This window comes from Meriones unguiculatus, chromosome 20 (assembly GCF_030254825.1).
Source record: "Meriones unguiculatus strain TT.TT164.6M chromosome 20, Bangor_MerUng_6.1, whole genome shotgun sequence".
In the NCBI taxonomy this organism is placed as follows: Eukaryota; Metazoa; Chordata; class Mammalia; order Rodentia; family Muridae; genus Meriones; species Meriones unguiculatus.
Genome location: NC_083367.1, coordinates 56,121,779 through 56,192,089, shown reverse-complemented (window position 1 = coordinate 56,192,089; position 70,311 = coordinate 56,121,779). Strand labels below are relative to the sequence as shown.

The window sequence follows — 70,311 nt, the reverse complement described above, 5'->3', positions numbered from 1 at the left end:
GACCTTACTATTGCTGGAGAAGGTGTTCCCTGACATAGCCCAGCAGGTGGTGATGGGCAGGGATAGAAGGCTGCATATTCTAGAGTACCTACTCTTCAGACAGACCAGAGAGGCCTGTGATTGTAATGGACAGACCTATTCGGAGTTGCTTTGCAGGGAAGGTAAACACAGGGAGTGGGGTTAAGATGAGCTTATGGAGCTAGTGCTTCCCTGGAGCGTTCTGTGCAGACATTGCATTGCTCTGATAGAAGGACACACGTCTCAACACAGGAGACAGGATGCATTCTGCTCCCCCAATCCATTGTACTTCAAAGGTCCCTGCAGAAGGACCAAGACCACCACATGGGCCATAGGAGTGATCAGTCCGGACGGCGAAATGTCCCACTCTCTGGTTTGTGTGCTGCAAAGAAAGCCAGAACAATGTCTGTACAGGCCTGCCAAGTAAGAGTATGAAGTCATAATAAACACTGAAAGTTTTCAGACATTCTTCAGGGATCCCGAATCCAACACAAGCCTCTAAAGAGGGAGACAGTTCTATAGTAAGCAGGGCATCTTAAAGCATCCCAAGAACTCTTGCTCATGCCTCTCCTGAGACAGAGCTGTTAGGTTTCCCCACCCAACTCTTACTTCCAAGAACAGCCCCAGGGACCCATCTGAACTTCAAGCTCCTTTGTGATAAAATTAAACCATTCACACCTGCCTGAGAAGTAGAGCTGCCTCACCTCCTTTCCTTCCCTCTGCTTACAAACCACCCTGTGGGTGAGATCAAAAGCTAGCTCTGTTCTCTCACACCCCAAACAAGTCACAACTGCCCAGGTGTGGGGAGTTGTATGGCTGAGGCAGTGGAAAGGGGGTGAGGAGGGGAGAGGGGCTTGATAGCTACCATGAGGTGGGTAGCAAGATGAAAGGTCGGAGTTTCTTCCCACTTTGAGATGACGGTTTGGAATCCTGTTTTCCACAGAGTGGCCCTGGTGGGGTGTGGGAGTTCTTAGAGGACCCACAGTGTTTCCCTCTTCACATTTTTTTTCCCAGCCACAGCCCTATCAGACCTTTGCAGCTGGGGCTGGTATGCAGAGAAAACCAGAACAATCAATAATAGAGAGGAGAATGTGGTAGGAAGTCCACATGTGAAAAACCTAATTTAGGAGCTAGGATGGAAAACACGGATTTTCTCAAACAAGTGATTCTCCTGAACTTTTCTCAAGGAGTTTTATTTGTTTTGGTAAGAGCAGGTTAGACAGCCATTTGAGCAAGTAGCTGCAAGATGAAATTGTGTTTATTCTGATTAGTCTCTGAAATGGGCCAGAGGCCAGTGGCAGGTACCAGACTAACAGAGCCTGCCACTGCTCCCTCTGATAACTTTTCCTACTGAGAAAATGATCTGATTCATGACAGACTGCATCCTGTGGTTTATTTACTGTCTTTGAATAATTTACCTGAAACTTTCAAACGATGTATTGCTAGTTATTTCTACTACTTTGGAATACTATTTTAAAGTAATAATTCCAAGTAATTTGGTCTTTGTTCTAGCTACAACTCTTTGGCTCAGTTATGGAAACCTCTTTGGCTTTTAAATGATATTTCTTGAACAAGTAGTTTTCAGGTAACTTTTGGCTACCAAGGCCACATCTTATAAGCAATACTGACTGGTTAAGAGTCAGGTTCTCTGATAGGCAGACAGATAGGGAGAGGGACCGTGACTAGATAATGAAGATGTTGAACTTTCAAAATGGCTGGCTTCTTCTTCACCCTCCTGACATGAGACAGAGGACTGTAAGGTCCTCTGCCAGTGGACCAGTCCAAGATTGGTTGCTTGTAGGCAGGAAAGTGATCTCTTTGCAAACACACACACACACACACACACACACATGCGCGCGCGCACACCAAGAAGAGGCGTGTTTTGCATTGCTCTGATAGAAGAACACACTTCTCAATACAGGAGACAGGATGCATTCTGCTCCCCCAACCCATTGAACTTCAAATGTCGCTGCAGAAGGACCAAGACCACCACATGGGCCATAGGAGTGATCAGTCTTGGCCAAGAAGAGGCTAAGAGAACACGAAAGCATCATAAGCAGCTCAAGAGAGTGCCTACCAGAGTCAGACTAGGATGACATGCCCATAGACCTCCAACCTCTGTGTCTGGGAGAGAGTAAATTCCTGTGGCTTAAGATGTCCACGGGTGTCTTGCTACAGCAGCTTCACGCTTCCTGTTTACCTACTAGATCCTGAAACTCAGCATGACTGGAGGCCTGTAGCACTTCCCATGCATCTATGGGCATGAGTCAAACCATGGATTCATGTAGGGGCAAGAGGTTATATTGTCCCATTAGCACTAGTAGTTTAACAGAATTTGCTCTCTTTTTTTACATAGCTAAGTGGGCAGCTGAGCAAGCAGGGTCTTAGAGCTAAGAGCAAAAGGATGAATGGGCCAGCAGTCTCCTCCATGCTGCTGTGCCCCGAAGTGTTTCTCTCCGTCTGTCTGCTCCAAACCACCACAATGTCTCTGGTCTCTCCAAATTGCTCTATGCCACACATCAACATTGAATGCCACCATACCCACCTCCTCAATTTTTTTTAGCACTCATATCTATACAGGCACGTGGAAGGCCATTGCCAGTTGGCAAAGATCACGCCCCACACATGACAATTAACAGGCATGGACAAACTATAACTCAACTAAAATCCCACATTTGGGATTAAAACAAAAACATATTTACATACCATAACTGAGTTTATAAAGAAGCCAAAACTTCTCCTCCATGCCCACAAATGGGTGGTCTCGCGGGAGTTGCTTACCCTCTGTATTCTGGTAATGGCAGGTAGTGTAGGCTTCTTGACCAGCAAGAACCACCACCCATTTGCCTCCTCTTTGGCATCTTCTCTTTCTGTCCACTTGGTTTCCTTGTGTATAGGTTGGGCTCTGGAACAATTCAGGTTCAGGTAGGGTCTGGAGAGGTTCCATTGGTTCAAGGCCACCTTGTGGGTAGCCAAGTCTTTTACCCTGCTCCCTTGGGCCTCTGAGGATTTCCCTTTTGATGCCCTTTGCAGTAAACAATGGCTTCCTGTCTTGGCAGCCATGAGGACTCTAGTAGGGCCTAATGGACATGTGCTATGACAGATGCATACCTCTGTGTACACAGGGATGGCCCTTCTCCCAGAAAAGTCCTGAGTTAATCCCAGAAGTTCCGCCCTTTGTGCTGAAGTCCCTTGGCTGAAGGACTGGGCCCAGACCCTCCTGTCCCAGGTGATAACTGTGGCCCTTGCATACCCGATTTCATCTTGAACAAAAACTGCACAGTACAGTTTCTTTTCAGGTCTGATGGGTTGGACCATATTTGTCACTTTCAGGAATTTTGGACTAACTCTTCCGGAAGTGGTGCAGAGGGCAGAGTCTCCTGGGTCAGCAATAAGCATTGGTGGGGTCAGATCAGGAGGAAAGGGAATGTGACTAGTCCTGGGTCATGTGATCTAAGTTTAAGTGTCCATGCCCTGGAGAAACACAATGCTTTAAGAGAGCAGCAGAGGTGGACATCAGAGCTACTTCTATCCCTGGCTACAGTGTTCACAAGTCTGAAAATAACATCCTAGCCAAGACAGAGCTGTGTGAGTTCTCCCGGTGTTGTTTTGCTTGTTTCTTCCAGCCTGATATCTTACATCACTTGGGGCTATTCCAGGCTCCTAAGCCCACCTGGCTGTGCTTCTTTGGCTTCACAGTACAGAACAAGCTACTGGCTTGTACTGCATGCTGACTCAGTGTGACATTTCATCAGGGATCTGAGCCACAGACAACGAGCTAGCCCAGGCAACGAGTGTGCAAGTGTCTCCACTACACATTGCTTGAATCTTAAGTTTCTAAAAAGGAACTCGGACCACCTGAGCCTCCCAGAGATGCCCACGTCACTTTGACCCTGCTGCTGCCACTGGTACCGGGGAAGACTGTGAGCATGAAGCGAACTTTGTGAGCCTCAGCTGTGTGAGTTAAATGCAGCCTACAGCTGTTGTTGGCTTGCTCCAGAAATAGTCTAAGGTAATAGAGATGATGGCAGAGGTGGCATGGCAATGAGGCTGTGGGTGGTGCAGGTGACTGCTGTCCCTCAGGCCGAAATGTGTGACTCGAACTCACTAGCAGAGAACACAGAAACAGAATCGAAACTGTAAAAGGAATCACAGGACTGAGCAAACAGTTATTAGAACTCCAGGGGATAGTCCATTCTTTTGGAGAAGTCAGGGTGTCAGGAAGTTAAGGCAGGTGTTATAGTCACATCCATAGTCCCGAGCAGAGAGAGGAGACAGCATGTCAGAAGGAAAGGTACTTGCTGACAAGCTGAACTAAACCATCTTAATTCCACCCCAGGTACTCACACAGTAGGAGACAATCTACTCCTGTTATGTTCTCTGACTTCCACAAAGCCCCCGACCACAAAACCAACAAATGAATCTAAAAAAAATAATTTTTAAAAACTGCAGAGAAATGATTGCATGAGGGCTGAAGGCACATTTAGTTTTACCCCAAATGAAGGAATGGTAGATCTCGAACCACGCACTATCTATACTCAGAATAGGTCTTCTCACATCAACTAAGGCAATCAAAATAGTTCCCATGGCCACACCCAAAGACCCAACTGAGCTACAATCCCTCAGTAAGACTCTTCCCCAGCAACTGTCTGTTGTATCAAGCTGACAAAACTCCCCACTACCATCAAGAAATGGCTTAGCGGTTAAGAGCAGAAACCTCTCTCGCAGAGCACCCAAGTCTAGTTCCTAGCACCTACCTACATCCAGTGGTTTACAACTGCCTGTGACTCAAGCTGCAGATAACCCAACACTCTTCTGTCTTCTTGTGGCACATAAACACATAGCCAAAAAATAACAAAAACAGGGCTGGCAGGATGGATGGCTTAGTAGGCAAAACAGTCTCCAACAAGTCTGAAGAGCCAAGTTTCATGTCCAGGACACACATGGTGGAAAGGGAGGGCCAGTCCCATAGGCTGATCACACATGTGCCACCTCACCCTCCACTAAAAATATACTGAAAAACCAAGAAAACAAATATATCTTTGAAAACCCTAAGTGTCATAACCAATAAGTATGGAAAACTTGTTACCTGAGAATATGAGTGACATGATATTAACACAGAGTGAGGCAAGATGACAAGGTAGAAAAATAGAAAAAGGGCACTTCCTTGTAGAAGCGGAGATGAGGTAGAGGGTTTTTCCTGACAAAACTACATCCAGTGTACTACCTGAGTGTATGTAAGAAGCTCTCAAGCTAAAAATCCTTTTAGAAGTTGACCACCCTCCAGACAAGCAGGAAGACCCTGGGAGAGACCGGTGCTTAGACGCAGTTTAAGGCAGGAGTGGTGGCACACGCCTTTAGTCCCAGCACTAGGGGAGGCAGAGGCAGGTAGATCAGTTTATCTCATACTGACATAAACAAAATAAAACAAAATGATACTCTGATATTTAAAAAAAAAAAAAAAAAAAAAGATTCTGGCCAGGAGGTTGTGGCACACATCTTTAATTTTAACAGAGATAGAGGCAGGCAGATCTCTGAGTTGAAGGGCAGCCAGCCGCCTGGTCTACAAATGAGTTTCAGGACAGCCAAGGCTACACAGAGAAACCTTGTCTCAAAAAAAAAAAAAAAAAAAAAAAAAAGAAAGAAAGAAAAACAAACAAACAAAAAAACCTGTTTTGTTGGTTAGCTGGATTTTTTTTTATTTGTTATTTTTGTTTTTTGAAAGAGAAATGGAGGTACAGAGAAGCGGAGAAATTAGGGCTATAAACATAATGAAAAACACTTATGAAATTTTGACTCTTAAATAAGGAAAAAGGCCTCTTGGGGCTGGAGAGACGGCTCAGTGGTTAAGAGCACCTGTTGCTCTCGCCGAGGAGCCAGCTCACGTTCTTAGCTCTCCCTTGGTGGACGCAACCATTTCTAACTCCTGTCCCAGGGGATCTGATGCCCTCTTCTGACCTCTGTGCACACCAAGCACAGGTGGTGCAAATACATACACTTAGGCAAATACACATACAAATACAATTAGGCAAACATACATAAAATAGAATAAACAAATCTAATTTTGTATTAAAGATTTCCATCCCAGTACAATATTGTTTAACTAGTACAAACATGTCTAAGTGCTCTTCTAAGCAATAAGATTTACATGAATTTAAATTGTTCAGTTGATGAAAAACTAAATGTAATCAAGTTAAATCAAATAAATGTAATTAAGACCCTAATTCTAGCCATTTATAGGAAAAAAGGGAGAAAAATTACAAAGAATTCAATTGGTGATAACCAGAACGGGGCGGGGGGGGGGCTTTGAAAGAAAAACCACCTGTTTCTTTAATGAGTACATTTCAAGTGAGCGAGGAAGGCGGACTTCAAATCTGAAAACAATGTTAACAGACACAGAAACAACCGAGAGACTTTTAACGGATTCGATACCAAGGAATTATAGTTCATACTGAAGGTGTGGTGTGATTATGATACTGTGATGTTATTATAAAACATAGTTGTGATCTTTTGGAGGCACTAAAATATTTTCAAGATTAAAATATTGGCATTCTGATATTTGTTTCAAAATGATCTGGTGGGAATACAATGGAAAATGATGCAAGGTTAGCTATGAACACTCAGTAACGTGGGGTTACTGTGCCGGCCTCTCTGTTGTCTGTATGGATCTTACATGCTCCATGATAACAACAGCAGTGAACAAATAAAGATTTAGAGAAATTCAAAGGAGGAGTGGCTTGTGCTTAGTGATTATTTAAATCAAGTACACTGGGCATTTTAGTGAGAAAAATGAGATAGTGCTGTTTGCCTTCTAAGTGTCCCACTTCAGCTCAGAATTGGCCTATCTAATGAAAGTCATATACTGGTTAAAGCAGAATACTTATTCTTTAAAACCTATTTCCCATCAATTCAAGCCAAGCGCTAGCTGGATTTTTCAAGCTGGTTAATAGAGAATAGCCACAATGATTATATTTTATAAAACTTTGGTCAATTCTTTTGGAATCATACAAAGTTTGAGCTATTAAACATGAAATTCCAAATTTATGAACTTCTGTACTAAAATTTAAAAATAAATGATAAAGTCCTATCATGCAATGCCTATAAAATTAAAAATCATCCACTATTAAGCCACTCTGTTAATCAGAGGTCTTTTTCTTCTGAATTAACACATTTACGTCTTCACATATCTGTGGTCACTCTACAATTTTGAAAATTTTCATTTCTCTTTCCCTTAATATTCTGTCATGTGGCTTTAAGGCCCTCAGAGCCTCTACCTGGAATGGCTGCACAATATTCCATGTAGTGACTATGAATTACTCAGCCATTTCCCACTGCTACTCTATTATTAGTCACGGTTCTCTATGTGAAAAAACTGACAGGAAGAATGAATATACATTAATACATATATGCTTACATTTATTTATGAACTGTTCTAAAATTCAAAAATAAATTATACATGAACTATAAAATTATAAAAGCCAACATTAGCTCAGAATATCAGGCACATATAGATATTATGTATATCTATAGATAGATAATTAGATAGATAGATAGATCAGTTGTTGTTCAGTCTACAAGGCTACATGTCTTGGTATTTCAAACTTGGTGCTGTCGTCCCAGAGGATTCCTGGAGAGCTGCTGGTCTTCAGTCTACACTGGAATTCAGAAGTCACAAATTCTAGCACTAGTGAAGGAATGCCTCAGGGTAGATGGAGTTGCCAGGAAGAGTGAGGGCAAGCATGGGAAAAGCAAAAGCTTGCTTCCTGCATGTCAGTTTACGCGCTCTGCCTCCAGAAAGTATCTCCCAGACTCACAGTATGTCCTCCCAGCTCAAAAGATCCAATCAAGAAAATCCCTCCAGGTATGCCTGGCTGCTTGGGTTTGAGTTGATCCTAAATGCAGTTAAACTGACAACCAAGATTAGCCATCACAGGCACACTCGTTGTCAGCCTGACACAGTCACATATCCTTCTGTTGCACTTAATTTCCAAATGAAAACAATAACCAGGTCATAATTCTATTGAACATGATATAACTATCTCAAGTACAACTTAAAACACATTATGTATTTTAGAAGTACTAATGTCTCTTGAGGAACACACAGTCTCATAAGTTAAATATGATAATTACCAATGATACTATCTCAATTTTTGTTACATAACATGATAATGAGGGAAGAAAATGCAAATATCTGCTTTATGGATATGTATATATATATATACACACACAAACGCGTTCTTAACAAAATAGGACAGAAATATCATGTCAGCAGCTTTGCTGTTTAAATGCTTTTCAGAGCCTCTGGAAAGGGCTGTTGTGATTGATTACATGGTTCATTTCAGAACCACTGTTCAGAGCCTGTTCCTGTTTTCCCCTTCCTCTGGATCACACTGCTTCCTGGAGGTCTCTGCAAACAGGGAGCATTCTTACTGAGGAGTTTTACAAAGACAGTACAATTTCCAGGGAATGTTTAAAACTTTTGAGCCCCTCCTGGAATCCATGTGCAAAATGCTGGCAAGTCCTACGTCGGCTTTGCCATGGTTTGAGAAAAATTCCAGAGAATATCAAGGCTGCGTCCTCAAGGGCAGCGTGAACAGGCTGGCACAGCTGCCAGGTGGAGCCAGCCCACGTGTGTGGTAGTTGTGTGTACTAATATTCTAAATGAGGTTAAAAAAGTGGGGAGACTATCACAGAGCAGCAATGCCCTTGCCTTCTAGGTGGTACAATTTATTCTCAACAATCTATTCTAAAAGGCAGGTACAATACCAAAGGTAGAAGAAAACAGTACCTATCTGTTGCTTTTGAAGTATTTAAAATTAAATCACTGAGCATGATGTATGTCTTTAATCCCAGAAATTAAAGGCAGAGGCAGGAAGATATCTGTGAGTTTGAAATGGGTATATATATATATATAGCAAGTTTCAGGCCAGCAAGGGCTGTATACATAGTGAGACCCATTTAAAAAAAAAAGTATATAACCCCAAATAAATGCAATGTTCTGATTTTGTGTTAAAATCAATTCCCTTTCTCCTCCTCCTCTGTCTTCTCTCTCCCCTCCAGACCAAACATACACCTAACAGGCCTCCAGTACAGTTATCACTGTTTTGTTCCGTTTATCTTCCTCTGCCCTTTGTACTTTAATACGTGGATGCACTGAGATTAAAAGCATCCACAAAATGCCCTTTTCCCAATCACTACTGGGCTCAAGTTCTATTTCTTCCCTACCACAGAAACTAAACTCAATACTGGATTCAGAAACATTCTTTGACAAAAATCTAACATCTCTTCATGAAAAATTCGCTAGAGAATCTAGGGATTCAAGGACTATAATTCTCAACATAGTGAAGTCAGTATACAACAAGACCACAACCAACATTATGCTGAAGCATTTCCATAAGATAACAAACAAGACTTTCTTTCTTCCTAGTCAATATAGCAACAGAGGAGCAGTGCTTACTTGTTCGTTCTCTGGCTTGTTCAGGAGCGTATAACCAGCTAGTTTTCCTGTACAGCTCAGACCTACATACCTAGGCATGCTGATGCCCCAGGGTTAGACCCCTGCATATCAATCATTAATCAAGACCATCTCTTACAGACATGGCCAAGGCCCGTCTGCTCAAGGTAATTCTTCAACTGTGGTTCTCTCTTCCAGTGAAGGTGACAATAAAAACTATGAGGATGCTCTACTCCTTGTCAATTCAACACACAAACAAATTACTGGTAAACCATACCCTTTCAATTCATTTGTCAGAATATTCTCTTGTTAGTATTATAATATAAAATACAGTACAATTTTAAAAGCCCTCATTGTCTTTAAAAATTCCAATGCCATTTCCAACCAGATAAGATATGGTTCAGCAGTTAAGAACATTTCCAGAGGGACTGAGTTCAATTCCTAGCAACCATGTCAGATCTAACTCCAGATTCAGGGAATCTGATTGTCTCAGTCTCCAAGGGCACCTATGTGCATGTGTGTGCATGCACACGCACACACTCTCTCTCTTTCTCTCTCTCAAAAATAAAACTAAAGTTTAAAAATCCCATGCTTTAAAAGTACAAGGTCTCTTTTCAAATCTAGTCTTGCCGGGTATGGCGGCACGTTCCTTTAATCTCAACAGCCAGGAGGCAGAGGTGGATCTCTGTGAGTTTAAGGCCTGTCTGGTCTATTTAGTGAATTCCAGGCCATCCAAGGCTTCATAGAGAGATCTTGTCTCAAAAATTCATTCATTCATTTTTAAAATAAGGGGCTGGAGCGATGGCTCAGAGGTTAAGAGCACTGGTTGTTCTTTTAGAAGTCCTGAGTTCAATTTCCAGCAACCACATGGTGACTCAACCATCTAGTGAGATCTGGTGCCCTCTTCTGATACACAGGCACACATGCAGGCAGAATGCTGTTATAATAATAAATAAATCTTAAAAACAAAACAAAACAAAGCAAAAAAAAAAAACCCAAAGTCTCTTAAAGGTAGGCTCCTGTGAAATAAAAGACAAATTACATACTTTCTTATTCTAAGAGGGAAAAACAAGGCATAAACAAACATACTTAAGCAAAACCAAAGTCCAGCTGTGCAGATCAATGTCCGACATCTATTACTCTTTCACAATACAATCCTCTGGGCTCTAAAGGGTTCTCTACCTCTGCCACCTATGAGCTCATACGGTTGTAGTGCAGGCTCAGACCATATTTACTCCACACTTATCACTGTTGTTGGCAGACGTCCCAGTCCTAATCTCTCCAATATCCTAGGCTTTCTACTGCAACTCATGTTTTGTCTTTACAGCCTCTTGGGTCTCTCTGATGGTCCCAACCCTGCCATAAGGTGCCACGCCTCAGCTTCTCTCTATGACCCTTCTATCAGGAACTTTCCTGCTTTGAAAACCGGTATCAGATGGGTGACTTACACATTGCCGAATTAAGCTAATAGCTTGAATTTGTGTTTCTGTGTGTTTATGTCTAGTAAATACTTTCCAGATTTTATTTCAATGATAATGATCACAGCTGACTTCCAGACCTGACGACTAGAATCCATGTCCTGGTAAATCAAACTTTTCACTTTTGCTGGTATCTTGTTAATCACAGCTGGTTCTTCAGCCCTAAATAGCAACCAGAGATTCTTAATCCAAATTATATAAATGACCCTGATAATCTTGCTTCCTCCTGAAATGTCACAATTCATGCCTCACAGTTTGCAACTTTTCACAGAATTATCTTACAAGTTCACACAGAAAAACCCATGAAGTTCTGAGCACTCAATGGTTTTTCCAGCTCAAAGTTCCAAACACTTCCCCAGACCTCCAAATCAACACAGGTTCATCACAGCAACCCAACTCTTGGTGCCAGTTTCTGTTCTATTTTTCATTCCACTGATACAATAAACACCATTAGCAAAAACACACTGCAGGAAAGAGTTTATTTTGCTTACACTTCAAGGTTACAATCCATCACTGAGGAAAGTCCAGGTAGAAACTTAGAGCAAGTTTCCACTTACTGCCCTGCTCACTGGCTCAGGCTCACTTAGCTTTCTTTCTCTCTCTCTCTCTCTTTTTTTTTTTTCTGCTGCAAGCAATTTTCAAAAAAAAATTTTTTTAGTTTGTGTATGTGTGCATGTCTGTCTGGGCAGGTGCCTATGTGAGGCACCTGATGTGGGTTCTGGAAATCAAATGTGGGTCCTCTGGAAAACAGCTAGCATTCTTAATGGCTTCCTCTTGCCATGTCACTCTAGGCTGTGTCCATTTGATAATAAAAACTAACCAGGACAGGAACAATGAGCAGAAAGTTCTCAAAATAAATACAAACAGAGGGGAGGGGGGAGGGGCTTATGGGGGGATACAAAGTGAATAAAGGGTAATAAAAAAAAGTGTATGGGCTTTCAGTAGTATAAACCAATGTAAAAGCAAAATAATTTTTTTTCAAAAAAAAAAAAAAGAAATACAAACAGCAAGTAAACACTTAAAAACTTGTTTAGCATCCTTAACCTTCAAGGAAATACAAATTAAAACCACTTTGAGATTCCATCTCATAGCAGTCAGAATGGAAATCATCAAAAATACAAAAGGGCAGTGGTGGTGCGTGCCTTTAATCCCAGCACTTGGGAAGCAGAGGCAGGCAGATCTCTGAGTTTGAGGCCAACCAGGATTACTGAGGGTTCCAGGACAGCCAGAGTCTGTTACACAGAGAAAAACTGTCTTTAAAAAACAGCCAAATAAATGATCAAGAATACAAATGACAACTGCTGACACTGATCTGGGTAAAGTAGAAACCCTTATACATTGTTGGTGGGGGTGTAACACAGTGCACCCACTATGGAAGTCAGTATGAATGTTTATCAAAAAAGCAAAACCATACTTTTTAGAGGACCCAGCTACCATTCCTGGACATAAACCCAAAGGAATTTACATCTCAGTAGAGAGATGCTTGCATGTCCATGTGTATTGCTGGTTATTCACAATACAAAGGAAATGAAATTAGGCTAGATGTCTATCAAGTGATGAACTGATAATGAAAATATGCTACATGTACAAAATAGAATTTTACTGTAAATACAAATTAAATTGTGAAACTTGTAGGAAAATATAATGTAATTAGAAAATATACTGAGGGAGTCCACGTCCCCTAAGTCAAACAGTGTGTGCATTCATGCGGCTCATAAGTATTGAGTTTTAGATCTGTGTTTAGCTTGGAATATACATAAAGACCTGGAAGCTAAAAACAGGATATAGCGAAGTTTAATGTGGGTGGGGATTGTGTAGTGCAGCATATCAAAGTAGCAGAGAATGCAAGGGGTTTGCAGTGTTGAAACATGGACAGGGACAGAGGTACAGGGACAAAGAAATAGAAGGCTTGTTAAAACTAAGTGTATATGAATAAGCCGTATAGAAGCCAGCTACTTGATAAGCAAATTAAAAATACAATAAAAAAAGTTTGAATGGAGACTCCCTGAATGGATGGATAAATGATCCCAGAAGCCATGGGTTATTAACAAACAACCAAACAAAAATTCCAGTGCCTGGTGTGGAATACCTTCCTGTGAGTTTTTCAGGAAGGCCCCAGAGGTCACCAGAATAATGCAAGCTGTTGCCATTGCTTAATGCCCATCAGAACTAAATGGTAAGATCCTAATGCTGAAGACAACCGTATAGGATGGCCCACACTGTCTGTGATTCCAACTCCAGGGGCACAGCACCCTCTTCTGGCTTCTGTGGGCACCCGTGGACACACACACACACACACACAGCCACAAAAGTTCAGCTAGCCACAAAAGTTGGGTAGGGAGTGAAAATATTTGTAGAGGGATCTAAAAATCAAGAAACAAACTAAAGATCTGATGTCTATGGGGCACTGAAGATGGACAGATGCAATCCAAGGCATCACAGTCACACTGCTCCCTCACTGTCAGATTCTCCAACTGTTCATCTCGGGGCAAACAATCATTTACTTCATAAAAAAGGAGGCTGGTGTCTGACCACTGAAAAGTGAATTACAGTGAGTCATGGCTACTACCTCCAGAAAGTGGTGAGTTTTCTACCAACAATTCTCATAAGGTCTCTCAATCCCTTGCATTCTGTACAGTAAAAATAAAATCCTCTGCCAGAAAGGGGTTGCAATGACGGACTGTCCGCTTCTAGGTGGGGCCTGCACAGCACTCAGAACCATCCAAAAACCAGACACCAGTTATCTTTTCTTCAATCAGCCAATCATAAGGCACACTGCACGGAGCCATAAGTGCAAGCCTGCAAACATAAGACGTAACAGGAGCAGAACACAGGCATATGGACAACCTGATGTAACTTGCTTGTTCCCTAGTCTGCTTGGGTGTGATCAGATATAAACAACTTCCATTTGATAATGGATTGCTGCCATTCACGTCCAACTTTTGCCTTGGTGGGTCAGGTAATACCCAGCAACTTGGGTTTATTCCAAATGCAGTCAAATTGACAACCAAGATTAGTCATTTGGGATGCACAAAACGTTGGGTACAGCCACAGCACAGGACAAACAGCGTAGTAGCAAACACCTTTAATTCCAGCACTTAAAAGGTAGAGGTAGGAACAAAAGTCATTCTCAACTACACAGCAAGTTTGATGCCACTCTGGGATACAAGAAATCCTGTCTAAAAATAATTAGGTAGATAGGTAGGTAGGCATGATAGATAAGACAGACAGACAGACAGACAGGAATGGAATAAAGAGAAGTGAGCGTAGAGGCAATTTGTCATCTTTCCAGAGGCAGAACAAATTCTTCTCCCCTGATCATCAGAACTCAGCCAGGTATCTAGGCTCACCCTTGTACGTACTTTGCAAGGCTGAGGCAGGAAGACCACTGTTAAGTTCAAGGTTGCTTGGGCTACACTGTAAAGCTATCTCAGAAAAACAGTACTTTGGCAGTCCTGTCCAAGGTGAGCCTGAATTAAACTATGCTATAGAATAGAACTCTTACAGAGTATGTTGTTGTGGTCTCCACAGTTCTCTATCAACCCCCCTAACAAAGCCTCTTCTCATTTGTTTATTTAAGAGCCCTAATACACACAAACACCAAGACCTGTTGTGTTCCAAAGCCTGTAAGACACAGGGTAGACATAGTCACAGAATCTTGGCATATTTAAGTTTTTGATAATCTGAACTTTTTTGGAAAAGGTTAATTTTAAGGACATATATCTGTCTGGTTTTTTTATCATTCAAACACCTACATATACATCATGTAACTGTCAAAAACCAGCCTATACAACATGGGCTCCCATTTCTAAAAAGAACAGAACCCTTTAACATTACCTACCAATACAGTAAATGCCACCACACTTGAGGTCGTTCTACAGCTGGGGTGAGTTCTAACACTTACAGTCTAGCTTGTTCAGGTCCAATGACGGAGTTAGAATGCAGTTGAGGGTCGGCAAGATGGTTCAGAAGGTGCTTGCTGCCAAGCCTGGCAAGTCAGGTTTGGTCCCCAGGACCCATGTACAAGAGAACGCAGGTCTGCAAGTTGTCTTGTCTTAGACATGGATGCCAACAGACGCACAGATTTTAGCTGACAAGAAAACTCTTTAGGGGCTGGAGAGATGGCTCAGCGGTTAAGAGCACTGTCTACTCTTCCAAAGGACCCAGATTCAATTCCCAGCATCTACATGGCAATTCATAACTGTCTATAACTCTTGTTCCAGGGGACCCAACCCCCTTACACATGCAGACAAAACACCAATGTACATAAAAAATAAATAAATTAAAAACTCTTTAAATTTAGGTCTTTTTCTGCAGTACTTGAAGATTAAACCCAAGGCGTCACACTGGCCAGAGCAATCTCCTGGTGTGTACCCCTAACCCTAGCTCACAACTTTAAGTAGTATTTACAAATTTAACTGGGCTGTGATGGCTCAAGAAGAGGCTTCCTACTCTTCCAGAGTTACAAGTTCCCAGTGGCCACCAGGTGGCTCACAACAACCTACAACTTCAGCTCCAGATCAGGACTCCATCTTGTGGGCATATACATATGATATATACACACCCACACACTCTCACACCCACTCATTCTCTCCCCGCTACCCCGCCACACACACACACACTCTCTCTCTCTCTCTCTCCTGGCTTAATCTGATATGAAGGTTATTTACTTTTACATTATTTTTTATTTTTTCTTCACAACAGCCATTCCACATTGCCTGCTTGACAATCCCAGGGATGACAAATTTTAAGAAACTCCACTCAAATAGTAAACTGAAGTAATATAGGCCCAAGAGTCCCTTCTGAATGGTCTGCAGGCAAGAAAATGGGCTGAAAACCAAGAACCTTCATAAACTGGTCCAAATCACAATCTTTTTCAGATGAATCTTACTCTCAAATTTAAGGAGTCAAAATTTTAAAAAGTTGTCTCCATTTTAAAATGTGTATGCATATTTTGCTGGCATGTATGTCTGTGCACAAGCATGCCTGGTGTTTGCAGAGGCAAGAGAACTTTTAATTCCTAAACAGAGATGGTTATATACTGCCATGTGGAAACTGAACCCAGGTCCTCTGAAGACTGCAAGTGCTCTTAACCACTGAGCCATTTTCCAGCACCCACAACCATTCTTTTTAAAAATGTGTTTATTTGTATGTGTTGGTGTGGGTGTGCCATGGCACAGTGTATCAGAGAACAAATTATATAGTTCAGTTCTTTCCACCATACAGGCCCAAGGGATAGAATTCAGGTTGTCAGGCTTAGTGGCAAGAACCTTTTCCCACAGAACCATCTCCTCAGCCCCATTTTCTTCATTCTAAAAATATAAAAACATATAGAGCTGGAGAGATGGCCCAACAGTTGAGTGTATGGCTCTTCTAGACGACCCAAGTTTGGATGCCAGCCCCCATCTGACAGTTCATAACCTGTCACTCTAGCTCCAGGGGAACTGACACCCTCTTCTGGCTTCCCCAGGCACCAGGAATGCATATGGCATACGTTCATATAAGTACACACATATAAAGAAAAGTAAATCTCAAAAGAAATATACCCAGATAAAGACAAAGAAATTATTTTATTAATGGTTTTATTTATGGATATTTGTTTAAGGGCGTCAGCATGTGCTGGTTGAGGCCAGAAGAGGGCTCTGTATCCCCTGGAATTGGAGTTACAGGTGGATGCTGGGAATCAAACTTAGGTCCTCTGCAAGAGCCATATCTTAACTGATGAATCATCTCTCCAGCACCAAAAGAAGAAATTCTTCCTAATTTGTCATGCTTAGAGAAGACAACTCTAAGAAAATGACTACTTTACATTTCTTTTTAACAAAACAAACGTGTGCCACAGCTCTAACAGATGGCTCACACGTCAGTCTTTCCGCAGGGGAACAGTTTCCTCCCTGATGCCCTCTTTGGTCACGATGCAGATCCTGAGGGCATCTCCAGTATACACATCCCTCTCGGCTGCAGAGATGAAGACATCTTTCACCAGCCTCATGGCTCTGTCCAAAGACAGGGGGACATGTTCCACATTCTGCATATTTTTGAAACCAACCTGGAGAGACAAAAAAAGCATATGGAGCATCACGTGACCTCAAGTCCCGAGGAAGGTCCCACCCTCTCACAACACACCCTTCATGTCCCAGGATTTGTACTGGATGTAGCAGGTCACATTAGGCTGTCTTTCACATTAAGGATATTCTAGTTTCAGCTTAAACACAATAGAAATCTGGCAAAGCTCCCAACTTCTTAAAAGTACAAACACACTGAGGCAGATATAGATACTGTAAAAAAAAAAAAAAAAAAAAAAAAAAGAAAGACAAGGAAGGAAGAGATAACCAAGACAGCCCCAAATGGCCTTTAAGTAAGTCTGTAGCAGGCAACTCCATCAGAGGAACCTGGACAGGAAGAGGGGGGCATCAGCTGAGAAAATGCCTCCATCACACTGGCCTGTAGGCAAATCTGTGGGACATTTTCCAGAGTAATGCTTGATGTGGAAGGACCCAGACCATTGTCCTAAGCTGTATAAGGAGGCAGGTTGAAGCAGTTACAGGGAACAAGCTAGTGAGCAGCATTCCTCCATGGCCTCTGCTTCAGTTCTTGCCTCCAGGTTCTTGACCCAATTTCCTCTATTATAGACTATAAGATGTTAAACTGAAATAAACCCTTTCCTCACCAAGTTGCTTTTCGTACTTTTTTTTGGTACTTTTATAATGGCAATAGAATCAAAACTAGAAGGCACTGAAATTGAAGAGCATCAAACATTCCTAACTGAAGTATGGGATCAGACAGGAGAAGATATCATTTCAGGAAAGCAGTAAAGGGCAAGGCACAGGAACCAAGAGCAACATGAGCAAGCAACTGAGTTTGGAGTCTGAAAGAATTCTGAGAATATCCAATAAATGTAGGTCTAATTCAAGGCAGTATAAAGACAGAGAGATGCATCAGTGGTTAAGAGCACTGACTCCTCTTCCACAAGACCCAGGTTCAAATCCCAGCACACACATGACAACTCACAACTGTTTGCAACTCCCAAGACACCCTGACACAGACATGCATGCAAGCAAAACACCAATGCACATAAAGTTAAAAAAAAGTACAGTTGGGAGGCAAAGACAGTAAGGGTGATAAAGGAGGTATTTATGTGATGTAAAGTAAAGATGGCAGGTACAAGACTAAAGATACGACTAATGACCATAGAGCAAGAGTCCATAAAGCCACAGGGCAGGGGAAGACTAAAGGGACACTGGAAGAACAAAGAAAAGTGGTTTCAGAAGACCTTAGCAGCAACTCAGCAGAATGAAAAGACTGGAGATTACCACAGCTGCCCACGCTGTCACAGGCAAAGGCTCATTACCTGGTTGTCTAGCAGAGGCTGGAGCATGGCACTTGCTGAGCCTCCAGCCTTGAAGGAGTCTCTCTGGTAGGAGCCCACTGGGTCAAAGCTATACACAGCTCCCTTTCCTTGAAGAAGAAAGAATACATACAACATGTAAAAAGAAACAGTCAAAACATGATGCAGAGTGCTATCAACTTCGCTGAACTTTTGGCAAAGGTCAGAATACATACACTGTTGTGCAGTAGACCTCAGCAGACTATACTTTATGGAATGAGGTCAGAGACAAGAGGTTCACATCTTGACGTCCAAAACTGTGGTCAACTTGCCTCGATCTAATGTCACTGTTCAGACACACTGGGTAATGATCATAGACCTGACTTGGAACTTCTAACCAAAATCTTCATGCTATTCTTAACCAATAAGCTTGTGTAGTTTTGCATAGACTCCATAGTTTAAAAATTTTTTAGAGATTAATGTAAGCAATAATAACCAAAACAAAAACTTATTGTGTGTATCTTTTGACTATTAAGTAAACATAGTCTTCAGCAATACACAGTAAAAACTACATGTATTGGATAGTTTTGTGTCCATTTGACAGAAAAGCTAGAGTCATCAGAAAAGAAGGAACCTCAATTGAAAAATGTCTCCTTAAGACTGTACTGTAATATAGACATGGTGGCATATCCCAGCACTCGGGGAGGCAGAGGCAGGTGGATCTGTGAGTTGGAGGCCTGCCTGGTCTACAAAACGAGTCCAGAACAACCAATGTGACAGAGAAACCATCTCAAAAACACTAAAAGCAAACAAACAAAACAAAACAAACAAACAAACAAAAAAAAAAAACCAAACAAACCTGGGCTGTAGGTGAGCCTGCAAAGCATTTTCTTAGTGATAGATGCAGGAGGGCACAGCCTACTGGGTGGTACCCTCTCTAAGCTGGTGGTCCTGGGTTCTATCAGAAAGCAGGCTGAGCAAGCCATGAGGAGCAAGCCAGTAAGCAGCACCCCTCCATGGCCTCTGCATCAGCTTCCAGGTTCCTGCCTTGTTTGAGTTCTGTCCTGACTTCCTTCAAAGCTGAACAGCAATATGAAAACGTTAAGTCAAATAAATCCTTTCCTTCCCAACTTGCTTTTTGGTCATGGTATTTCACTGCAGCAATAGAAACCCCACCATGCTTTAAGCCAGGCACACTGGGCATGCCTACAATTCCAGCACTCCAAGAGGCAGAAAAAGGCAGATCTCTGTGAGTTTGAGGCCAGCCTGGTCTACAAAGGGAGTCCAGGACAGCCAGGGCTACACAGAGAAACCATGTCTAGAAAAACAAACAAAACAAAACAAAATAAACAAAAAAGGACACCATATTTTAGGCTAAGGCAGGAAGATAATGACTTCATGGCCAGACTCAGGTACAGGGTGAGAACCACTTCTGCCAAACACCCAACTTAATGGAAATTTTTAATTATTTATTTAATAAAGGAATTGTTTCTGTAAAACACAAATGTTACCAGTAAGAGCTTTGTTTCGCCCAAAATGTTACACCTTGCTTTAAATTACTGGAAAAATAATCTTATTTATGTGTGTAGTCATGTGAATGTCTACATCATATGTACAGGTGTCTATGGAAGCCAAGAGATTCCTTGGGGCTGGAGTCACAGGCCGATGCATGTGCTGGGATCCAAACTCAGGTCCTCTGGAAGAAAAGAAAGTACTCTAAATGCTCAACTATCTCTCTAGCCCAAGAGTAACTTTTCTTCTGTAACAGAAACACAACTCAACACAAGAAGCCAGTGGTTCTTGCAGACTTCACTGAAATCAAATTATGTCTTTTGGAAAAGCAATTTGGCATCCATATCTGTCTAATGCAAAGATGCCCATGCCCATGACACAATAATTTCATGTGCAGAGCAGGATTTATCCTAAAACATAATTGTAAATATATATATTTCCTTTATATGTGTAAGAAAAAAAATTAAATCAAAGGTAGCCTGATAAGGAATCTTTTTTTCCAAATCATCACCTTAACACCCAGTAGCCAACTGTGAGAGAGTGAAACTGAGTTCCTACCAATGGGATGAGGGAAAGTTACCATGAACAAAAAAACAGGATGAACAATAATGCTGGAGTATTATTAGCCTGGTTTGGGTTCTGGTGCATCTTTTAGAAACAGAATTGCCTTTGTGTGTTCCTTTGTGGAACCCTGATATTATTGTTTATTTGTAACACAAGTAAGGTAGATATTTCTGCAATATTCAAAATAGCAAAATATTACAGGCATCTTAAGTTACTAGAAAGGTGACACTCATTGTCTAAAAGCAAAGAAAGCCAATCTTGGAGACAGACTACTCTACCCTTGTGTGGTCAGGGTGTTTGTTTCAGTTATTGACAGGTTAACACACTCAACCTCCTCAGAGTGCTCAGAGTAAGTTGACCTGTTGGTAAGACTGGAGTCAGTGCCAGAGAGATGGTCAGAGCACTTGCTACAAAGTTCACGGACTTGAACTTGACCCCTAGAACCTACTTGGTGGCAGGCAAGAACCAAGTCTGTAAAGCAGCCCTCTGACTTCTACATCTGCACCATGGCAAACGTTTCCCGCCCACAATCTATCAAAGGCAAAGATAAAATAGGAAGAGGGTACCAGGGGACAGGATATCCCAGACACTCTGAAAAGACCAAGTCAACTGGTTAGAGGCACAGAAGAACTTGTTCTAGTAGCAAAGAAAACATTTTTAAAAGAATCATAACAGAAAATTCCCAGAGTTAAGAAGAGACACCAGCTGCTGCACACCTTTAATCCTGGCACTTGGAAGGCAGAAGCAGGCTGATCTCTAAGTTTAAGGCCAGACTTGTCTATAGAGGGAACTCAGGACAGCAAGGGCTACACAGAAAAACCCTGTCTCAAAGCCCAATGCCACCTTAAAAAAAAAAAAAAAAAAAAAGGTGAGGCGAGAGAAGCCAATCCAGACACAGGAAGCATTTGACACCCAACAGACAAAAAGAAACTTTTCCTTGCATTCAGTCCTCCAAGCTGCTGCTCACTTCAGATGTCACAACCCCAGGATGCTTCACCTGCATTTCTGATGTCTATTCTAACCTGACATTCCCAAGTCATCCTTGGTTCCATTGCTTGTATTATAATTAAAACACTTAGCCAGCTGGTGGTGATAACACAAATTAATCCAAGTGCTCAGGAGACAGAGGCAGGCAGAGCTCTGAGTTCGAGGCCAGCCTGGTCTACATAGCAAATTCCAGGACAGCGAAGAGCCACACAGAGAAACCCTGTCTGGAAAACAAACAAAGCAAAACTACCTAGTATACAGAACAAAGAGATTATATTGAAAGTGGTAAAAGAGAAACAGTAAGCCACAGATGAAGGGAGACCCATCAGATAAACACCAGATTGTTCAACTGAAAGTTGGAAAGCCAGGAAGGCTTATTTCAAGTCCTAAAAGGTAAAATTGCCTAGAATACTACATCTAGCATCTTAGATGTCTTGACAGGAAACGCTGTCCTCTCGGTTCCCGTCCTACTACATAAAAGCCAGCAAGTTTTTGGAGATTTTAGCAGATTTAGGGTTCTAGGCTGAATGGATAGGAAAGAACAGAAGCATAAAACAGAAACAGAACTAACCAGCAACAAAAAGCTCCAACTGTAAGCCTAGAAGGCTGGATATCATGTATCCTGAGGTATACGGAACCTGTAATTTTTACATGCATGTATAAAATTATCAAAGAACTAAATGTTAAAAAGTTATAGTAGTAATAATAGTACAAGATACTGCTAAGGACCAGGAATCGGACTGGTGCACCACTCTTCATGATAAAGGAACAGCCCTAAATTAACACTCCATTATAATTAAAACAGCCAGTATTAAATACAGGCAGGAATAAAAGTGAACATAAAACTTTTCATAAAGTACCAAAAGTAACAAAACTAGTATAATTTAAAAGAAATCTAGCCCTTAAAACTTAAAGACACCAGAAATAAAAATAACAACAGAATTTAGAAAAGAAAAACAAAAAACCTTGAGGAAATTTTCAAAAAGCAGGACAAGACAAAAAAGTAAGAATGGGTAGTAAGTAAAATGCAGCTGTGGAGAAGACAGAGGAGAGAGAGAAGAGAAGAATGAAGAAGAGGAATAAGTGAGGAAAATCAACCAGGATGATCACTGTGAAATGTCAAAACCAAGCTAAGGATCTAGCAAAGATCCAAAATGGTATTCTCAATCCCTCCCCTAAAACCAGGAGAAAGACAAATACCACCAAAACAGATATAAAAGAAAGCATGAAAAACAGACTTAATGCAAGGGACAAGGCAAAGGACTTCTTTGTGATGGTCAAAAAAATTAAAAAAAAAAAAAAAAAAATCCTGGGAGGAACCAGGAGCTGGTCCACGTGGAGAGAGGGGAAGGCTGGGGGTGAAATGCCTGAGCCAAACTAGTTCGTCTCACCTACATTCTATCTCCAGAGCCCCCTGCTGTGATCCAGGCAGGAAAAGACAAGTCAGTCACAGACTGATTTCTTTTAAAGTTGCCATTTTTAAAAATTGTAGTTACTGGTTGTATAATTTTAAAAAATTTTAACCAGTTCCTTGACAATTTTATATATACATATAATGCACTGTTTTTACATCCCCTCTACTCCAAGGACTGATTGCTCTTAAGTCTTAATTCCAATCTTAAAACAACAAAAATCTGGCCAGAGATATGGTTCAGTAGTTGGGGCTGTGTACTTACTGCTGTTCAGAGGACCCAAGTTAAACAGTAGCACCTACTGGGTGCTGAAGGCACCTGTACTTACATGTATATCACAAGCCCCCACACAATGGAAAACAAAAGAAAACAAAACAAAAAAAAAAACCTTCTATAATGATTCCTTAAGATTTACTTCTCATTACGTGGATTTGCGTGGGTGAAAAGATTGCCAGAGGTGAAGATGACTTTAATGAAACTGTTTTCTGGACACTGAAAGCACTTGCACATAGGAACTCACAGCAGTTGTGATTTATGTACAAGACCTGAGCAAGCTCAAGAAAGACAAAACTCCCAGCATAGACGAGTAGCTGGCGCAGTGGCATATGCCTGTAATCCCAGCACTCAGGGAGGCAGAGGCAGGAGGTTCTCTGTGAGTTCAAGGCCAGCCTGGTCTATACATCGAGTCCAGGATAGACAAGATTACACAGAGAAATCCTGTCTCAAAAAAATAAAAATAAAAAAAGGCCACACATCTAAGAGTATGAGTCACAAACACTGTACTTGATGGTTTTTTTGTTTTTTTGTTTTTTTTAAATAGAAACAAAAAGGACACAAAGTTGGGTGTTAAGAAAATTAGGGAGTGGTGTATCTGGGAGGAATTGAGGAGATGGGTGACTATGATCTAAATACATTGTACAAAATTCTCCAAGAACTAATCAAAAACAAGAGGTGTGGGAGCAAATACACACAGACACACAAAAATCTTTGTTGTTTTGTTTTTGAGACAGGAGGTCTCTACATAGTCCCCGCTGTTCTGGAACTTGGTATGGAGATCAGGACAGCCTCAAACTCAAGAGACCATCTGCCTCTGAGTGCGAGGACTCCATGTGCCACTAGACCCAGCCTAAATCTTTAAAATATATCCTATCTTTGAGAACAATGTGGGAAGTATAGGTATTAACCAACCCACGTCACCCTTGTTTCAGAGACATGGTCTTCAATAGTCCATGAAGATTGTAATTCTGCTTTAGCCGCCAAGTACTGTGGTTACAGACATGTATTACCACGTCTAACTCCAAAGACTACTTTTTAAAAAACAAACAAAAAACAGATTTATTTTATTTTACCTAAGTCTTTTGCCTGAATGTATGAATATGTTATATAGCATTTTCCTCCCTGATTAAAACACTTCATCCTGTAGGGAAGCTAAGACAGAAGTTAAACGACTCAGAATAGTTCAGGAAGTCCCTGAAACTCATCAGATTTACAAGACCCTTCTCTTCCAGAAGTAAACAATATATATTGCTAAGAGTCACTTTCACGAAAGCCAAGCCACAAAAAGCAGAGATTAACTGAGCTGCCTGGGAAATGTGTTGCTCAACTAAACCACATAGCTAGAAGGGACACTCTCTAATCTGAAGTACACAGACTTGAGGTTTCCAGCTTTTGTGCTGCAGCTGCCTTTGAGTCATTTCTGCTCCTATAAGTAACCTCTTACCCATAGTCTTGTACATAACCCCAATAAAATTCACTGGTTCCCCAAGGTGGACTATGGGGGTATCTGTACTTTGGTCTGTTCGGAGCTACCTACGAGGGAGTAGATGTCTATGTGTGTTTACCTGCCCAGGAACAGTCTGTTATACACAGTATGTAACTGATATCCACAGAGGTCAGACAAGGGCATCAGATCCTCTGGAACTAGAGTTACAAATTGTTGTGAGGCACCGTGGTGGTGCTGGAAACCAAATATATATCCCGTGCAAGGGCAGTAATTGCTCTTAACCATGAATTCTTTTAGCCACAGAAATTCCTTTTCAAGAACTGTTTGAGTAGGCTGGAGTGACAGCTTGGTAGTTAAAAGTATTGGCTAATCTTCCAGTGGACCTGGGTTTAATTCCCAGCACCCATGTGGCAACTCACTGCCTATAACTCCACCCTCACAGACATACATGCAGGCAAAACACCAACGCCCATAAAATAAAAAATAAAATAAAATAAACTATTTGAATTAACTACATTACGCAACCATACAACTTCTGTAGGTCAGGTCTGTAAGATAAAAGATCCTATCAACACATACCAGATCCTTACAAAATAGAAGTAACTGACAGGTCACTAGGTACCATATCCAGTACTTGTGTACCTAAAAACATTATTTATCCCTTTCAGTTTCAGTTTCATTTACTTTCATACTCATAGAGGAAAGCTGCTAGGCTAGGTGGCTCAACTCCAGGCAAAAGCATACACATTTATGAAATAACATTTTTGCAGTTGCCAGAAGGCAAGATGCTACCTTCTTCGTCAAGTCCTCCGATGATGTTGTAAACATAGTAAGGGAAGAAGCGCCTGGAGTACAGGATGGTCGACAGCATTGCAGCAATTGCCCCCGTTGTCATGGCCTTGTTATTGGAATGCTTGTACATCTTCATGGTTGGCGGGTCGGGGAAGACAACAGGAAGGAGAGTCAGAACTCATCAAACTTCAGTGACACGGTACACACTACAGGTATTCCTTAGTGAGGCACAAAAGCTTACTTCTTTCACGACCAAATAACACAACATTACTAACATAAAATGACAGCTATTACATATATTTGAGGTAATGGTAGCAAAATTTTCAGATTAGAAACATTTCCTGGAAAAAAAAGCAAGACTTGGGATATGAATAAATCTAACAAGGAAGAATCAAGAGGGCATTCCTCAAGGTTCTATAAACAGTTAACAATCACTGATAAGAAATGTTCCATCACGCAGCTGCCTATATGTGGATGGGAGGGGTTTCAATGGAAGCAGCATTCTTTAATGGTCATCTGTGCTGTGGTGGCTTTTTGGTGATGCAGCTACCTTTCAGTTGCTCATACTCCCCTAAGTAACCCTGCAACCACTCTTCTACATAACCCAATAAACTCACTGGTTAGAAAAGGAAGACTTTGGTAGAATTGTTATTCTGGTCCATAGTTGATTCCATATTTTAAGTGAATAGTTGTCCTGGCATTTGTGGAGGTGGAGGCAGAGTTTGAGGCCAGCCTGGTCTACACATCAACTCCAGACATAGGCATCGTCATAGGGCAGGTCTTGCTTCTCAAAGTGTCTACCAAGTAAAACAGTATAAAAAACATGGAGAGATGGCTCAACGGAATTAAGAGCCCTCACTACTTCTGCAAACTTAGGTTTGATTCCCAGCACCTACATGGCAGCTTACAAGCAGTTACCGTTTCAAGGGATCGGGCACCATTTTCTTCCCTGAGTATCAGGCATGCCCATGGTGTACAAACATATGTAGACCCCCATACCAATAAAATAAATATATGAAATTAAATAATTAGGTTTAAAAAAAAATCTTACGATGCCAATGAAGGAATTGCATTAAAGCCTATGAATCTTAGAATTTCCACAAAAATCATAAACATAAAATGGATTTAAGTTCACCATTTCTGTTGTCGTTGTTTGCTTTTCGAGGCAGGGTGTCTCTGTGTAACAGCTCTCCTGGGTGTCCTAGAACTTGGTTTGTAGACCAGGCTAGCCTCAAGCCCGGAGATCCTCCTGCCTGTCTCTCAGCTGGGATTAAAGGTGTACACCACCAAACCCAGCAGAGTTGACCATTTTTTGTTAGTCACATAGCAAGCTTTTCTAAAGCAAAGTCTATCTTCTGTAAGACAAGATCAACATACTGATCTACATGACAAGAAGCAGACCAACACAAAAAAATTTCTAAGTTACAGTAAAATATGAATTAGAAGGCATGATGTATCTGCTAATAAATGTAAATTTCCGAAGCTTTCGATACTAGATGTTCTGAAATACAGAGTGAAATTCTACACAGCCCCACAGCAAGTGGAAGTTAAGTCAATGTTTCGTGACCTAAGTAGGCAACAGAGAACGCAGTCGCCCCGCTGACCTGTCCCTATGGCATAAGGCCTGCCAGGTGATGGGCTGCCGCCTTTTGTTAGTGGAACTGCCTCTTCCTGTGCCGTCTACTAGCGTGGAAGGGTGTGAAGAAGGAAAAGGTCAGCAGACCGCGCCAAGCATGCTCCAGTCTACAGGCTGCCTGGGCGATCTTCTGCCACAGCCAGCTTGATACACTTCAGAAGAGGCTTCAGAAGAGACCTCAAGCTACCCAAAGAAGGTAGACCACCTGACAAGGCACAGAGGCTTTTAAGCAAACTGAGCGCGCTGCAGTTTCCTAGTACTTGTCTGACAAGATACACTAACCCACCTGCTAACTTGCTCTCTCTCTCTAAATGCAGCTGTCTTGGAACTGTTGAAGCAGGGCAGACATGTTCAATACACCTACCTTTAATCTTGCTTCAATAATCTTTGTCAGAGTGAGACAATCTCCATGAAAACCACTGCAGCCAATTACTGTTTTGTCTGTTCTGTAAAAGCCAATTTCATTGAAAATGAGTTAATAAAGCAAGGCTCACAAACTGACAACTAGCCAGTGTTTTTGAGGCATGGAAGTCTAAATGCCAACCATCTCCTTATAGTACACTAATTTTAGGTGGGCCAAAGATATAATATGACTAGGCTCAAGAAAATAAGGATGACTATTTTACAGTCTAGGGCTGGGGAAGGTAAGCATGATGTAACCCAAGGGTCATATAGAAGTTTCATAAATCTGACTGAAGTTAGAAACATATGAACATATGACTAATAAAGTCTAATTCTAATTTCCTTATGAAAGAACAGTTAATGAGATAGAAAAGTTGGATAGCCAGGAACTAGGAAAACAAGACAAACTCCATTGCTTCTTATGGCAGATGTGGGCCATGCATAGGACCTCAACATGGCAAAGCTGCCTTTTTTCTACTCCACATCACCTTAAACCTCTATGCAAAGAACTCAAGCCATGTTGGTTTCCATTTCAATTCTAATTTTGTGATTAGCCATACATCTTCCCAACTGCCACCAAAAAGGCAAGCGAAATGTCTTTAGAAATATATTCATATGGGCTGGAGATAGCTCAATGGTTAAGAGCACTGACTGTTTTTCCGGAGGACCTGGGTGGGTTCAATTTGCAGAATCCACATGGTGAACAGACAGATGTACAGATAAAACAAACAGGCACATAAAAGTATTTTTAAAAGGAAAGAAAGAAAGGTTTACTTACAGCTTGTAACATTTGGGGCTATCTCGGGTATGAATTGAAAATCCTTCACTCAACCGAGTGTCTGAAGCAACAATGGAAAAATCTTCTCCAGCAATTGCCAATACAGTACTGATGAATAAAAACATAGAAAAACATTAATTCTTCAGGGTGGCTATTCCGTCTCTTCAAATAAGATCATGCTCCAAGAACCTATCTGGTAACTCTACTAGATATAAAAGCGGAATTTAAATCAAAGACAAAAGATCGGAGAAAAGGCTTCCTAGCAACATGTCATCTTGAAAGATCACTAACCTAGATTCTAATGGCGCCCTCCCCATTAAGCAGTTATAAGCCCATGGGCAAATTGACTTCTGAAAGCCTCGATTTCCTCAAACATACAATAATGAATGTAAAATGGGACACAAATACCATCCCAATATCTCCCTGAGATGAAGTACTAGGAAAGACACTGAATCATACCTTCATCATTAAAAAACAAAAATATTCACGTACAGAAAACACTGTATTACAAAGCAACACACCTGTGCTCTTGAAGACCAGGTATAGATAGTACTCCACAAGCAAGCTGAGTTCAGAGAAGGACTATCTCTATTTCTTTATACGAGAGCTGCTAGAGCATGTCTAAAAGAATGATCAGTGTTAGAGAGCAGTCTCCTCTGAATTGAAACATCCTACGGTGAGGGAAGGAGGCTCATGAGATTCATAAGGTGAATGCTTGGGGAAACAAAGTTCTATCTACTGGAAACTTGTGAGATTATTGGGGACACCGCACACACCTCTGAACATCCTGAATTCCAGCATTTGAGAGGGAAAGGCTCTGTGCCTTCTACATCAGCTAGGGTTACACAGGGAGACCCTGTCTTAACTGTTGGAGGAGAAGACCCTGACCAGCCAAACTGTAAGAGATTTTTCTGACTTGTGAGCTACCTACAAGTTGCCCAGAAATCCAGAGCCACAGCTTTTATGAGTCGTCAACTGCCCTGGGGTGGACTTTTCGAGGATACAGTTGATTCTGGGTCATTCTTGCTCCTTTATCTCCTTACCCACGCTCCTATCATAGCAACCCCAGTAAAAACTCATTGGTTCTCTAAGTTAAACTTAGGTCAGTCACGAAGAGGGTTTGTGTGTGTAATGTCTTCCCAGGAAAAGTAGTCTTACCATAGTCAAAAGCAAACTTTTCTTTTACTTGTTTATAGTTTCTGATAAGAGCCCTAGAGCAAAACCACAAAAGTAGAACCTAGATGCTAATGTTACATTCCCAAGTGAGCAAGTTACTTAACTTCTAAAGGCTTCAATTTCTTTAAAGTATGTAACCGAGATTATAAAACAGTAACTGAATTAAATGAGTAAACTAAATGAATGGTGGACAACTATAAAGTCCACCTGACTGACACCGCCTACTCTTCCACTCATTCTAGTGAATGAACAATATTCAGTGTGGTATACAGTAAGGCCCATGTGATGACTGAACACCTAGGCACTGGAATGACTTGACAGGTCTACTCATGCCACTTAGTTGTGTGACTCTGGATAAATTCATGTTCACATTGACAGTGATAACAGTACCTGGTTGTGTTACAGAGAATGAGAATTAAACAACATAATTCACCTAAAATATCTAGCATAGTTCCTTCTACGAGATAAACATCCAGAAAACATTACCTACTATTTTTACTGAGAAAGGCTTTGTACTAAAGCTCCAAAGCCGAAGAGAATAGCATTCCATATACCATGAACAGCAACAGAAGGAAAAAATAAATTACAACAGTCCACTCAAGCACCTTAATTAAGGTGGTCCTTACATTAACTATGTAACTAGAGACATTCATACTCCTTAAGTGTGAAGGACTGTTGTAGAGGGTCTCAAGTGCCAAGGTAGACTGTAGAATTTACAAGGAGCCCTGAAGGTTATGCAAACAAGAATGAGAAAAGTTCCATTTGCAAACTGAGGTTTTAAGACAATTCTCACAGTAATACAGTCTGTAAAATGGGACATAAATACTGTTCTAATAAGAATGATACAACAGAAAAGAGACAGAAGAAGAGGGGGAAGAAAGACAAATTCAAATATGACACCAATGTATGCAACCAAGTTTTTATAACTACCTAAGTGTGTTTACTGAGGAAAACAGCTACATCTCCGATTTTAAACAGAGATAAGCAGTGGTGACATAATCACAGGACGCATTTTTAAGGCGCAAAGATAACTGAAAGGAATACTTACCCTGCTTGTTTGGTTTACTAACATGAGTTATGGTTAAGAACAGAAAAACAGAAACATTTTCCTAAAGAAGACAAAAGAGGATACTTTTGAGGATAAAGTTACAGAAACAGACTTGGAATTATGTTCCCAGGGATGAAGCATGTAAACTCTTAAGTGACAAAACCTAGAAGCTACAAAGAGAAATTAATATAACTTTGTAGAATCAGAGGTTGCTTGAAAGACTAGTTGCAATCAATGCTAAAAGCAACAAAAAAGGGAGAAAGGATGACTTAATAGAGAGCTGTAAATAACTACGAAAACTATGAAGAAAGTAATGTATTAAGAGGAACTACAAGAGGTTAAAAGGTGAATTATGAGCACTGCATTTGGAACACCCTGAAGTTATGAACACGCCTTACGTGGTAATGTAAGTTCTTAGTGTTCACACGGAGTTAGGAAGCACAATGGAAAAGAAGCAAACCAAAACCGTGACAAGACTGAGAACGCTATGAATTTAAAACCTGTTCTAATTAACACAAGCCAAGAGCCAAGGACTAAGACAACGAAATATTCACTTAACTGCTTGCATCTTACAAAAATGTAACCTCCTTTAGTCTCCCTGAACCTATGAAGTAACTGCTAAGGAAACTGAAAGGAACCCACAGAGCACACACGTTACATTTGCTCTTCAAATGTCACAACCAAGGCTAAAAATCAACCTTTCACTCTCTACATGATCAACGTTCAACAACAAAAAGATATATTTAACGTTTTTGCCTCCCCCCTACCCCCCCCCCCCCACACACACACACAAGGTTTCTCCATATAGCCCAGGCTGCCCTGGCCCTAGAGGAGACCGGCCTCGAACTCAGAGATCTACCTGCCGTTGCTTCTTGAGTCCTGGCATTAAAGGCGTGTGCCACCACCGCCTTTTTGGCTTTTCTGATAATTGGCCGTTTCAATGTATAAAAGATTTGATAATGCCCCTGTACTGTCAAAAGCCCTAAATTCGAAGGAAAAACATCCTTCAAATAAAGATAATTAAAATGCGTAAGTAATATGAGAGGAAGAATACACACACAGTGGTCTACAAAATTAAGCCCTTTTTTAAATAACAAATGATGATACGCCTCAGCAATAGACACAGCAAGGCGTCTAACATCCAGGACAAACCAATCTTAAATTCGTGTTCGAGCACCAACACAGGCCCTCGTCCATTGGCTTCAGAAACGTGTTCAAGACCCAAGACACGAAAGCCCATAGCGCAGAAAGCAAAGACTGGAGGCCGCCCTGCTGGAGCAAGCGGCACCCAGGGCGTTCTCGCAAAGCTCTGGCTGCCGGGCTGAGCACCCCAACAGGCGGCGAGCCCTCCCACAGCCGCCCTCCGCGACCTTAGGCTCAACCAAGGCGGGCGCGGCAGACCCCGGCTTTTACCCTCCATTGAAGGCGTAAGGCGAGAACCGCAGCTGCACGGGGCCGGCGGAGCCGTGGGGCCCCATCGCCAGCTCTCGGTCCGGGTCCCGGTAAGTGGCAGTGGAGAGCATCACGCCTAACTCCTGCTGTCTCACGGCAAAATGGCCGCCGGGGCCGGTCCACTTCCGCCCCTCGCCCCGCCCCCTCGCCGGGCTCCTCTAGCCCGCCCTTGTCGGTGCTCCTGGAGGTCTACGCCTGCGTCCCGCCAGCGCCTAAGCCGGATCCACCAATTCCAGGAGGCCTGTCCCATAACCCCGAGAAAACGTTTGGATTCACTCGTGTTGGACGAAAAGTTAAAAGTCTGGCCTCAAAATAATAATAATAATAATAAACCCAATTGCAGAGCAACGATACCTCGGATGCCACGCTGGTGGAGCGGCCCAGCGTTGGAGAAGGGTTAAAAGTTCCTGATGGTCAGGATGCAGGGTCAGCTGCGTGCTCTAAGCAGCCGCGAGACCCAGGAAGCAGAACTAGGTTTCCCTAAGCAGAATTTGGTGGCTCACGTTGTTAACCTGAGAGGCTCCGGCATCCCTGAGGAAGATCCCAGTGGGCGTATTCGTGTGCAGGTGTTTTAAGAAGGTTTAAGGGAAGAGGAAAGAGCCGCCACCTCATCGCCCGGCTTTCTGGGCTAAGTAAGAAAGGAGCGAACTAGCATTTCTCAGTTTACGTTCCCGGCCTGCGGATGCAGCGCGACACGGCGCCGTGGGAGCCTGTAAACCCAGCCCTCGGGAGGCAGAGGCCGGCAGCTCTGAGCGTGAGTGAGCCCCGGGACCGCCGAGGCCACGCAGAGAAACCAAAACAGAACGTGGACGCGTGCTCGGCGACGGAACTGCGGTTGGGGTTCGGTGCCCACGGCCACCACCCCAACCACCACCGCCCCACCTCCACAGCCTTCGCCAAAAACCGGCTGGAAAGGGCTGTCCGGGGCGGCCCGCCCGGAACTGCCACGGAGCCCCGCCCCCTCGTTCCCTCCGCCAGCGCCGGGTCCGGGCTCCGGCCCAGAGCGCAACCGGCGGAAGTGACGGCATCAAGTGTGCGTCAGGCGCTCGGCGGGGTCGAGTCCGGTACCGCTGGCGGTTATCTGCTGGCGGTTCGGCGGAGTTTCCGCGGCCGTGTCGTTCTCCCGTCACTGCCCAGGTAACGATCCTTTTCCGCTCTCTCTGTGCTTTGAGCCCCTTAACGAAGGCGGCCTGGGCGGCGAGTCCCCGAAGGAGACACGCACCGGGCGCGCGGCCGGGCCGGGACGGTCCCCCGCGCGTGCGGCGGCGGCTGCGCGGGTACCAGTCGCTGGGCTACCGCTTCGGCGGGATCCTGAGACCCATCGTCGAGTGTGCGAGTCTGTGCACCGCGCCCCGCACGTCCCAGCTGCTTCCCCGGTAAAGACGATTTTACCCAGGCCCGTGGCTGCCTGTTCTGTCCCCGAAAGGATGGTTGTCTTAGGAAGCGGTTCCTGAGACTGGGCATCTGGCCAGAAGCCCGAAATTCAAGCACAATAGAGATTAACACACCCAATTTTATTTACAGGCTCTCCGTCCCTAGGCTCAGGTTAGCGTGGTCTTACAAAACTGTGGGATGGCTCTTCTGGAAAAAGATGCCGCACTGGCTTAGGCAGACTCTTGAAGACTGTGCAGAATTGATTTCCCCAATATTTAGTTTGATGGCCCAGTTTCCAAAGATGAAGACTCTGGAAACAGTCTAAAAATAAATTAGTGCACCAGTGATTATTGCGATTTTACGACACAGGTGAGGAAAGATGGTTTATATCGTCTGCAGGTGTAAGATCTCTGCATAACATACTATGAGTTCCCCAGTCTTATATAATCAGTCGGTTCGGTAAACTTCATTTGTAGAAAATAATCTGGATAAATCCCTGGTTATACTTTGGACATTAAATCCAACTATCATCTTTTTGTCTCAACCAAAGCAGTGATCTATGAAATTCAATTTTCAGTCTTCATTTTCTCAGATTTATCTGCTCTTAACAAAGGAGATACTCAAATTACACTCTAACGTCATTTAACCATTACCATTGCCTGTATAATAACATCTTACACTCGGAATTATGTAAACCCACCTATAGCTGCTATGTGGTCTCTTGTACAGACTGTTCATACTAAGACTGTCACTCACGTACTGCATGCTCTTTCTAGTCTCTTTCGGGTTTTTGTTTGTTTGTTTGTTTGTTTTTGGTATGTAGTGCTGATTTTTACATTGTTCCTCTTGCTAGGCCTGTGTTAGATTGCTCCAGCTTTGTGAAAGGCCTGGTCTCTCATAAGAGTACCTGAATTAGTTTAGTTTTTTTCTTAATTTTTAAAAAGATTTATGTATGTGAATATTTTGCCTATATATCTGTATGTGCGCCACATACATGCCTGGGGCCCATGGAAAACAAAAGAGCATTGGAGTCCCTGGGACTGGATTTTCAGCTAGTTGTGAATAGCCATGTGAGTGCGAGGAATCAAACCTAGATCCTCTGAAGAGCAACAGTGTTCTTAATCTTAACTGCTGCCCATCTCTCCAGCCCCTTGACTTTAGCCCCTTGTATTCTTTTTTCCATTATATTCATTCATGATCACATGCTGCATGCCAGGTCCAGTCCTAGGTGCAAAGATTTCAAAGACGTGTATGTTGGCTACAGCTTTCATGCTTCTTGCCTTACTTAGTAAATACCTGCAATTTTAGTGCTTGCAAAGTTTTTATAGTATTGAATTGGATTGATAAGGATTGTATCCTTTTCTCTCAAGAACTTCTGTTACAGAGTAATAAATTTTCTGATGATACCAGAAAAGGTGTAATTATCTGTATCTAGTATAATTTCAGAAACAGATATCTCTCAGTTTTTCAGTATCGAGTTTATAGGAATATCATTTGGGTCCTTTGTCCACTAAAAGTGACTAGGAAATTCTTTCATTGATTCAGCTAATATCAGAGTGCCTGTATGTGTGTATGCTTAACTTGAGTGTTGATCTTTGGATATGCAAGTTGTAGCTTTGAAACCTGCATGTTCTGTGATATTTTCTGACAGTGAATCTTTAGAATAAGATTTGACTGTAGGGCTGGGAGTTGAGTGGTTAAGAGCACTGGCTGCTCTGGCAGAGAGCCTGGGTTGGGTGCCCAGCCCCTCCCTACATGGTGGCTCACAGCCATCAGAATGAAACTCCTGTTATAGGGAATCCAGTGCCGCTTTTCTCACCTGCAGGTTCCACACGTTGATGCACATAGATGCATGCATGCAAAACACACGTATATATAAAATGAAAGTCTTTTTAAAAAAATATCTAGCTAATAACAGTCTTGTGTGTATTACCTGTATAGTTAGACTCATCTTCTTGCTCTTTTGAGACAAGGTTTCTCTGTAGCCCTGGTTGTACTGGAACTTGCTCTGAGGACCAGCTGGCCTTGAACTGCCTCTGCCTCCCGAGTGCTGGGATTAAAGGCACGTGCTGCTACAACCTGGCCCTGGTGTCTCTTCTTTACTCTGGAAATTTTAACTAGCTCAGTCTGTCCACCTATTGTTGATATATTTGGTTCTTATGTCATCTCTGAGCAAGTTATTGGTATGCATGAACCAAACAGATTTTTTTTTCTTTCTTTCAAGACAGGGTTTGTCTATGTAGCCTTGGCTGTCCTGGATTCGTTTTGTAGACCAGGCTGGCCTTGAACTCACAGAGATTGGTCTGCCTCTGCCTCCCTGGGGGTTGGGATTAAAGGCATGTGCTACCATGCCCGGCTGGTTGAGCTGAACTGATTTTTAAAATGTATCTTAAAAAAATTGAGGATGGACATTTGCATAGCATTTATGAGGCTCTAGGTTCTATCACTGCCACAATTACAGAGGGGGGAAAAAAGCTTCTTTCGTAGTCTCTTAGTTGATATTCATATTTCATGTCCATGACTACTAAAGAGATGATTTAAGCCTGATTCCAGGCGTCATTTGCATTAATGTCTTCTAAGGAGTTAAGAGTATTGTATTTATAAAATTAATGTTTCATTTATTGTTTAATCTGTCTTTATTAACATTGGAACACAAAAAACGATTACCTAAAGCATAGTGTGTCCAGTTCAATATTTTTGGAGCTTTATGCACATGACATTGTGAAGGGTATAAAACTGAGTAGCATATTTAAAAACCAGAATCGACCCAGCAATACTGTATGAACAGTGCCTAATAAGTGTTCTCTTCTGATAGTAGAGTTTGCTTAGAAATAGTTTTCCTTGGTGTCATTGTCCCCTACCCTACCACCACTACCAGAAAAAGTCCATGGGGGTGGGTGCAAAGGGCTGGTCCTTGATGCTGGCTCTTAAAAAAGAGATGGTGCAGAGGTTACAAACACTGTCTGTTCTTCTAGAGAACCCAAGTTGGAGCCATCCATACAGTCCTACAATTTAATCTTAATCTAAACATTTCTCATCTTTAATTTCACAAAGAACATACAGGTTTCAGGCTATAAGCTGTATATCCAAAGAATCATATTTATTTTTAATACATATATGACCCCATGGTGACTCACAACTGTCTGTTGACTCCAGTTCCAGGGCATCTGACCCTCTCTTCTGGCCTATGCTGGCACCGAGCATGCACGTGCTGCACAGGCAAAATACCCACAGATAAAATGTAAAATAAATTACATTTATGTCAGGAGTAACCTTATGAGAGTCTATTCTCTCCTTTCACCATGTGAGGGAATTCAGACTCTTAGGATTGACAGCATAAACCTTTACCTACTGAGCCATTTCTTGCCGGCCCTTTTTCTAAAAGTTTTTATTACTGATCTTGACACTTTAATTTTTAGTACGGTTAGAATGTTTAGAATATTTAAGCACACAGCAACATAGTTTTTATTTTGTTGTCATTTTTACAAGAGTCACAGGAAAAATGGACGAGGCTTTTGGGATTAAAGGAAGTATGTGTTTGTGGATGTACGCTGCACGCACGCTCCAAAATAGCTTGTATGTGTATATTTCGTGTGAACATGAAACCTGTGTCTTATTAAACTTAAAACTTTTTTTCCCAAACAGCATCACTATTTTATAGTGTGTGAAGATAACCCAGAAAATTAAAGAAGTTTCTAAGGAAATATGCAGAGGCTACTCTAGAGAAACTGAGTACTGAAGAAAGTGAAACCTGTGTCTTATTAAACTTAAAACTTTTTTTCCCAAACAGCATCACTATTTTATAGTGTGTGAAGATAACCCAGAAAATTAAAGAAGTTTCTAAGGAAATATGCAGAGGCTACTCTAGAGAAACTGAGTACTGAAGAAAGTGAGAATCATGGACCAGAACAACAGCCTTCCACCTTATGCTCAGGGCTTGGCCTCCCCACAGGTAATAGAGCAGGAGGGACGGGCAAGGATGGCTGACATTCCTTTTAAGAGGAAGCAAAAGAAGGTGAAGTTTATTCATCTAGCATTGAACGTGGATGTCTGTTTTTCAAGCCATTTTTACTTTGTAAAAATTTCTGATTTGGATTGGCATGATGCTCTTTGATTTGGAACCCAGTTTACTTAGAATACTGTTCTATCTGTATGAGCTATAGAACATTTATTTCATTTACTCTAGAGGGTTCTTCTTGCTCCTTTTGCAGTCGCATTCTTAGCCTAAGATTACTACCAAATCTGCTTTCAAAATTAAACATTAGTTTTGATATTAAACGTGTGTGTGTGTGGATGCAGTAGAATTAGACCTACGTTGTTACAAATTCAGTATAGGTTTTGCCATCTTTTTTGTTCTTCCTACTGCCACATAAATAATTACTAAATCTAACAATGTTTTTTTTTTTGGTTTTTTGAGGCAGGGTTTCTCTGTGTAACCTTGGCTGTCCTAGACTACCTTTGTAGACCACCAGGCTGGCCTAGAACTCACAGAGATCTGCCTGCCTCTGCCTTCTCAAGTGCTGGGATTACAAGCTTGCTCCTGCCAACATATCTGGCTCAAATCTAACAATGATTATAAAACATAGAAGCATTATAGAAAAGGCAATTGACAGTATTTTACAGGCTTTGTTGATTAGTTTTAGTAGAATAAATAACCTTTTTTTTTTAAACAGTATGATAGAGTAGTCGGATTACTGTCATCTTGAACATCTAGGTGGCCATATAATCCATTATCCAAAATGGACACGTGATTAGTTAGTGAGTAGTCTCTTAATGCTTTTTAGAGACAGGCTACCCTGCTTTAGACTAGGCTAGCCTCGAACTCACAGTTCTGCCTCCTTAGTGCTGGGATTAAAGGTGTGTGCCACCATACCTGGCTACTGAGTAGTATGCCCTAGTTTTTTTCCTTATGGTCGATGCTTGGGAGGCTAAGCATCTTTCTTGCATTTGATAATGGATTCCAAATCCTAAGTGCTCATCTACTGTGTTGAATACTACAGAAGAAGATGATGTATCTCAGGATAGCAAATTCTTCCCTAGTATTTAATGACCCATAATATTCAGAAAACATCAGTCTTTATACTTTACCTGGGTACCACAAGAAAAGAACCTAAATTAGCCAACATCAGTGTCTTAATCTTTGCTTTCTTTCCTTTCCACAGGGTGCCATGACTCCTGGAATTCCCATCTTTAGTCCAATGATGCCATATGGCACAGGACTTACTCCACAGCCTATTCAGAACACCAACAGTTTGTCTATTTTGGAAGAGCAACAAAGACAGCAGCAGCAGCAGCAGCAACAGCAGCAACAGCAACAGCAGACAGTAGCAGCTGCAGCAGCCTCAGTACAGCAATCAACATCTCAGCAATCCACACAGGGGGCCTCAGGCCAGACCCCACAGCTCTTCCATTCTCAAACTCTCACCACTGCACCATTGCCAGGCACCACCCCCTTGTACCCTTCGCCAATGACCCCTATGACCCCTATCACTCCTGCCACACCAGCCTCCGAGAGTTCTGGGATTGTACCACAACTTCAGTGAGTGCCTCCGTGCTTCTGTAGTCTCTCCAGAGTGCTGGGATGAAAGACATGTGCCACCAAGCCTGGCGAGTGTGTGCATGGGTGCATGTGTGCGTGTTCATGTTCCATGGTTTTCCTGTTTGTGTTCCCTGTCCGCCATACCATAGGAGGCTGTCAATGGGATTACACTATGCTTTCTGACAGTGGATTTACTTAAGGAAGTGGTCCAGTGGTAATTCTGTTATACCATGGCTTCACCTGCTCTTGACACAGAATTAAAGCTATAGAGTGGGTTAGTGCTCTCAGTAAAAACCTTTCCTTGGAAGTGGAGTTGCTTGTGTTTATGTATTTGGGCCACGTAAATGCAAACTGAGTCTTATTGACAGTGTGGACATTTCACTTAGCTAGTCATCTTGAGTCACAGGCCGCTGTATTGCAGGCTTGGGCATAGTGTCAGCACAGGTCTCAGGGGTCCATTTATATCTTTAGAGATCTGTGTCCTTCTCAGAATGATGGTGTCAATTCTTGTGTTGATGAATTTTCCACCTAAGTAGGTCCCACATTTAAAACGGTGGGAGGTTCACATTGTTTCTTCATGAAACAGCCTGAACTTTTCAGATACCACTTAGTAACAAATAAATAGTTTTACTTCAAGGAATCTTATGGCCCGATTAAAGGGTTCTTCGCAGACAACACTTTTCACTTGTGTTTAATAACCCCACCCTCCTACTTTCAAGTATCTGTTTCCTATTTACACTTGGTTTTCCTTTTATGTATGTAATTGTCATTTGTAAGCCACGTGGTATGTAATCATGAATCCTAATTATTATACCATACCCAAAAACTCACCTGTATAGTTTTAAAATTGCTTTTGATTTTAATGATTTCATTTAAAGAGATAAACCCTGTTAACTCTCCATTGTCTATACTCCAAACTGTTTTTTCATGTCTGTTTCACTTCCACAGGCATTCAGGTTTGTTCTTCTGATTAAACTCATCTATTAGAACCAGCTGAGGACATACACTTATTTCTGTCTCCTAGAGCATGCAGTTAGCCACAGGACTGCTTCCACTAAGAATACTCCTTACTGGGGGAAAGTTCAGTAGCCTTTATATGTAGCCTTGTAAAGAATTCAGGTCAATATCTAACTATCTAAATAAGTAAGATTATGTTTATACATAACTATCTAAAATAAGAAGACATGACTAAAGTTTTTGGAGGTACAACAAAATATGCTTGAAAATTCAGTTCACATATGGGCATGCTGTTTCAAACCCATTTTCATGTATTAGAAACTGTAGGAAAACAATTTTTTTTCCATATGGTTTCCTAGGTCAGGGAGGAAATAGACATTGGAATAGTGAAAACATTTGTTCTACATAATTTATGATTATCAGAGAAAACTAGTCCAGTAAATTTTAATTTTTAACTTTTTTTTTTTTGGTGGTGTCTTTGAGACAGTCTCAGTTGATAACCCTGGCTAACAGTTGCTATTTATAGAATACTGACTAGCTTTGAATTCTTGGTAATACTTTCGCACCCCAATTCTGGATTGCAGATGTGCATCGTGTCACTTTGCTTCCCAGCAAGATTTTGAGTCACTGGATCTCAAAAGTATTCTTCCTAGAGAGTGAAGAGAGAACTAGAAGCAACAGGGTCTGGAATCAGAATTTTTAGGACAGCAATATTCCTTGTGTTACAGCTGATAGTCTGTTTTAGGTCTATCTACTTTGAAAAATAGAAAACTACAGAAAAAGTTGAGTTTGCTATTGTTTTTATTAAAAGTTCTAACTGGGCATATTGGTTCACACATTTAATCCCAGCACTTGGTAGGGAGTCAAAGGCAGGTAGATCTCTGTGAGTTTGAGGCCAGCCTGGTCTACAAAAGTGAGTCCGGGAAAGCCAGGGCTACACAGAAGCCCTGTCTTGAAGGAAAAAAAAGTTCTAGTCCAGACGAATCGCTCAGTTTGAGGACAGCCTGGTCTACAGAGTAAGTTCTAGGGCTAAACAAACCCTGTCTCAAGATTTAAAAAAAAAAAAAAAAAAAGTATTTCATAGAATGCTTCAAGTATGTGGTACAGTGGCATGAAACAGTCTTTTAGACCTAGGTGAATAATGATAATTTTTATGCATATGTACATGCAGTTCCCTGCGTATTCTGGAGGAGAATTTTAAGTGTCTTTCCCAGGACAGTACCCATCCTGGTTTTTAAGACAGGATCTGTCACTGGCCTGAAATTTCCTGGTTTGAGTAGGCTGGTTAGTTATGTGCATCCCAAGCCAAACAGTACATTCCCCAGAGGCTCAGCCGCTTTGTCTAAACATGAGAGTAACAGTTACTACCTTATAGCACATGTTGAGGACTAAGTGAAAATATCTGTTATTTAAAAAAAAAAAAAAAATTTCTAATGTTTAAACCGTTTCTTAAATATTTAAAGTCTTTTCTAAATATTTTTAAAATAACTTATTTAATTTTATTTTATGTGCATTAATCTGAAGATGTCAAATCCTTTGGAATTGGCATTACAGACAGTTGTGAGCTGCCCTGTGGGTACTGGGAATTGAACCCGGGTCCTTTAGGAAGGACAGACAATCCTCTTAAACACTGAGGCATATCTCCAGCCCTGTCTTTTTAAATACTTAAAGCAGGTTTTTGTTTGTTTGTTTGGGGATTTTTTGTTTGGTTGATTGTTTTTTTTCCCAAGACAGGGTTTCTCTTTGCAGTTGTGGCTATCCTGGAACTTTCTTTGTAGACCAGGTTGTCGTTGAACTCAGATCACCTGTCTCTGCCTCCTGAGTGCTGGGATTAAAGGCATGTGCTGCCACTACCTGGTGTATTATGGTTTTGTTGGTTTGTTTAATTAAAACCTGGTGAAAAATAATCTTAATCTTGTTTTTCTTTCAAATTTCTTGCAGAATGCTGTATTCATAGCAAATCTTGATTGTAAGCTTTACCTAAGACTGTTGCACTCATTGTTTAATGGTTAAATATTTCAGTAATCATGTTTTCAAATTTCTTGCAGAAATATTGTATCCACGGTGAATCTTGGTTGTAAACTTGACCTAAAGACCATTGCACTTCGTGCCCGAAATGCTGAATATAATCCCAAGGTAAGATCCATTTTTCATGTATTTCAGACTTTATAAAGAGAAAATTCTTCCTAAATCTGTAGGTGAGAAAGCTTGTATTATGCTTGTGTCTTCATATCAGCAAAATGAGTATCATGCTTATCTTGCATGTTAACTGCCTAGGGAAAGTTCATTCTAGGCTGTTTCCGTTTTGTTTGGTTTCCCGTGTTTACAGTATTAGATTTCAGCCTAGGGCCTCAGCCACACTAGGAAAGTGCTGTCCACTGAGCTGCATCCTCAGTTCTTTACTTGTATTTTATTGACTACCTGGTACGCATATGTCCCTGTATATATGGACATCCATATAATAAACTAAGTTTACATGCATACACATTGTAATAGGGTGCACATGGTGTTGGAAACAATATTTCATTTATATCCGAAGCCTATCTGATGAAGTACATATGGTATGTATTTTAGTGATCCTGTGGGAGATTGGGAGAATCTGGGTGGAAAAGATTGGTCAGTAATAATTGTTGGCTGTAAGTAAAGAAGTTTATTACATTTTCCCACCTTTATGCAACTTTGAACGTTTTTCTGATAAACAAGATCAAGTGTGTTCTGGGTGGTACAGCCACGGATGGCTTTTCTGATAGAGAGCTTGAAGGAACTTAGAGTATGGCTTGGTGGTAGAGCACTGGCTTAGCAAGGACAAAGACTTGATCTTATCACCAGGTCTCTTGCTGTGAGAGACACCATGACCAAAGGAACCCTTATAAAAGAAAATGTTTAACTGGCGACTTGCTTACAGTTTGAGAGGTTTAGTCCATGGTTATCATGACCGGAAGTAAACTGGCATGCTGCTGAACAGTAGCCGAGAGCTTTGCATTCTGATCTGAAGGCGAGAGGGAGAAGGAGAGGGATACTGACTGATTGATTTCGGGGTTAGGGAGAAAGCACCAGTTTCTAAGACAACAGCCTAGTATGTGTTAAAAGGCTTTTTTACATAGGGCATATCTGCATTGACAGATAAGCGGACACTTGTGGGGTCCTGGTGGAAAGCTGCCTGCATGCCTGAATGTTGAAGGAGAAGGCTAGGTTAAGATTTGCAGAAAGTTTCCTGAAGTGGGAAGCATTTGTCATCTCGTACCTGTAAGCCTGTACCATGGAGTACCTCATAGATTTCCTCTGAAGGAAAATAATTGGTTTCGTGTATATGTGTATATGCAAGTGCATATGCTTGTGAGCGTGTGCAGAGGCAGAGGATGTCCTCATCACTTTCCATCTTATTCTTTCATATCTTTATTTGGGGTCTTTCCCTGAACCTGAAGCTCACTTCTTTCCCTTCCCTTCCCTTCCCTTCCCTTCCCTTCCCTTCCCTTCCCTTCCCTTCCCTTCCCTTCCCTTCCCTTCCCTTCCCTTCCCTTCCCTTCCCTTCCCTTCCCTTCCCTTCCCTTCCCTTCCCTTCCCTTCCCTTCCCTTCCCTTCCCTTCCCTTCCCTTCCCTTCCCTTCCCTTCCCTTCCCTTCCCTTCCCTTCCCTTCCCTTCCCTTCCCTTCCCTTCCCTTCCCTTCCCTTCCCTTCCCTTCCCTTCCCTTCCCTTCCCTTCCCTTCCCTTCCCTTCCCTTCCCTTCCCTTCCCTTCCCTTCCCTTCCCTTCCCTTCCCTTCCCTTCCCTTCCCTTCCCTTCCCTTCCCTTCCCTTCCCTTCCCTTCCCTTCCCTTCCCTTCCCTTCCCTTCCCTTCCCTTCCCTTCCCTTCCCTTCCCTTCCCTTCCCTTCCCTTCCCTTCCCTTCCCTTCCCTTCCCTTCCCTTCCCTTCCCTTCCCTTCCCTTCCCTTCCCTTCCCTTCCCTTCCCTTCCCTTCCCTTCCCTTCCCTTCCCTTCCCTTCCCTTCCCTTCCCTTCCCTTCCCTTCCCTTCCCTTCCCTTCCCTTCCCTTCCCTTCCCTTCCCTTCCCTTCCCTTCCCTTCCCTTCCCTTCCCTTCCCTTCCCTTCCCTTCCCTTCCCTTCCCTTCCCTTCCCTTCCCTTCCCTTCCCTTCCCTTCCCTTCCCTTCCCTTCCCTTCCCTTCCCTTCCCTTCCCTTCCCTTCCCTTCCCTTCCCTTCCCTTCCCTTCCCTTCCCTTCCCTTCCCTTCCCTTCCCTTCCCTTCCCTTCCCTTCCCTTCCCTTCCCTTCCCTTCCCTTCCCTTCCCTTCCCTTCCCTTCCCTTCCCTTCCCTTCCCTTCCCTTCCCTTCCCTTCCCTTCCCTTCCCTTCCCTTCCCTTCCCTTCCCTTCCCTTCCCTTCCCTTCCCTTCCCTTCCCTTCCCTTCCCTTCCCTTCCCTTCCCTTCCCTTCCCTTCCCTTCCCTTCCCTTCCCTTCCCTTCCCTTCCCTTCCCTTCCCTTCCCTTCCCTTCCCTTCCCTTCCCTTCCCTTCCCTTCCCTTCCCTTCCCTTCCCTTCCCTTCCCTTCCCTTCCCTTCCCTTCCCTTCCCTTCCCTTCCCTTCCCTTCCCTTCCCTTCCCTTCCCTTCCCTTCCCTTCCCTTCCCTTCCCTTCCCTTCCCTTCCCTTCCCTTCCCTTCCCTTCCCTTCCCTTCCCTTCCCTTCCCTTCCCTTCCCTTCCCTTCCCTTCCCTTCCCTTCCCTTCCCTTCCCTTCCCTTCCCTTCCCTTCCCTTCCCTTCCCTTCCCTTCCCTTCCCTTCCCTTCCCTTCCCTTCCCTTCCCTTCCCTTCCCTTCCCTTCCCTTCCCTTCCCTTCCCTTCCCTTCCCTTCCCTTCCCTTCCCTTCCCTTCCCTTCCCTTCCCTTCCCTTCCCTTCCCTTCCCTTCCCTTCCCTTCCCTTCCCTTCCCTTCCCTTCCCTTCCCTTCCCTTCCCTTCCCTTCCCTTCCCTTCCCTTCCCTTCCCTTCCCTTCCCTTCCCTTCCCTTCCCTTCCCTTCCCTTCCCTTCCCTTCCCTTCCCTTCCCTTCCCTTCCCTTCCCTTCCCTTCCCTTCCCTTCCCTTCCCTTCCCTTCCCTTCCCTTCCCTTCCCTTCCCTTCCCTTCCCTTCCCTTCCCTTCCCTTCCCTTCCCTTCCCTTCCCTTCCCTTCCCTTCCCTTCCCTTCCCTTCCCTTCCCTTCCCTTCCCTTCCCTTCCCTTCCCTTCCCTTCCCTTCCCTTCCCTTCCCTTCCCTTCCCTTCCCTTCCCTTCCCTTCCCTTCCCTTCCCTTCCCTTCCCTTCCCTTCCCTTCCCTTCCCTTCCCTTCCCTTCCCTTCCCTTCCCTTCCCTTCCCTTCCCTTCCCTTCCCTTCCCTTCCCTTCCCTTCCCTTCCCTTCCCTTCCCTTCCCTTCCCTTCCCTTCCCTTCCCTTCCCTTCCCTTCCCTTCCCTTCCCTTCCCTTCCCTTCCCTTCCCTTCCCTTCCCTTCCCTTCCCTTCCCTTCCCTTCCCTTCCCTTCCCTTCCCTTCCCTTCCCTTCCCTTCCCTTCCCTTCCCTTCCCTTCCCTTCCCTTCCCTTCCCTTCCCTTCCCTTCCCTTCCCTTCCCTTCCCTTCCCTTCCCTTCCCGTGATCCTTTTGTCTTCACTTCTGCAGAACTGGGGTTACTGTGCATGGTACCATGACAAGGTTGTCCTGGGATCTGAACTCAGGTCCACATGTTTGCACAAATGTTCTCACCTACCCAATCATCTCTCAAGCCCTGGAAAATAAGTTCCATAAATGAAAAAAAAAAAAAAAAAAGAAGGCAACAGAAAAAACCTGAGGCAGTTTATAAAACATAGTCTTTTTTTTTTTCATTCCAGCTCCTGATAGCTGGTGGCCAGGAAGAGGCTAATCAAGGAACACACAATTCTAGTTATCCATAAATTCTTCAGAAACTTTGAAATGTATTCTACCTTAACCTGCGTGTGGGTCTCAGCACCTGTCTTAGTTTTGCCAGGTTAGCCCCATTTCTTCACCAATGAATCAGTTTTTCCCTTTTTTTATATTTTCAGTTGATGTTGGCTATGAGAGCCTCTGGTTTCTTCCTGTGGGAGTCATTATGTATCTCCTGTAAGCTTTCTTACTTTTCCTGTGACAGCACCTTACATGGTCTCCTGTGAGAACTTGATAGTTCTGATACTGGTGGTCAAGATCTGGACCAGGTGTCCCCAGGTTCTTGGCTTTTTATTCAAGGAATTGAAATAAAGGTCCACCTACTTCTGCCTCCCAAGTGCTGGGATTAAAGGCGTACACCACCATGCCCAGCTAGGGGTGTGTTTTCTGTTTGACACACACATGATTCAAGTTATGTAACTTCCTATAGTGACTATCTCTTTCTGTGATACAGCTGGTATTCGTGATGTGCATGCCCAGTTTTGCACGGGTGTGAGGTGCTAATAGAGGAGCCTCTGAAAGCTTGCTTAGAAGACATGGTTTGCCTTACTGCACGAAACACATCAGGTTAACTCAGTCCCTACATTCACCCCCACCTTGTCTTTGGACGTAACTGGAATATGACTGAATAGAAAATGTGTGTAATGGTCATCAAGGGAAGAAGAAACTTAGTCCATTGTTGGAGTGTGTATGAAGATGGGCATCCTGGTTTCTGGGTTTGGAGAGGGCTGTATGTGTATTGTGCATGAAGGTAAGGCTGCCAGGTGCATTATTAGCAGAAGGGTGTATGCATGTCCCAAACCAAGAGGAGTTCCTGGTTGCAAATCCGTTCCCTGTGTTTGCCTCCCTTATGTTTCTGTCTGTAATAGGGCTGTATACTTCATACTATGATTTCATTTTTTATGGCCTCAAACTCAGATCCTTCTGTCACTGCCTCCTAAATGCTGGAATTAAAAGTGTACTATGATTTCAATAGTTGTGTGTCATCTTAAACTGGCAGTGTAGCAGCATCTAAAGATTGGGGAAAGAATGGTCTTAAGTATAGTAAACAGGGGGACCTACTTCATGTCCAGTTTTTTAGGTGAGTATAAGGCTAACTGGAAGAGTAACTACAAAACTCATTTTGGCCACTTGTCACTTATAGCTAACCAAGTTTATCATGTTTTTAGTATTTACAGCTGTCATATCTACGATATGACACCCTTACTAAGCTATGGTAGCCTCATCTCTTCTAATATTTGCTTGAAGCCTACTTTGTTTTTTTGTTTCCATTTTATCATTTTCCTGGCTTTCACTTTCAGTTTACAAGTGTCTACCATTGAGGTGTATTTCTTGCAGTCAGCAAATGGTGGGATTATAAAAAGCAACAAGTTTCTGTCTTTTAATTAGATAGTTAAGACCGATTACATTTAGAGCTGTTATTAGAAAGCACTATCTGATTCCTGAAGTTTTATTGTTTTCTTTTTCCTCATAAGAATACACACACACACACACACACACACATATATATATATTTTTCTTTTTTGAGACAGTGTTTTCCTGTGTAGCCTTGGCTCTCCTAGACTCACTTTGTAGACCAGGCTGGCCTCAAACTCAAACTCACAGAGATCTGCATGCCTGTGCTTCCCTGAATATGGGATTACAGTCATATGCCACCACGCCCGCCTTTCTCATAAAGTTCTTACTCTTTCCTGAGCTCTCATGTCTGTCTGTCTTTCTTGTTTTGTGGGTAGCATTCCTTCTTGTTTTGTTTTTTAACCATTTATTTATTTTTATTACTTTTTAAAGATTTGTTTATGTCAGTGTTCTATCTGCATGTACACCTACATGCCAGAATAGAGCATCAGATGCCAGTATAGATGGGTATGAGCCACCATGTGGGTGCTAGGAACTGAACTCAGGACCTCTGCAAGAGCAGGCAGGGCTCTTAACCATGAAGTCACCTCTCCAGCCCCAGTATGTAGCATTCCTTTAAGTATTTTCTGCAGTGCTTCAGTACTCATGGATTGCTTTATTTGTGCAAACTTGGAAAGTTCAAAAGAGAAGAAAGGAGAAAAGTGTTAGAAAATGGTAGAGAAGAGATCAGACATTTTTTAAGAAATCTGCCCAAAAGAAGAAATACAGAAAAGTTAATAAGTGCAAGAAAAAGAATTTAAAAATAAAAACATTTTAAAAGATACTTTTAAAATGCATTGATAGGGCTCAGCAGTTAAGAGCAATGTCTGATCTTCAGAGGTCCTGAGTTCCCAACCAACTGCATGGTGGCTCACAACCACCTACACTGCGATCTGATGCCCTCTTCTGGCATGCAAGTGTACATGCTGATAGAGCACTCATACATAAAATCTTTAAAAACGAAAAATACATAGATAGGAATATTCTGGTGTAGCAAAGAGTTTTTTCCTGGGACCTAAAATCGTAGAAACTCTGATCGGTCAACATAAGTGAAACTTTTCTTTCCAACCTTCAGTTCACATCTTTTTAATACTTCTTTCTGACCATTTTAGCGGTTTGCTGCAGTCATCATGAGAATAAGAGAGCCACGAACAACTGCGCTGATTTTTAGTTCTGGAAAAATGGTGTGCACGGGAGCCAAGAGGTACCCTTAAGGAATTCTTTGTTTCTGGTGGATGTGTTATAAAAGGAAGAAAAGGATATATATCATGGTTTCTATTTTCAGCCCCCCTCCCCCATTTCAAGATTTCTTTGTGTGTGTAAATGCCTGCATGTATGTATGTGTACCATGTGCCCATGGAAGTTAGAAGCCTTGAGTAGTTGGATCCCCTGGGGTTGGAGTTACAGATCGTGTGAGCTACCATATGAATGCTGGTGATCGAACTCGGGTCCTCCGCAAGAGCACCTTGTGCTCTAACCACCGAGTCATCTGTCCAGCCCGAGGCTGGCCCTGTTTACATGTTATTGCTAAAGGCTTACCCAGTTACTTTGAATAGCACTGATGCCTGCATTCTCATTTTGTTACTCCTACGCTCTTGTAGCGTTGTCATTTGTATTCTGCTTTTCAGACGGAAAGGCTCAAGTTGGAAAATCAGTTTTATCCAATAGTGCTGTCCTAAAAATGGATAGAGATTTGATGTATGGGAAGGTAGAATTTGTGTATTCTTCAATAGTAAATTTTAAAGTTTTCATCTCAGAAATTTGGATGAGAATGTAGTGATAGCAGTGATCATGATAATTGAATCATACATTACATCACATCCATTAAACTTAGGGGTGGTCATTAATGTAGTAGCTGGAAAGCTCATGTTCTGGTAGATTTATTATTTCTGTTAAGGACAGGAATAATTTAGTTACTTTCCTAATTTAGACTCTGTATAAGTTATTCTTCCATTGGGCTTCCTTATATAACTCACTGTTTTTCTTTATGTAGTGAAGAACAATCCAGACTAGCAGCAAGAAAATATGCTCGAGTTGTGCAGAAGTTGGGCTTCCCAGCTAAGTTCTTAGACTTTAAGATCCAGAACATGGTGGGGAGCTGCGATGTGAAGTTCCCCATAAGGCTAGAAGGCCTCGTGCTGACCCACCAGCAATTCAGTAGGTAGGTCTAAGAAGTGTTGGGAGTAATTTTAGCAGCAGTCTATTTACTATCTACTCAGGCATCATTTAGGGTGAAGTACATGCAAGACGTTCAGTTTCCAAGCATACATGATGTAGGTGCAAGTTGAATGTGCTCCTTGTAAACACAAGGTGTCATTATGGTTGTGCTACTGCACCTTCTGCTGTCCTTACAACTCCCATTTCTTAGTTGCTTCGTGACACCCAAACTCCCCTGCACTAGAATGACTTATTTTCACTTCTGTATGCTTGTCATATTGATAGTCAATAAATGCAGTTAAGTACACAAATCTGTAGTTTCTTATGTTACTTCTAGTTTGAATCTTTTTTGGGGGGTTAACATACCAGCAAAGTATGAATATGAGCAACAGTGATATGCTATCCAGTATTCTTTGCCTTTTTCTGGTGAATATTTGCCCAGCATACATATGCACAGCCCTACCTCAGCATCTGTTTATATTTGCAGCCATACCTGGTTACCAGGTCCCTTACACTCGCTGTATACCTCTTGCTCTAGGACCTTTTGGTACTTTTATAACTGACATTAAGTTCAATTTCAACACGGAAGCTCCTGTTTGAAGCTGGGTGTGATGCCATAGGCCTGTAATCCTAGCACTCTGGGAGGCTGAGGCAGGTGGATTGCTGTGAGTTCAAGGCCAGCCTGGTCTACAAAGTGAGTCTAGGACAGCCAACAGAGAAACCCTATCTAAAAGAACCAAAAATAGAAAGAGAGAAGGAAACTGTTTTGAGTTTCAGATTTTCACTCATGTTGCTCTTCTCATATAGACCTGTCCTGAGTTGATCTCAGGATCACTTAGAAGAAATACAGATCCTTGGGACCAAACTAATAAACCTGAAATCACTATGTTAGAATTATGTTAACCTAATGTCAATTCAGGTGGATGGTATGGTCAAGGAGTAGGTTCATTTCCAAGCTCATGTCTATTTATCACTCTGGCTAAGTCACCCTTTTCAGGGAGGGGAGAGGATTACAAAGCTGGCTGTCGCTCTGAGCTCTTACGAGTGACTGGTGAAATTTTTATGAGCTGCTATACCTAGACTAGTCTACAGCGAATCTAAAGAAGGATCAGAGAACGTTAGTATACAACTCTTGTTTTTATGACAGAGAATCTAGATACTGTAAAGATAGCATTAAGTGATAGGATGACTTGGAACAAGTAGTTGCTTGCCATGTCCATGACCGGGAAGCTCTTGCTTGGTGGAAGTGTTTTCTTCTTGTGTGTCCTACTTGTAGATATCTGGCACAAGGCCTCTTTCAGCCATGCAGAAAACTGATGATTTCTAAACTGTTTTCCCATTTTCTTTCTAGCTATGAGCCAGAATTATTTCCTGGATTAATCTACAGAATGATCAAACCCAGAATTGTCCTCCTTATTTTTGTTTCTGGAAAAGTTGTATTAACAGGTAAGTTAAAAGAAAGTAGGGTACCAAAATTGCAGAAAATGTTGGGATGGCATTTTCTGTTTTGGGACAGTTGTCTAACCACTTGTAAGGCTGTTTTTGTTTACTTTGCTTCCCATCCTAACCTTCATGAGAAGGGTGGAAAGAGTGCAGACAGCAGCTCTGCTGGCATTTTCACAGGGAGGGAACGCTACTGACTATTTTCAGTTGGTCCCCTAGACCATGAGGGTTATTAGAACACAATTCTGAGATGACCAGACTGAGAAGAACTCCATTGAATGCCAACAGTTGGGAGAATAAGGGTTCAGTCCATAGTGCTTGCCGCTGCCATGTCACTCAGGACCAAGTATGGAAAAGAACTGTGGACCTAAGGAGTGTGTATTGCCTTGCTAACTTGTGGATCCTGGCCTAGGACCAACAGCAACGAAGAGATGATGGTCTAGGGTGTTAAACGTCACCAGATGTATCATTTTCTTAAAATGCTAAGAAAATAGTTTTTAAAACATAGCTGGAGAGCTGGCCATGGCCCTTAATCCTAGCAGAGGCAAGCCAGCCTGGTCTGCACAGCAAATTTCAAGACAGCCAGGGTAGGCTAAAACCCTGTCTCAAAACAACAACAACCAAAAATAAATAAATAAATGGAAAAAAAAATGAATGGATGAAAAACAAGGCTAGGATTGTAACAAAGGGAATCCACCATTTGTTTCAATACCATTTTTCTTAACTGGGTATGAAGAGATCTGTATTTGTGGCTTTGTGTTAAGGTACTGGTGTTAGTTTCTATTTTAAGAAACGTTACTTAACCATCTGATTTCTATTCCAATGTGTCTTTGTAGGTGCTAAAGTTAGAGCAGAAATTTATGAAGCATTTGAAAACATCTACCCCATCTTAAAAGGATTCAGGAAGACCACGTAGTGTCTTGACATGTCCTCCTGCCTGCCCTACCCACTTGTTTTTTAAAACCAGTCAGTTTTGGTACCACTGAGGGTACAGTTGTGAGAAGAAGGACACTCAGTTCCAGGTGGCAGCCTGAAGTGACACTGTGTGTCCTGCAGGACGCTGGAAGGTTATCTCCTCTGCACTGAGATCATCCTGCAGCATTACTGTGAGTTGCTTGCTCTATGCTGCTATTTGGGCAGCACTGCCCATTTATTTATATTTAGATTTTAAACACTGCTATTGGTGAGTTTGTTGGTTTAAGGGACAAAACTTTTAAGTGTTCAAGCCACCTGTACAATTGGGCTTTTTATTTTAGCCTTTCCCACATAAGCCAGTTTTTATATTTCTACCAGAAAAGTAAAAATCTTTTTTAAAAGTGTTGTTTTTCTAGTTTGTAACTCTTAGGAGTCATTTTTGTGCCAGATACATTCCGCCTTCCCAGTATTGCAGGACTGAATAGCTGTATTAATCAAAACAAATGGCTGTACATACTTTCCTTCAGAATACTCTGCGCGCGCGCACACACACACACACACACAAAATGCAGCTTGTAAATTGTTAGATTTTTGTTATAAATGATACCTTGTAAGAGTCATGTGATCATATTGTCAAAGAAATTTATTTTAGATATAACATCTGAGACCGTTGTTTTGTTTGCTGTTTTTTGTTTGTTGTTGTTTTTGTTTGGTTAATATTTTTTGTCTGTTGCAGTGAAAATGGACATGCCAGTGATTTTTTGATTCTGATTGAACAACCTCTGTTTCCTAGGTAGTACGCAGTGCGTGGGTCTTCATCAAACTATGTTTTGTTCCTTTTTCAACCTTTGCCAGAGCCTTGTCCAAGTTTCTATAGCTGGTAAGGCACACAGGAGGGCTCTGAGTAAGTAATTCAAGTATAGGATTCCCTGTCCACAGATTGCTAGATCTCTGGTATAACATTTTTGTCATGCTGTTTTTATCATGAAATACCAGGTGAGCATTTATAAGTCTAGGTTATTTTGGGGGCATTTTGTGTTTTTAATTACAAAAGTATATTTTGCACATTCCAGGGTATGTGTATAATCAGGAAAAAAATATTTTTCTTTCCATCCTTCTTACCTGTTTATGCCGGGTAACTTCCAGATTAGTGAGTGTCTTTTAATTCTTCAGCTAGCTTATGCCTGAGCTCTTCTGTATGCCTGATGGTGGCAGCAGACAGGGGGGAAATTCTGTTAAGTGACTGTTTTCAGTTGGCATTAGTCTCCGGATCTTGGGGGTTACTAGAGTACTAGTCTGAGATAACAAGACTGAGAAGATCTCCATTGAACACCAGCAGTTGCGTGAATAAGGCTTTAGTTCTCAGTGCTTGCCAGTTACCATGTAGTGTTATCAAAAGTCTAAATCCCAACTGTTCAATTTTACCAGTAGAGACTCAGGAGCCAGATGCTGGGGTGAAAGCCTACTGGCTCAGAGAGGCAGAGAAAGCACCCAGCTGATCTTCCTTCTCAGCTCACATCCCAGATCAAAGCTTTCTCCTTCTCCACTGTCTTAAATACCATCAGTTCAATGTTCCTTTCTACTTCCTGTTCGTGTCTGTATCCTTTCCCCAGACTTACTTTCCCTCAATATGGTTTTGGTTTTTTTCCCGTGTTTACTACTTCTTGTCAACTGGTTGCTCGTTCCAACTCTTGACCTTGGGTTAACTTTATGGTAACCTCTGTACAGAAAGCTCTTGGGTTAAAGGTGTGTTTGAGGGCTGAGCCACATCACAACCATCCGTTTACAATAAACAGAAAGTTCTTGGGTTAAAGGTGTATGTTAGGGCTGAGCTGTACCACAAGAAGCAGGTTTCCAGTTCACACTCTCGGGGGTTCCCAATGTGATCAAATATCCTGCAACAGCCAAATCACTCAGGACCAAGTATGGGAAAGAACTATGGAGTGGGGAGTGATGGGGGTGGGTGTTGCCTTCTGACTTGTGAAGTGTGGTGAGGAGATGATGGACTAGGGTGTTAAAGTCACCAGATGTAATGTGCAATTCTGTCATTTGGGGCTGCTTTTCATCTCAGTTTTGGAAAAATACTGAAGCATATGTTCTTTTGTGACACTTTCATTTTTGCAGTCAGTGTTTTAGTTATACTTCCACAATAGACAATATGATGTCTCCTACATGCCTTTATTTGAACCGTTCTCTTAGTGCTGGTCCTTTTGTACATCCCGTGCACGTTACAGTTGGACCAGGTATTCTTGTATGTGTACTTTGAACACACACTAGATCCCTCTAGGATACTTTTACAAGAGGAATTGCTGTATTATAGGCCATTTATGTGTTTTATGTGTTCTGAGTTTTGACAAATCAGTACTAGATTCCAACCCCCCCAAAAAATGTACAAAGTACCCTTTTCAGCACTTCCTAGGCATTACTGATGTCAGTAATATGTGAACTAGTTGGAAGGCATCATTTCTCTCTAAGATTATTTCTGCATATAAACAGGTTTTCTCTGTGTTTCTTTTAAAGCTTTATAATTCTTTTTATTTGAGACATTTTCATTTCATAAAAGTTAATTATTACATTACGGTTTCTTTAATTTTTCATAACACTTTAGGGAAAAATGTTGATATATATTTCACTTTTTCCAGTCCGCTTATTGAACTCTTGTTACTGCTGTTAAACTAGTTTGAACCCTCAGTTCTAGGCAGGTAGTAGTTGTTTTGTTTTTTCTTTCCAATATTTATTTTCAACAGTTCATTGGCTGGGACTTTAATATACCTGGCTTCTTTCTACTTTTTCTTTGGTTTTTGGTTGAGACAGGGTGTCATGGTTAGGATTGTAAACTCAGTGACTCTGCCTTATTCTAAGTAGCTGGGATTATAAGTTTCATGAGCCACTGGAGTTCACCAAAGTTTTTATTTAACAGTTCTCTATTACGCATATTCTTTTAGCCTTATTATTATTTTTTGTCATAATGTTGATAGAACACAGGATCTTGTGCTTGAGTGGCCTTTGTAACTGACCTACCCCAGAGTAGAACCCTTAATTCTTAAGGTCAAGCTAGCATGTACTTGTGGATCACACATGCAAGCAGTCTTTTTGAGAAAGTGGTTGTCTTAGGGGTTTCTTTTGCTGTAATAAAATACCATGACCAAAAGCAACCTGAGGAGGAAAGGGCTTATTTCAGATTATGGTTGTAGTCTATCATGAAGGGAAGCCAGAACTGAACTCATGCAGTGGCCATGAAAGAATGCTGCTTACTGACTTGCTCATCCTGCTTTCTTATGCTAGCCAGGACTACCTGCCCAGGCGGTGGGTGGCACCACCCACATTGAGCTGGGGTATTGTCAAGACAAATAACCCACAGACTTGCCTACCCAATCTTATGGAGCCATTTTTCTCAAGGTTTCCTCTTCCCAGATAGGTATGTCTAGGTTTGTGTCAAGTTGACAAAAAACAACCAAGACAGTGGTTTAACGAAAAGAGATCTTGCTACTTCTAGCCCAGGCTGATCAGATTAATAGTTTGTGGCCTTAAATCTGTAGGCCTCCAAGGTTGACCAGGATGTACTGAGTGCTTAGCTTCGTACGTTCATGTCCACATGACCTGGGGGTATCCCCAATAGCCCTTGCCCTTTATAAATACCTTAGTGTATTTACTTTCAAAAGCCCTTAGCATTCAGAGTATTTTGTAATACATTTTGAGTAGACATGATTACTGGCTAACTTGGGCTGTGAATCCACATGCATACCTCTGGGTTTTCCTGAGTCACTGTTCCTACGTGTATGCCACGATCTGCTGCAAATTCCTTCCACAGTATCTGCTATGGACTATACTACTAGTGTGTGGTTCTTAGTGATTTAACTACCTCAAGTCAAAATGAACAGCATTTCTCCCTTAAAGGCAGCCCCATAGGAATCTCTCAACAGTCCTACCTGTATCTTAATGTGCATATACATGGTATAAACTCAGAGGCCAGGACTTTATGTAATATGCTATAGTCAGATAGTGGTAGTACCATGAGATACAACCTTGAAATTTGTTAGGTTTGTCTTAGTGAGTCTCTGATGCTGGGAATTCACTTGTGAGTGATGACTAGAAGCACTTGTTTAGCAGTGTATCATGTGGAACACCCCATACCTGAAAGATGGCCCCAGGACCTCCCTTTAATCAGGTTGCTGCTTTCTGGGACAATTTCTCCTCTGTTCACTGTCCTTCATCACCTATGAAGATAATCTGTGCATAGTATTTGCAAAGGGAAGACAGGGGCCTTGTTTCCCAGTCTTCCATAGGTAGGTCCCCTTGGCTTTTCAAGGTCAGTTCTGAAGTAGGACCTCCTCAAATCTAGCTTCCTGTCAACCCTGGTACTACTACTTTAATGGTTTCTCCCTCCTCTCAGTCTAAAAGCTCAGTTTTTCCTTGTCCTGGCACCAAACAATATTGTCTACTTTGGTTTTACCTACACACCTCGCTGTGTTGATTTATAGGTGGCCAAATGCTGTGAAATATACATGTGAAGGTTACCTTTCCAGATACTCTTTAAGATTTTGTTTATGTGTGTGTGTGTTGTGTATCTGTGCGAGTTATGCCACAGAGGACCCTGTAGGAGGCTCACAGAGGCCACAAAAGGGCATCAGATTCTCTGGAGCTGGTATTAACAGGTGGTTATGAGCTTCCTGGTGGGGGTGCTGGGAACTGAACTTGTGTCCTTTGGACGAGGAGCACAAACTCTTAACAGCTGAGATGGAGCTAGAGAGACTAATTGAGCCCTAACTGTTCTTGCAGAGGACCTAGGCTCGATCCCCAGCACTCACAATTCACAAGTGTTCCAGGGAACCCAACACCATCTTCTGGCCTCTGAAGGCACTGGGCACATATGTGGTACACATACATGAAGACAAAAAAACATGAATATACTCAAAGTAATAATAACAGCTGAACAATCCAGCATATTTATTTCTAATGTGTACACACCTATTTCAATACAATGAACAACACACCATGAACATCATCAGTGATCTCCTGGTGTCCATGCATGTCTTCAGCATTAACACTGTTGCCCTCCGTTGTGGGTATGCCTAAAATTTAATCCCCTGACACTGGGTACTTCGTTTAGTAACACAGACTTTGTGAATAGTGTACCAAGCGGTGTCTTCATACTTCTGCCTTTGGTAACTGCTTTCTTAGGGTAAAAGTCCTAGAGGTGAAACTGTGAGGCACTAAGGCATGGCCTTGGCTGTCACTTTGTAGACCAGGCTGGCCTCAGACTCGCAGAGATCCGCCTGCCTCTGCTGGGATTACAGGCTTGTACCACCACACCTGGCTCGTAAGGAACATTCTAAAGCATTTAATCCTTATCAGGGTGTATCGGCCACATCCTGTTTCCACATAAACTCCTCTGTGTAGCCAGTGCCCAGGCTACAGCTCTCAGCACAGGTGAAGATAGCCAAGATGCCCCAGTCCACACTTGTGCCCAGTCTGTCTGCCTTGAGGTGGTTCAGCAGCTGGGGCATGACCTGAGAAAAGGACAGTGAGAAGAATAAGTCAAAGTGGGCAATCTTGTCTGTCCTGACTTACAGCCCCTCTATTCTGGCAGGTTGAGCCACCTAGACCTATATTTCTGTCAAATTCTCTAAAAACAGTAATTATTTAAGGTCATACTTGGAATTCAAATATCCTCTTGGCACCACAAGGGCAATCTGGAATATCTTTTTCTTGAGGGATATTTTCACCAGAAATCCAAATGGGTTGAATACCTCTTCCATACCTGAGAATCTAAAAATCAAAAAGGAACCATGATTAAAACAATTAAAAATTGTGTGCACATGCACATGGCAGCACTCATGTCAAAGTACGAGTAGGAAGGTCAGAGGATAACTTGTGGAAGTCCCAAGAATTGGGACACAGTCCCAAGAATCAAACTCAGGTTCTCAAGCAGCAGGCACTGGCCCCACTACACTGTAAAGCAGTTAAGAATAGCTGCTTACAATTTTGTATGTCTGTGATACGAAACATAGCCCAAGGTAGTACTTGTCTTCGTATATAATCAGGATCCTTAAATATTTAAATACATATATAGTCACACACAGGGTTTGGTTAAATTGTTTTGAAAAAGTAAATTCAGTGTAACCAGCTTCCGAGTGTTTTTCCTATCTTTTGTAAGACATGTATCACCACTGCTAAAAACCATCTTAGTGTTACAGCCAGATCAAAGCTTCCTGTTATCCTGGATGCTTATTTGATCCAGTATTTTTAGGAAGCTGCCTTTAGTGATTTTTTTATGATAAAGTAACTTAATAGGGAAAATTCAACATTAACACATTATGTTGTATTTATAAGTCTACAATAATAGGCATGTGAATCATTTGTTTTATGAGCTAGAAGTAGGTGTTACTGTCATCTTGAGAACAGTGAAATCCCTTCTCACCTGCTCAGGTTCCTGGGCTATTTTGGATTTAAATTTTTGGAAAATGTGATCTTCCTTGGATTCATGCTTTGCCATGGAATCTAGTTCTTCCTCAGGTGTTCCCCCTGGTGGGAAAAGCACACACACAGTAACTATGGCATACTAGGAGAATCCCCACAATCTGACAAGTCAAATGTATGGGGAACCTAGTTCTAATTAGATAGCTTCCTTTATTCAAGTAAAATTTGTGCTTATTTTTAACATTATGTAATCATTATAAATTTAGTCTCTACGGCTTCATATTAAAATATGGATGATGGCTCAGAGTGCAGCAAGTCCATCTTAGGACTGCCTGCAATGAGTGCTCATCGCACTGTCTGGACTCTTCAAATCTCCTCGCATCTCATCCATCTCTTTCCAGCTTGCACTCATTCATGTGGTCATGCAATGCCATTTCCTGTTCCACAGCCAGTTTGGACTTCTGTGTACCCTTAACCATTGTTCCCAGCAGACCAGTGGCTTCCAATACAACCTTTAGTGCTAGTAACATGTACTGAAGTACAGTTTGGATATTCTGAGTCAGATACGCTGAAATTCAGTTTCACTATTTGAATAGGGCATTAATTAATGGTGCTTACTGCCATAAATAGCCAGTATGCATGTAATTTCCCTCAACCTCAGGTTCGACAAGTGCAGAAGCAGAGCATTAATGACTTAAGAGCCCTTAAGATACTTCAATGGGCATACTTCCTGTGTCCTCCTTCCGAACCTTTCCCAGCCCAGGGACCAGTTCTCAGCTAGGGCACGGTAACTCCAGGGAAGCATTTTGAAAATTTTATCTTGTAAACGCTGAATATGCACAAGAATGAAAACACTAGTTAACTGTCAGATGTCAAGAATCTGGTTCAAATCAAATTTCAAGATCCCCAAGTCACTTCATTGTTATCTACAAATAATTATTGATGGTTAATGAAGCATTTTTCAGAACCAGGTATTGAATCTAGAGCCTGGTACATGTTAGACAAAATGTTCTACACTGAGTTGCATCCCCCATCATTTTTATTCTTCTAGATAGGGTCTCTCAGATTTGTTCAATCTGCCTTGAACTCATTTGGTAGCCATAGAACACCTTGGACTTAAAATCCTGCCTTAAGCCTCCTGAGTAGCTGGGATTATAGAACTGTATATAGACCAACTGATAACTGAGTTCTTCTGGTTTTTGAGACAGTTTCCCTGTGCAGCCCTGACTGTCCCAGAACTTGTGCTATAGACCACTCTGGCCTTGAATTCAAGACATCCACCTGCCTTTGCCTCCCGAGTGCTGGATTAAATCATGGTAACTGAATTCTTAGCTGTTAACTTCTGATGATAACCACTTTCTTTCATTACTTGAGTATTTCCTCCCTAGATCTGGAGTGCCAACTACAAATAAAATGGTCGTTACTTCTAAATCTTTGTTGTAGATAAATGTACTCATGAGCTGCTGGCATCTTCCAATAAAAGTTCAGACCTATACTGTTTTGTAACTCTGTACTATTTTCCTAAACCTATATATGTTTACTCATTAAGATAACAGCAGTCAGATGTAAAATGATGTAATATCTGTATTTAGGAAGTGGAGGCAGGAGGACAAGTTCAAAGCCAGCTTGGCCTTCATTAGAACCTCTCTCAAAATGAAAGAAAAAACATGCTCACTGATTTTTTTTTTCAGTTCCCCCCCCTCATTATTGTAATTTATTTTACCTAAGGTTCTACTGTCAAATCACTGGCTTGAAGCCATCTAGAATTAAGTGGGTATATAGCTGAATTTTTTTTTGCTTCTGATATAATGCTTATCATTATCTCTTGAGTATACTATCCCTCCCATTAACCTCCTTTTTGAAGGAAACATTTTCATGACTTGTCACTTGTAAAAGCATGAACAACAGTACACACATGACTAGACACATTGAAGTTCTATCCAGGTAGCTCCTACACTGTATGTATTCCTATTTGTTTGTTTGTTTTTGAATGTTTTGTCTATATGAATGTGTACTTCAAGGCCAGAAGAGGGCGCTGGGTCACCTGGAACTGGAGTTACAAATTGCCATGCAGGTTTTAGGGACCAAACCTGGGTCTTCTACAAGAACAGCAAGCGCTTGTGACTTCTGACCATCTCTCCAGCCTTTCTCCTTAACTTTTACCAGTCACAGACACTTTACATAGCTGAGCGCTCTCTGCACTCCCTCCTGCGAACAGACCCCTGACTATGGGGTACCATTCTTCCTGTTGTGTATTTCTGTTAGCAAGCATGAGCTGAGCCACGAAACAATTCTCACATGCGTTGTTTAATGCTTGTGGCAAACAAACGACTAAACTGAGAATCTGATTTCGATTTTACAAACCTGATTATAGTTCACACTGTAGTGTCAGAAAGATCTAAACCTAAGTTCTTTGTTCAAACACATGATACCTAGAACTTCAGTTTCTTTACTGGAAGCACGATGCAAAGAGTGTTTGAGTGAGCACATGCATAAGCAACCTTATGGCAGGGTGAATGCTGGATTTATGATCAGCACTGGTGTTGGTCACCATAGACACAGCCCTAAAGCATGAGCTCCAGAGAAAATAACCTAGTATGTATCTAAAAGTAGAACTAAAAGACTAAATTACAAAGGACCCTTGTCATATATTCAGCAGTTAACTGTTTTGCTCTGCAGTCTTCTACTGTGATATTCTCTACCTCACCACAGACACATACTGATGGTGCCTGTCTTCCCTGAACTGTCAGATTGATGGACGGACTCCTTACCCATGCTTCCTACAATGTCAGAATAATCTTCCATTTCCACAGCCTCAGGCAAAATCTCATCTTCTGTTTCTGTTACAATTTCAAATTCTGGAAACAGGAAGTTGTGGTCTGGAACTGTATGGTCTAAATGGTCTAAAGAAAGTTATTAGCATCATTAATAAACAGTTCTGGAGATGATGAAAAATTTTCTCATTTCTAACGCATAGTTCTGAGATGTGTTCAATGATTTCATCAGTTTGAACAACATTATGGTATATGTAGCCTCAGACAAGCCATCAAGCGAAGTAACAGACATTAGATGTGTGAAGCTGCTGCACATTTAACACAGCATGCTCAGTTTTATGAGATAGGCTCTCGCTAATGTAGCCCAGATTGGCCTCAAACTCAAAATCCTGCACCTGGCACTTGAGTATCAGCACCACCACTGGTGCCAACTGTTAACAGTGACTTGTTCTCAGGTAATGGATATTATACATAACTTCTTGCCCTAGGCCTTTGAAACTACAGGTCTGCTTACACCAACACCACAATCATGAATAAAGTGCTAAGACACGGTCTACAAAGACACTAACAATTAAGAATTGCTATCAGATCAGCAATGTACATGTCTGCTGTCAACCAATGCACAGCACAGCTCCATGCTTGACCACTGTTAACTAAGATCCCTGTTAGTGAAGCTGGCTGTAGTTTAGTAAGTCATAAAAACCAATATTCAAGGAAGGCCATCCACACGGCTAACTTCAACACTGCTCTTTCACTATGAAAGTGCTCCTGTTAACAGTTCTCAAAACTTTTAAAGGATTATGTTTTCTAATTTCAACTTTAGTCAGAACTACAGTATCTGGGTTGACAGAGCAGCGACACTAAGCTGAAAGCGGACGTCTTACCCAACTGTGTACAGGCCTGCTTGTGGCCCAGCCGCCAGTCTAACGTCTGGTGCTCCTTACTGCAGTAATGTGCCTGTTTGCAGCGAGAGCATGTCATGGGGCCCAGGCAACCACAGACCCTGCAGAGGTGGGCTCCAGACTTAAGCTGGAGGCACACACAGTCCACTGTATCCGAAGCTCCCGTCTCAGAAGGTGGCTCATAAGAGTAAAACTCATTTTTCCTTGGTAGCTGATTACGAAAAACTGAAACGAAGAGGAGAAAAAAGTACACTAAAGTATTTTTCAGTAAAACAAAATAATTCAAATATTTGAAACTTGTTTGGTGCTTCCAACTCATAAAATGTCATTTGAGGCGGGGAGGGGAGTGAGGTTTTCGCTTTCAGGGAGCAGGTTTTTATAGGAGAGAGGAAAAATGATAAAGAGCTTTTAAAACCGGAAAGAGGTCCATCTGGCACGGGCAACTTCCTGACTCTAAAGAGTGTCAACGAGTTTACTCCGACTGCAAAAGGATGAAAAACTGAAGTGGGGGCACGTTTAGAGCAGATAATTTTTCTATTACCTGAATACCTCCACACCAACCGACCATCGTGCTTCCGGGGTTTGGTTCCCCGCGGCAGCCCACGAACATCGCCGCCTCTTAGCCTAGGTCCTGCCCCCGGGCCGCTCACCTCGCAGGCCGGCGCAGCACGGCGGCTCCCGACAGCAGAAGAGGAAGAGGCTGCGGTGGAAGGCGTCGTCCCGGCCCGGCAGCGGGGCGTACACCTGCAGCAGGAAGGCGAGCGGACGGCCGCAGCGCGCGCACGCCAGCGCCCGGGGTCCCGGCAGCCCCGCCAGGCCCAGCCACGCGGGCCGGCCGCCCACCTTGCTGGGAAACTGCTCGCTGCGCAGCCTCCATGCGGGTGCCTCCTCGGCGAAGCCCAGCTCCACCAGGCCGGCTGGGGACGCAGCCATGCGCTCCCAGCTGTATCCGGGTTTTCCGGCCACCAGACCGGAAGAGGGTGGTGACGCGTTGGACCGGAAGGCGGGGTCAGATCTCGAGCTTGGGAACCCTAATGGAGGAGACTCTAAAAGGAAGCAGGAAGCGGAAATAGAGCATGCTGGTGGGCAAGACCAAATATCGTCAATCCGCCGTCGCACTATTTCCGGGACTCTGAGGTCGGGTCAGAGCTAAAGATGTTGGTTCTAGATCCTAAGGCTGTTGAGGGGAGTGGGGCCTTTCTCAGCACTTCTTTCTGAGCAGCTGTAGCCTTTAGCTGTTGGGTAAAGAGACTCAGCCCGGATCAGAAACATTCCGTGGTTTATAATGTTAGATATTGTCAGAATCTTGTGACTATCCTAGGGTGTTTTTGTTTTTTGGGTTTTTTTTTTTTTTTTTTTATCCCTATTCAACAGCAGTTTTTCCCGGAGCTGAGCAAGTTTTACAGAATCTGAATTTGCAGATTTCTATGAAGACAGTGTCATCTTTAGCAAACTGAACTTGCTGTGTAAGTGGATATTGGTGTTCACTTCTCAAAGGAGAATAGATGTATGCGCCCTTCCGAAGAGGAAGGGGCAGGCAGGCTACCAAAGCAGAAGTCAGCAACTCACTTTACTCTGTTGTCTCAGATCGGAGACAGTTTCTTATTCTGTTTTCTTATTTTCACCTAAGGCAGTGTATCGTAAGTAAGGTTGTTAATCATATTTAATCATTGTTAAGGTTTCCTATTTTCCTCTTCTCGTTCAAAGGGAGGGTCTGCTGTCCTATGTGAAATTAGAGGTTGGAGGCAAACACAGAGCCTTGAAACTTGTCCTTGTGCAGTAAAAGGATGCTCAAGACACATGGAAGAGAAAGATTAACGGATACAGGTGAGGATGAGGTTTAGGAACATTCATATAAATGATAAAGCTCTGCTTTGCACAGCTGGGGTGCCCCATACTGCCTTGTGTGGGATTTAGACAGGATCCCAGGAAAATGGAAAGACAAAGCAAACGTTACTGCAACTTTTTTTTTTTTTTTTTTACTTTGAAGAGATTAGAATGTTTAGAAATGATGCTATTTCTCTTGGGTTAAAGAGCTATTTCTCTTAAAGAGCCCTTAGTGCCCACCTTTGTGCCAGACCTAACATCCTGAAAAACAGATAAATACTGTTGCACTGTATTAACCTAAATCTGTTCTCCACCTATCAGAAGGCCAATCTGCTACTATCAGATAGCATCTGTGGCCTTTAGGTGAGATTCCTCTGCCTGTAACTGTAACTTAATGTTTCCACCAATGCACTCTCTGTCTCTCTTGAATTTTTGAGACAGGGTTTTTCTATGTAGCACTGGCTGTCCTGGACTGGCTTGCTTAGGCTGGCCTCAAACTCACAATAGATCTGTCTGCCTCTTTCTCCCTGAGTGCTGGGATTAAAGGCGTGTGCCACCTCACCTAGCTGCCTCCAGTACATTTTTAAAATACCTTGACTTCAGTTTTTCTTTTTTCTGTACTATAAAAGCTCCATGAAACTGCTTCCACATTGGAACATTGTACTTGGGAAGACCTGAATATATGTTCCTGGACTGTAATCACCCAAATTTGGCTCCAGAATAAACATTTACTCTTCTGAGATGAGAGCTGTAGTTTTTTGTGTCAGCATCAGTGTAACTGAACGCAGTGGGTTCCAGTCTTGGAGAATGCAGAGCCAAATTCAGCACAGTCAAGACAGAAGGGTGGAGAGAGAGTCGTTACTTTCAGTAGGCAAGAAGAGCACATGAGTGCTATTCAAAGCAGTGCTCTCTGAACAACAGACTGGACGAGGTTTTATTCCTGAGGTCTGTACATACTCATAGAGCGGTCAGTCTGTTTCTACACGTGCTCAGTTAAAGACTGCACTCCTGATCTTGCTCGATTTAAGGTAATTTTATTTCTCCTTCATCCCTGTCGTCATTGTCTTCTTTTTCTTTCAGAGATAACATTTCCATATGTTGCAAAAATCAGACTTCGAAATCAAACCACAGCCAGAGAGTTGGAGAATTCATCTTCATTATGCTGGCAGGCCAATTAAGCTAATGCTCTGAGGAGCTCTGCCCTGAGGCTCAGTTAGCATTTATAGTTAGCCCAGCATCATTTTCTACCTCTTCCATTATTGGTGCGTTTAGCCCATGACTGAAGACAATGGGTGAGGTTGGAGGAGCTTGAATTTTAGACTGCTTAACCAAGGCCTCTAAGCAAGCATGTTTACAGAAGCAGAAACTATGGGCTTAGAACATTATTTTGTAATTGTCTGTTTTTTACCAAGAGGAGGGGTATTCAGCTGATGTAAGATTGCAGAAGCAGAGCACAGGAAATAGCACTCACAGCTACAAGTACTGAAAGAAATTTTAAATCATTTCAATTTTTCTAATCAGCTATGTAGCCATGGCTGGTCTAAAGCTCTAGGAGATTCTGGCTGGCCCACACTCACTGCCTCTGCCTCCTGCGTGCTGAGACTTAAAGACATGGGCTGCCATGCTCTGCCATAAGGTCATTTCCTTTAAAAAGAAAGGCTAGGGGGTGAAGAGATAGTTCAGCAGTTAAGAGCACTGGCTGCTCTTCCAGAGGACCTGGGTTCAATTCCCAGAACCTTCATGGTTTCTTACAACCTCTAAATCTTGTTCCAGAAAATGTAATACTCTTTTCTGGCCTTCTTGGGCACCAGGCACAAAGGTAATATGCAGACAAAACACCCATCCACACAGACAAAAAAAGAAAAGGTAAAGACATTTGGCCAGGGCAGGGAGAGTGGAGGTGGGGCAGAGTTCTGCAGCACATGTATAAAAGATTAAAGCTGGGTGTGGTGGTGCACACCTTTAGTCCCGGCACTCAAGCTGTAGTCCGATCTACAGAGTGAGCTCCAAGGCAGCCAGGGCTACACAGGGAAACCTTGTCTGGAAAAGAAAGGGGCGGGGGTGATATCTTAGAATGCTTTTGACAAACTCCCTGGTAAGCAGGTAGGCAGGGAGAGGGGCCATGGTTAGGCAATAGCCAAAATGGCCAGCTCCATTCTCCTGACCTGAGACAAAGTCTGGCAGCTTAAAACAAAGACCTTGGAGGCCTTTTTCTTCTGCTACTAGGATCCCTGCATGTTTCACAGTTATGGACTAATCAAGCATTCTAACTTTCTTCCAAACCAACCTACGCTAAACCAGTGGGGAAAAGCTCTGAAGGACTAGGGGGAAAAAAAAGACCCTTCACAACAGGACTGGATTTTTTTGGCTTCCCAAGTCCCCCTTCTCTGCTTTTTAAGGATCTTTTTCACTATGTACTTGCCATGGGTCTATTTCCTCACCCATAATAAAAAGCCTTTAATCCACTACTGATTCTTTTGTCTCCTTCTGTTTATGGTGTTTGAGGTTTCTGCACTGTTTCCATTGCACTTGAGATTTTTCCTGTCTTTTAATGCTTTAACTCGCAGAGAAAACAAGCCTGATCAAGACCCCTAGACTGTATAATTTCTGGGTTTGCTTGGTTTGCACCTTAAGGTTTTAGCTGAAGATAGAGGAGACATTTTGGTTATATACCAGGCACTCTCCCATCCTGCCTTCAGCAACTCAGTGCCAGCCAACCACCAGTGCACCAGGTTCAGTGCACTGCCACTGGCTAACGTTCTGTGTTCTCCTGTGCTATAAATGCACCCTTAAAAGGTCCCTCAACATCACATCTCCCCCCCCCCCCCCCACACACACGTTTGTCCTCTGTCTCTGTCTTTCATGCCCCCACTCCAAGTTGGCCTTTCGCTCTCCTCTCTCCCTCCAATAAACCTCTTGCATTAGATGTGTTGTGATCTCTTGGTGAAACTTCTTGGCCTAGACTCGCCAAAAGGACTTGTTGACCTTCCAACTTGCATGAAAGTGTCCTGGAACTTGGAGGCCCAGGAACCACACAGCTCTGAGGTGGGACACTGTCCCAGTGCAAGGGCATTTGAGACACAGGAGCCCAGGAACCACACAGCTCTGAAAGGAAGGCACCTCAGAAGAGGCATTTCAGCTCCTCTGGGAGGGTTACCCCAGCTGAGCTCAGGAGCCTCAGCCCTGCTACACTTCTTTTTTCTTTTTTTCACTTCATTGCTTCATGGCTTTTTCTGCTTAGAGAATCACACCAGGCAGCAAATCTCAAAGAAGAGATTTATTGGGACGGTCCTTGGTGTGGAGAGGATGAATCCAGGGGATGGCTGCCTCTGCTCCCAGGAGAGGACAGCAGGGAAGTGAACAAAATGTGGGGTTTATATAAACATTTTTAGGGGCAGAGATTTTCAGAGTGAGGATTGCTGGGTCTCATGTCCTGATCTTGAGGGAGCTCAGGGATTGGGCAGCGGGGGGGGGGGGGGGGCGGGGGGGCCTGGGAAGCTCAGGGATTGGTGGCTCTTTTTCACCTTTTTCTTGCATCAGGCACTTGGGTTAGGATGAGAAGATCTTCCCAGCCTAAGGTGGCTTTGGCTGAGGTGCCACCCCTGTCGACAGCTCCTCGTGTATCTCACACAGAGGCAGCCTGAGATGGGAAAGAAGATACAGACACCATAGACAGCTGCTGTGAAGGCAGCTGGCTGAAGAATGGTCACTATTGTGACCGGAGCTGCCATTTTGACAGCACCTGTGGCAGCCTGCAGGCTGGGTAGGAAGGAGGGGCCACCATTTTGACAGCTCTTGTGCACTGCTCAGGGACTACAGCGCCTTCTATTGGTTATTCATGCCTGCTCAAGTGGCAGGGAAAGCTTTCCTCGCCTGTGGGCCCCCTTTGTAAACTTAGCATACTTTGTAAACTCCCAAGCCCCCACCCAGCAGCCAGGCCCCCTTCCCTAGACCTTCCTAACTGTCATAATGGCATTTCCAAGCTCTGTAACTGTTACAAGGCTCATCTCCAGTCCCTCAATAGGCCCCTTCCAAGATCATGCTAATTTTAGGTAAAAAGTCTGAACAAAAAGCCACCAGTACCTGAGCTTGCAACAGAAACTCAGTGAGAGCTGGCTTGCACTCACTCGTGTTGGCAAATTCACCTCTGCTGCTCCTGAGGTATTCTTTTGCTGATAGTAGAACCTACTTACTCATAATTCCATTGCAGACTGAAGACCAGCAACTCCAGGAATCCTCCATGACCCCAGCTCCAGACTGGGACTGCTGAAACATCCAGTTTCCTGGTGTCCTAATTACTTTTCTAAGTGGTGATGAGACACCATGACCCATAGGGGGAAAAAGTTATTGGGGTATTAGAATTCAGAAGGTGACTCCATGACCATCACGGCAGAGAGCGAGGCAGCGGCCAGACATGATGCTGCACAGTAGCTGAGAGCTCAAATCTGATCCACAAGCCTGAGGCAGAGAAAGCCAACTAGAAATGCTGCAGGCTTTTGAAACCCCAACGTCCACCACCAGTGACACTCGTCCTCCAACAAGACCGCACCTCTTCCCAAGCAGCCATCAGCTGAGAATTGAGCCTTCTAATGCATGAACTTGTAGAGGCCATCCACATCCAAACCACCACATTCCACTCCTTGGCCCCTGCCCCCATACACTTGTAGACAGGATAACTAGAGTGCCAGGAACTGGAGTTGAAAGGGTTAGGCTAACTTTGTAACCTATATATCTTCTAAAGCCTATAGTTTTGAGTTTTAGGTGCAGGTTAAGCTAAAGCCTCTTAGTACCTTTCCAGAGAATAGAAAAATGTGACCCTATCTGTGAGGACAGATTAAAAAAAAAAAAAAAATAGTGTTTCTTAGCAACGAACCCAGACTTCTTCTGAGTAGCTTTTGACCTCCATCCAAAAGTCCACAGCCCCTAATCTTCAAGGATGAGCTAACCACCCCCACCTTAAATTGCAGCTGCATCCACACTTGGCAGGACTGGCCAAGCTTGAGCACCTAAGACTAACCAGTTATCTTACTTTATAGCTTCCTCATCCAATCCTAAGTTGCCAAAACTACAACTTTAAATTTCCCGCAATTTTTCTTTTAAAAACCTAAAGGCCTTTGTCTCCCGGTGCCACTCTTTGCTGACCGGCAGGGGTTACCCCATTGCGCAATGGTTAATAAACCTCTTGCTTTTGCAACGGGTCTTGGTCTGGGGGAGTTTCTGGGAAGGGCGCGATTGGACTCCTGAGCTGTGAGACCCCAGGTCTTACATAGTTCCTGGGAAATAACAAGCCACATGTTTTCACTCCCCTAAACAAGTTGGTTTGACCTCTCTACAGCAGATGTGGAGTTTGCCCTGCTGAGTTTCCATCTTACTTTGGTCCAGTATTCCCTCATTATGCTCCCTTTCCTCCCTTTAGGAATGGTAATGTATGTGCTGTGCTGTTGTATGTTAGAAGTATATAATTTGCTTTTTTTTATTTTGATGTGCCACTACAGCCAGCTAACTTGATCAATCTTTTTTCTTTTTCTTTTTCTCTTTCTTTCCTTCCTTCCTTCCTTCCTTCCTTCCTTCCTTCCTTCCTTCCTTCCTTCTGTTTTCCTCCTCCTCCTTCTTGTTTTGAGATAGGGCTTCTCTGTGTGGCCTTGGCTATCTTGGAGCTCACTTGGTAGACCAGGCTGGCCTCAAATTCACAGAGATCTGCCTGTCTCTGCCTCCTGAGTGTTGGGATTGAAGGCATGTGCCATCACCACTTATTTTTATTATTTCTTGCCATTGACTGGCTTTGGATTTGGTTTGTTCTTGGTTTTTCCAACTTTTTTTGTTTGCTTGTTTGTTTTGTTTTGTTTTTGAGACAGGGCTTCTCTGCATAAAAGCCTTGGCTCTCTTGGACTCACTTTGTAGACTAAGCTGTCCTTGAACCCACAGAGGTCTGCAAACATGCCTCTGCCTTCCTAATGCTGCGATTAAAGGCTTGCACCACTGTGTCCAGCTGTTTTTCCCACTTTGTGAGTTGCATCATAAGCTAATTATTTTTACTCTTTCTGACTTTTGGTGTAGGCAGTTAAAGCTATAAATGTCTCTTATGAGAATGCTTTCAGTGTGTCCCAGACGTTTTGTTGTGTTGAGTTCTCCTTTTAATTTAGTTCCAGGGAGTTTTTTTTTTTTTCTTGATTTCTTTTTTGACCCATTCATCATTCAGTAATGAGTTGTTTAATCTCCATAAGTTTTCATATTTACTGAAGATGTTTTGCTGTCAATTTTGTTATATCATGGCCAGATAGGACACAATGTTGCAGGTGTTTTTTCCTCCCAATCCCAAGCTTCCAGAATAAAGACTCATAAGAGTTAAGGATATTTACAAATACATAGGCCATATAGCTAGGTTCTTCTCTAACTAGCTCATAACTTAAAACAACCTACTTATTCTAATCTATATTCTGCCACGTGGCTAGTTACCTGAGCTCAGGTCTCATGTCTTCTTCACATGTTGCTGACAAATCTCCTGCCTGGCTCTCTCTCAGGATTCTTTCTCCTATTGGATGTCCCACCTTCTAGTCTGCCTTTTCCTATTGGCCATACATAGGTCTCTTAATTGACAGGCGATGCATTCATACAAAACATAAGCTATTCTCTCTACAATTATAAGGAATAATGTCAATCTTTTTTAATTAAAAAAGATTTGTTTTATATTCCAAGATGTGGACTGTTTTAGAAAAGTTTCTGTGTGCTGCTGAGTAGAATGCAGTCTTTGGGGTTTGGATAGAATGTTCTGTAGCTATCTGTTCAGTCCATTTGATGTATGATGTCAATTGATTCTGCTATTTTCCTGTTTATTTTTGTCCAGACGACCTTTCTATTGGAGAAAGTGGGGTTTTGAAATTATTTACAATTAGTGGATGGATGTTAATCTTAATTCCAGTAGTAGAATTTT

At 42.5% G+C, this 70,311-nt stretch overlaps 4 protein-coding genes and 1 long non-coding RNA gene across 7 annotated transcripts; 3 read left to right on the top strand and 2 right to left on the bottom strand.

The window, feature by feature from the left end:
* Positions 1-16,501: 16,501 nt before the first annotated feature.
* On the bottom strand, positions 16,502-31,881 carry Psmb1 (proteasome 20S subunit beta 1). The gene is made up of 6 exons (XM_021657417.2): positions 31,721-31,881; positions 28,084-28,191; positions 27,268-27,349; positions 25,268-25,397; positions 18,302-18,408; positions 16,502-16,999 (listed from the first exon to the last, which is right to left on the bottom strand). The coding sequence occupies exons 1-6, from the start codon at positions 31,828-31,830 to the stop codon at positions 16,814-16,816; spliced, it is 723 nt and encodes a 240-aa protein (XP_021513092.1). The 5' UTR covers positions 31,831-31,881; the 3' UTR covers positions 16,502-16,813.
* A 108-nt stretch (positions 31,882-31,989) lies between these two features.
* Positions 31,990-36,881, top strand: LOC132649528 (uncharacterized). 2 transcript variants are annotated; one of them, XM_060373436.1, is made up of 3 exons: positions 31,990-32,896; positions 33,284-33,502; positions 36,779-36,881. In XM_060373436.1, the coding sequence occupies exons 1-2, from the start codon at positions 32,442-32,444 to the stop codon at positions 33,456-33,458; spliced, it is 630 nt and encodes a 209-aa protein (XP_060229419.1). In that variant the 5' UTR covers positions 31,990-32,441; the 3' UTR covers positions 33,459-33,502; positions 36,779-36,881. The 2 variants fall into 2 exon arrangements, with proteins under 2 accessions (XP_060229419.1, XP_060229420.1); XM_060373437.1 differs by lacking the exon at positions 33,284-33,502 and having other exon boundaries at positions 32,006-32,896.
* A 35-nt stretch (positions 36,882-36,916) lies between these two features.
* Positions 36,917-52,129, top strand: Tbp (TATA-box binding protein). Its single transcript, XM_021657416.2, has 7 exons — positions 36,917-37,085; positions 38,296-38,672; positions 41,678-41,765; positions 48,055-48,146; positions 48,936-49,103; positions 50,451-50,545; positions 51,379-52,129. Exons 1-7 carry the CDS (start codon positions 37,032-37,034, stop codon positions 51,456-51,458), a joined length of 954 nt encoding a protein of 317 aa, XP_021513091.1. The 5' UTR covers positions 36,917-37,031; the 3' UTR covers positions 51,459-52,129.
* A 4,245-nt stretch (positions 52,130-56,374) lies between these two features.
* On the bottom strand, positions 56,375-62,527 carry Pdcd2 (programmed cell death 2). 2 transcript variants are annotated; one of them, XM_021657415.2, is made up of 6 exons: positions 62,204-62,527; positions 61,536-61,778; positions 60,649-60,780; positions 57,879-57,982; positions 57,113-57,226; positions 56,375-56,967 (listed from the first exon to the last, which is right to left on the bottom strand). In XM_021657415.2, the coding sequence occupies exons 1-6, from the start codon at positions 62,484-62,486 to the stop codon at positions 56,809-56,811; spliced, it is 1,035 nt and encodes a 344-aa protein (XP_021513090.1). In that variant the 5' UTR covers positions 62,487-62,527; the 3' UTR covers positions 56,375-56,808. The 2 variants fall into 2 exon arrangements, with proteins under 2 accessions (XP_021513090.1, XP_060229418.1); XM_060373435.1 differs by having other exon boundaries at positions 62,095-62,522.
* Positions 62,528-62,559: 32 nt separating this feature from the next.
* On the top strand, positions 62,560-65,845 carry LOC110561130 (uncharacterized). The gene is made up of 3 exons (XR_002477162.2): positions 62,560-63,019; positions 63,261-63,380; positions 64,461-65,845. It is a non-coding gene; the product is annotated as an uncharacterized LOC110561130 (long non-coding RNA).
* The last annotated feature ends 4,466 nt before the right edge of the window (positions 65,846-70,311 follow it).

Bases quoted from the DNA above. Each gene is read 5' to 3' on its own strand.
- Psmb1 (XM_021657417.2), bottom strand. From the start codon at position 31,830: ATGCTCTCCACTGCCACTTACCGGGACCCGGACCGAGAGCTGGCGATG. The intron at 28,192-31,720 runs GTAAAAGCCGGG...TTTATTCATCAG, and splicing joins CCTTACGCCTTCAATGGAGG to TACTGTATTGGCAATTGCTG. The intron at 18,409-25,267 runs GTAGCATCTTGC...TTCTTCTTCAAG, and splicing joins CGGAGGACTTGACGAAGAAG to GAAAGGGAGCTGTGTATAGC.
- LOC132649528 (XM_060373436.1), top strand. From the start codon at position 32,442: ATGCAGCGCGACACGGCGCCGTGGGAGCCTGTAAACCCAGCCCTCGGG. The intron at 32,897-33,283 runs GTAACGATCCTT...TTTTATTTACAG, and splicing joins GTTCTCCCGTCACTGCCCAG to GCTCTCCGTCCCTAGGCTCA.
- Tbp (XM_021657416.2), top strand. From the start codon at position 37,032: ATGGACCAGAACAACAGCCTTCCACCTTATGCTCAGGGCTTGGCCTCC. The intron at 37,086-38,295 runs GTAATAGAGCAG...TCCTTTCCACAG, and splicing joins AGGGCTTGGCCTCCCCACAG to GGTGCCATGACTCCTGGAAT. The intron at 50,546-51,378 runs GTAAGTTAAAAG...GTGTCTTTGTAG, and splicing joins TGGAAAAGTTGTATTAACAG to GTGCTAAAGTTAGAGCAGAA.
- Pdcd2 (XM_021657415.2), bottom strand. From the start codon at position 62,486: ATGGCTGCGTCCCCAGCCGGCCTGGTGGAGCTGGGCTTCGCCGAGGAG. The intron at 61,779-62,203 runs GTGAGCGGCCCG...TCTTCGTTTCAG, and splicing joins GTGCTGCGCCGGCCTGCGAG to TTTTTCGTAATCAGCTACCA. The intron at 57,983-60,648 runs GTAAGGAGTCCG...TTTTCCCACCAG, and splicing joins TGACATTGTAGGAAGCATGG to GGGGAACACCTGAGGAAGAA.